Source organism: Malus sylvestris, chromosome 15 (genome assembly GCF_916048215.2).
Source record: "Malus sylvestris chromosome 15, drMalSylv7.2, whole genome shotgun sequence".
Classification (NCBI taxonomy): Eukaryota; Viridiplantae; Streptophyta; class Magnoliopsida; order Rosales; family Rosaceae; genus Malus; species Malus sylvestris.
In genome coordinates, this window is record NC_062274.1 from 16284841 (window position 1) to 16355454 (window position 70614).

Sequence of the window (70614 nt, forward strand, 5' to 3'; positions counted from 1 at the left end):
ATCGCACACGTATACAAGCAACTCTATTTTTTATCTCATTGTTAGAGACACGAGAAGGTTTACAAGTATGGTGATCCGAAGTAGATAATTTATTTTGTAACCAGTTGTATATTTCTTTCAAACGAAGTGTTTCATCATGTGATGAGAAGAGGTACAGTGAGTCCCACCATCCTACACTTTAGCCAACTTATTTAACTGTTTTTTTTTTTTTTTACATGACACACGGAGAGATAACTATTGATTCGTATGCATTGGTAAGAGACCAAAGAGACAAACACAAAGAAATGTAGCCAACAAAGAATTAATAAAATAATACAAGGAGAGAAACAAGTCTTTTTTTCACACGACAGACGAGAAGAGACAAACGATAGGATCGTAAGAATTGGGCCCCTAACTTTACAGAGGATTACTGGAAGAATACAAGGAAGAAAATAACTCCATCATCGAAGAAATGGCTTTGGAAGGTAAACTCTTGTATGGGATTGAAGAACGCAGTGCCATGGGCGGTGAGTGCAGGAAAGGAACGGATGGAAAGACTCCAATCCGGAAAGAGCCGGGTTTATCGGATCCTGTCCATTGAGCAATCCAAAACGAACACTTGGTAGGGATGAGAGGTGGCATCCAAAGCTTTCTTTGTTTTTGTGCTTCTCTCCAACGCTTTGAAATATTCAATACCATCACCCATGTTGTTTTCGAGGAGAACAATATTACGATGCTGATGGTCACACTCTCGTTTTCTCTTTCTACGGTTCACCTCTTGTTTTTCCCGTATATTCATCCTTGATTTGTATAATCCGAATACAGGCTGAAAGAGAAAATCAAGTGTGAAAATCGCCTCCCGACAAATACTACAATCTCACAATCAAAGAGAAAGGAATGGAAAACTGAAAGTGACTTGTTTAATTCATGCAATACTGTACTTTAAAGAAAGAGAAGCAAAGATGTTCAACATGAAAAAGAAAATTAATTAATATTTCATAGAAATAATTGATCAAAAATAATAAAAATCCTAGTAATAATTCTTCTGAACACCAACAAGTTGGTAATGTTGGAGAAGCCTATTGGCTTCCCTAAGGCCACTACAGTAAGCTCCATGGGTTGTGGAATAATGGGTTCTGTGTGTAGCTTCCCCTGCAAACAGAATCTGCAGTGGAGGTGAAGAACTAGCAGCACTACCAGAATCATCAGATGGCAATGGCTCTGCCATGCTGTCCAAATCTTCACCGCTTGATCCAACCGCAACATACGAGTATGATCCCAGAAACAGTGGATCACTACCCCATTGACTCTTCAAAACCTTGGAAAATTTCACTTCGGAGTTCTCCTCCGGATTCCCATTCCCATTGCACAATTCATGGGAATGTGAGTTTTGTGATAGGAAGCTGGACACCGTTTGTGAAACCCCGTTGATAATCTCTTCATCTGAAAGTGCTTCTAGCGCACGTGCTTCTTCCCCTGCAAACCAAGAAAGCAGAACGCTGGAATCGTGGTAGAGAGGGCAGAGAGAAGCTGTCTTCCTCATCCACCATGGGATCTTTTTATTCCTGAGCTCTGAGTCTGCTCTGTGGAAAACCATTTGTAAAAATGGAAACTTGCTGAAATCTTGGGACTTCGGAGGAGCATGAATAGAACCCAGTTGCAGAAACAGCTTGTTAACAACCCCAAATCCAAGCCTCGAAATCGCCTCGGTTTTGAAACGAGGCAGAGGTGGATTGAACATACCAGAATCTTGGCGAATCGAAGCTTTGAGCACCCCCAAAGAAACTGTAACAATAACATGATCAGCTAACAAAACTGACCCATCAGAAAAATGGAGCTTCACAGGCCTTGTGTCGGATTCATAGCCCTTGTTCTTGCGATTATCCGGCTGCCATTGAATTTTTCTGACCTTCTTGCCCAATTGGATCAACCCAGGTGGGAGTACAGAGGCTAGAGATTGAACAATGCTCAAGTACCCTTTAGCAATGGTGATTTCTTCGCCGGGAAACATCCGGTACTCGCTTTCTGCATTGTAATCGAGAGTTAACAAATCACCAGCTGATGTATAAGTCCTTTGGATGTTCTCATGCATTGCAAAGATGGCCTCTTGCAGCAACATTCGGCTCCAATTTGTATAGACACTGACCTGCTCATCTCGGTTTTTCTTCGAAACCCAATACGTATCAAGGCCTTGCCTTAAGAAAGAGCCGACACTGAGCTTCCCAACATCGTCATTGCTTGCACAAATCCTGGAAGCTTCATCTCCAAGCTTACTGTATTCAAAATCACCATTGCACTCTCTCTCTGGACTTTCATCAAACACCTGCTTCCCCTGAGCATAATCCATCAAGTTCTTGAACAGAGACGAAATGGGGTCCACCACATCCGGTTCCAGCTCCAACCCACCTTCCGCGACGGTGGTGGGCTCGTCGGAGGACCCGTCCATGCACTCCCACGGATGCGCTGACTCGAGGGCATTAATTTCCTGAGCAATTTTATGAACCGGGCTGCCTCCAATGCCGTGGATCCAGGTAGCTCCCATCTCAATCCGGTCGCCGCCGAACTCCGACGTGTTGATTCTGCCGCCAATTCTCTCCCCGCCTTCCACAACCACGAGCTCGAACAAGTCCTTGGACCCTGCAGCAGTGTACAGCTTGTTCGCCGCCGTGACGCCGGCCATTCCCGCTCCAATTATCACAATCCGTGATTTCTTGGCCACCATTTTTGTTTCAGCTGGAACCAAATTAATGGTCTTTTGGAATTTCTCAGAGGATGATGGAAAGTGAGAAAAGAAAGAAGTGTGAGGAGTGTGAGGTGAGAGATTGAGTTTACTGATGAGGATTTTATAAGTGAAGGGAGAGATTTTTCGACTGTCACACGAGATGGTACACTATATATCCTTATATAAATGATGGGTTATGTGTGTTAAAAGTTTAATAATTTAAAAATTAAAATTTTTCATCACTTACATAAAAACACCTGATATATCATCTGTATTCTCGTCACAACTAAAAATTTCTCATAAACGAAGAGAAAGATGAGAGAAGACTCTGTTTTTCTTATAAAACTTTACATCTTTTTCTCAATTTTTTTTTTTTCAGAAAATAACCACTTAATAAACAGATTTCGGTCAAGTGGCGTTCCGATCGAATACTGTAATTACCGTTTGCATGACGTAATATTATTAGACTAAAATAGTATGATAACAATAAATTTAATTATTTATAAAGTCATGATTCTACGTTGCCGATAAACTCATGACATGTAACTTCGTTTTCCTAATAAACACATGGCTCCACTTATTTATTTTATTTTATTTTATTTTATTTTATTTTATTTTGAGGTCGACCGGTAGAAGAAATATGGGCGATACCTAAAAGACAATTTCTGTATGAAATCTTTGTCCAGTAGTCCTATAATCCCCCTCAATGCTACTGCCATTTATGTCCAAAGTATCAATTATTATCTATCTATCTTCTGCAACTCTCATTTGAATTTTGGATTTACCCATTTCTACTGCTTGGACATAAAAGACCTGATATCTCTCAGGCAAAAGTTACCAGAGGCAAAGGGGAAAGGTGACATTTGTGATATGGGATTTGCCATTAACATCTGAAACTTTAAGAGGATTGATAGGGCCTTTCACCAACCTTCACATGTACATTGGGTGAGGGATAGCCTACCAACTGAGCATTTCAATGGTCCCGATCAATTTGACGGTTTTGATCGTTTTAATGAGTTATTTTTGCTTACGTATCAAAGTTTAAATTATTTTCAACAACGAATGACTCGTTAGTTGTAAAATGCTTGGTATTTTCTTTTGATTTTTTAGTTCAGTTGAACTATTCTTCCTTTAGAGTTTACTTGGTTCATAATATGATACAATGTTCATATTACGTACTAAACTTTTCAATTATAAATAAACAATATTAAAAAAAAATGGGCGAGTCAATAATTAAACACTCGAATACATAGATACGTATTCTTAACCAACTATCGCTTTGATTTTAGTTGTTGAACATGAGGTTAGTAGAGGAGCCAGTTTGGAGCAATAGCTGCTCATGACCCTAACAACTTCCTAACCTCATGTATATTTGTTGGTAAATTTATCTTTGACTCCAACTAAAGAGAGTGAACAATGTTGAATTACAACATATTGTTGCTTCTTTCTTCTCCAATTTCTTTCTTTCTTTCCCGTGTCTTTCTTCTCTTTTTTCTTGTATGCAACCCAATGGTTCGCACCACGTTGTAGGCAAGTCTTAGTAGTCTGCAATCATGAGCACACCTTGGCAGATGCAGATGCTAGAAGAACACAACAGTTATCGATAAATATCATCATCACAAGTTTTCGGCGAATGTTAGTAGATTTTGATAGGTGCCCAACAAATGCTTGATGGAATGGTGCAATGAATTTTTTTAGTTGAAATCATGACCTTATTGTTGTAAAATCATGACTTCGCCACTACATGAGGTGCATGACGAGTTTGTGATTGTATAAACCCTTTTCTTTATTGATGGATCTATTGTGAAAAACCCTAAACCATAGTCTATTTTGGTAAACGTGTGATTTGAATGGTATGAGACTAAGATATTTTTGCTCAACACTGTCAAGCAGTGATAATGCTCACCAACTTACTTATTATCATTGGATGATTTTAAATTTTAAAATTTGTGTCTATCTATTATACAAATATCGAAAATTAAACTTATCTAACAATAATAAATAGGCTTATTATACAACTAGTCTCTGAGATTTGCATGATCAATAGAAATAGTCCCTGAGATTGAAAATCAATAGAAATGGCCCCTGAGATTGTTCACCATCCATGATTTTGATCCTTCCGTTAAAAACTCTTTGGGCAATTTTCAAAGCTTTGTAACTCAATCGTTTCTTAACCAAATTCGACCCATAATATATCAAAATGAAGATAGGAAAGTGTAGAATAATATTATACCTATTTGGAAGCCCAATGGTTGCCAGAGATGGCCGGAAAATAGCCTGAAAGGTGACTGATCCGTGGGAAAACTGGAAAACTCTTCGGAAACTGGGTAAATTTTAAATGTTTATAACTTCTTCAATACTTAACGAAATCGAGTGATTCAAAAACAAAAATCATACTTCCTGATAAGAAGAAGAGAATGGTACCTTTCTTGAGGGCTAACTCGCTGTGGTTTGGTCGGACAACGGCTTGAAAGTGGCTAACCATTTTCGAGTTAGCCACTTTCGAGCGGTTTTATGGCCAAACCACGGTGATTTAGCAGTCAATAAAGATACCATTCTCTTCTTCTCATCGAGAAGTGTGATTTTTGTTTTTGAATCACTCGATTTCGTTGAGTATTGAAGAAGTTATGAACGTTTAAAGTTTACCCAGTTTCCGGCAAGTTTTCCAGTTTTCCTGCGGACCAGTCACCTTTCAGGCTATTTTCCGGTCATCTCCGGCAATCATTGGGCTTCCAAATAGGGATAATCTTGTTCTACACTTTCGTATCTTCATTTTGATATATTATGGGTCTAATTTTGTTAAGAATCGATTGAGTTACGAAGTTTTGAAAACTGCCCAAAGAGTTTTTAACGGAATGACCAAAATCATAGGTGGTGGATGTTTATACCATATTTAGGGCCTCGTATAAGTACTCGGGGGACTTAAATGTAATTATGTAATAAAGGAAGGGGCAAATATGTAATAAGTGAGGAGTCCTTATTTTATAAAAGGACCCCTCACCCTCACAATTAAAGAATGCCAACTTTTAGGCCTGAAACCCTCTCACGTCCCCTCTCATATTACAGAGGCTCTCTCCCTCACTTCTCAGAGAAATACAATACAATCAGTGTGGACGTAGCCCAAACCTTGGGGTGAACCACGATACATCTTGTGTTATTTACATTACTTGCAGATTCACGGTCGAATTTACGTTGTTCCAAGACCTCCGGTTTTGTGCATCAACATTTGGCGCCGTCTGTGGGAATCGACACAAAAAACTATGTCGGTTCTCTTTCATTTTTTCACCTCCGCCGTGAATCTGCAAAACCCAAGAAACCAAACACCTACGAATGAACTGTTTTTTGTTGTCTCTTATGCAGTTAGCTCTGATCTCCGAGAAGCAAAAGAAAAACGCTCTTTCTCCTTCCCTCTCTCTCTCTCTCTTCCATCTGAAATCTTGTCATCTACCTCCAAGTTATCTATTTTTAGTCTAAATTAAAATCCAGAAAAAACCTGGCTACCAAAAAACCACGGTCGCCCCATTTGTTTTCCAGCTGAAAACACTCAAACACTCAAAAGCCCACGGAAACCCATCTGAATTTTCAGTCTGATATATCGAAGTTCTTCGTTTGGGCTGACTTAAATCTCTGAATTAGAAACTGGGTCCTGTTCAAATTCCTAAATAATCAATCCAAAAGGCAAGTAGCATAGGTCGCAGAGGTAGCAACAAAACATGGTAGATCAACTCCTCCGCATCGATCACTTCTCTAGCTTCAAAGCGACGTTCAGGTAGACCTACACGACTCAGGTGGAGCATGACTATAGGTTCGACGTCTTCAAGGCCAACCTCTGCAAAGCTAAGCGGCACCAGTGCTCGACCCCTTTGCAGTCCACGGCGTCACCAAGAAGCCTAATAGAGACATCCTCGAGCACGATCGAAAGCGCCAGATTGAACTCAAGCTCGTCGTCCTAGAAGATAAGCTTATCGATCAGGGTTTCACCGATAAGATCGTCGAGAAGCTCGATGAGGGTAACGGACCCAATGCCATTATGGTTTCTGATAAGAAGGTTTCAGATACATCATGAATGTTTATTTCTATTACCACGATACATCATGAGGCCCAGTAGTCCCCAAATGTTCTCAACAGAGAAGGCGGTGTTTTCCTCAACTCTCCTATCCTTGAACCTCGAAACGTGGTGTTTTTGGGGCAGGATAGAGTGTTAAATCCTGTGGAATGTCGATCGAGAAGAAGATTGAGCTTCTTGAGAGCCTGGCTGGAATGATGCTGATGGAGATACCAAGAAAAGCAAAAGATGAGATCACCGTCCGCTGCCAATGATGAAAGTAGAGATACAAATAAGTTGTCCTACAACAATACCATTATTATTCCTCTTTGGCATTGTCTGCCATCTGCCAAAAGAGAAAAGAGAAAAAACAGGAGTGGGAGAAACAAAACAAAAGCAAAACAGAAACGAAAGCAAAAGCAAAGCAGAAACGAAAACAAAAGCAAAAGCAACGCACCAACGATCTGCAACTGTCGAAGCTTTTGTATCGAAACCTTTGTTTTGAATGATGTAATTTATTTTTCTTATTTGTCGGAGACATCTGTATAAACCCCATCAGAGGGTAGTAAAAAAAAAACAACAACAAAGCCCAAAATAAATAGGCTGGAATGTTGTGTGGAGAGCGAAGGCCCATAAGCCCAAAATAGCACCAACCAGGTGACCAAAAGTACGCCCAGTACTACAAAAAATTATTCGGTACCCCGATGCTATTATCGCCAACCAGGTGATCAAAAGTACACCCAGTACGCCAAAATTATTCGGCAACCTGCCGCTATTATCACCAACCAGGTAATCAAAAGTACGCCCAGTACTCCAAAATTATTCGGCAACCTACCGCTATTATCACCAACCAGGTGATCAAAAGTACGCCCAGTACTCCAAAATTATTCGGCAACCTGCCGCTATTACCACCAACCAGGTGATGAAATGTACAGCCCGTACTCTAATATCATTTGGGAACTAGCCATTCATGCCACCAACCAAGTGATGAAATGTACAACCCATACTCTAATATTATTTGGCAACTAGTTATTTATGCCACCAACCAGGTGATGAAATGTACAACCCGTACTCTCCTTCATGCCACCAACCAGGTGATCAAAAGTACGCCCAGTACTCCAAATTATACATGAGCATTACTCATGACATTCATACATAAACATTCATGAACATCACTCATGACAATCATACATAAACATTCATGACCATCATTCATGTCAACATTTATGAGCATAACTCATGTTAACATTCATGAGCATCACTCATGACAACATCCATGAGCATCACTCATGTCAATCAACATAAACATTCATTAGCATCACTCATGTCAATCAGCTTCAAAAGCTTCATTTACAGAGCTCTAACTTTAAAAGCTTCATTTACAAAAGCTCCAGCTTCGAAAGCTTCATTTACAGAGCTCTAGCTTCAAAGCTTCACTTGCAAAGCTTCACCTACAAAGCTTCAATGCAGGGTATACAAATATCGCATCCGAACAACCGCCATTTCGGCCCATACATGGATTCAATTTGAAGTTTCCAGCCAACAAACTCTATTGACCGAAGACTTGGGGGACTACACTATACACCATATATTGGGCCTCAACTGGGCCTCATGAAAAATACTTGGGGGACTTAGCCCATTATTTATGTATTGAGGAGCGAGCCCTTATTCTATAAAAGAGACTCCTTCAATTTCATTGGAGAGCACTCATGAAAAATACTTGGGGGACTTAGCCCATTATTTATGTATTGAGGAACGAGCCCTTATTCTATAAAAGGGACTCCCTCACTTTCATTAGAGAGCACTCATGAAAAATACGTGGGGGACTTAGCCCATCACTTATGTATTTAGGAGCGAGCCCTTATTTTATAAAAGGGACTCCCTTACCTTTGTTAGAAAAAAAGAGCATTGCCGCCAGCTGAGCAATCGCCTCGCCACGAGCATCACTCCTAACCCATTATTCATGTACTGAGGAGCGAGTCCTTATTTTATAAAAGGGACTCCCTCACCTTCGTTAGAGAGCATCGCCGCCAGTTGAGCAACCGCCTCGCCGCGAGCATCACTTCTAACCCATCATTTATGTATTGAGGAGCGAGCCCTTATTCTATAAAAGGGACTCCCTCACCATCATTAGAGAGCATCAACTCTAGCCCATCATCCATGTATTGAGGAGTTAGCCCTTATTCTATAAAAGGGACTCCCTCACCTTTAAACGCCACAAGCCGAGTCAACCAAGGCAATATAAGCCACGAGCCGAGCAGCGTCGTAACGTGTGCTACTTCTAGTTGAGCATCATTTCAGATTGAGCACCGCCTCATATCGAGCATCAGTTCAAGACAACATCTAGTTACTTCGGCCCACACATGGACTAAATTTCAAGTCTCCAGCCAAAAGACTCTCTTGACTGAAGACTTGGGGACTACTGTTTATACCATATTTAGGGCCTCGTATTTAGACCTCGTATAAATACTCGGAGGACTTAAATGTAATTATGTAATAAAGGAATGGGCAAATATGTAATAAGTGAAGAGTCCTTATTCTATAAAATGACCCCTCACTCTCACAATTAAAGGAGGCCAACTCTTAGGCCTAAAATCCTCTCACCTCCCCTCTCATATTACAGAGGCTCTCTCCCTCACTTCTCAGAGAAATACAATACAATCAGTGTGGACGTAGCCCAAACCTTGGGATGAACCACGATACATCTTGTGTTATTTACATTACTTGCAGATTCACGGTCGGATTTACGTTGTTCCAAGACCTCCGGTTTTGTGCATCAACAGTGGACAATCTCAAGGACCATTCTATTGATTTTCAATCTCAGTGACCATTTCTATTGATCATGCAAATCTCAGTGACCATTCTATTGACTGAAGACTTGGGGACTACTGTTTATACCATATTTAGGGCCTCGTATTTAGACCTCGTATAAATACTCGGAGGACTTAAATGTAATTATGTAATAAAGGAATTGGCAAATATGTAATAAGTGAAGAGTCCTTATTCTATAAAATGACCCCTCACTCTCACAATTAAAGGAGGCCAACTCTTAGGCCTAAAATCCTCTCACCTCCCCTCTCATATTACAGAGGCTCTCTCCCTCACTTCTCAGAGAAATACAATACAATCAGTGTGGACGTAGCCCAAACCTTGGGATGAACCACGATACATCTTGTGTTATTTACATTACTTGCAGATTCACGGTCGGATTTACGTTGTTCCAAGACCTCCGGTTTTGTGCATCAACAGTGGACAATCTCAAGGACCATTCTATTGATTTTCAATCTCAGTGACCATTTCTATTGATCATGCAAATCTCAAGTACTATTTTGTATAATAAGCCTAATAAATAAGATGATGAATATCATCATCACTCGAAAATGATGAGCAAAAATAATTCCGATTGAGATATAAAGGTGACGAATCATTTTGACCATAAGCAACATGATGACATTCATTACTATGCCCCAACGTTATTATTATTATACACTAAGTCATGGGATTACAAATGTTTATCAATTCATTTCACAACAATTCAATAATTTCAATTCATTGTTTAGCATATCCAAACTTTTTTTATAAATCTTCATCAAAGGTAGTGCAGATATGATAATTATTTAAACCCATCGTAATCACACGAGTTTATATCACTTTCGAACTCCGTTGGAATATATATTACTTTCGCATATTTGAGAGTCAAATATCAAAGTTCATTCAAAGTTAAGAGAATTACTGAAGCAAAGACTAATTGATCAAATTACGTTATTAAACCTACAAAAGTTCATTAGGAAAATGATAATCACGCACCTATTTCACTCCTCGCTCACTCAGTTTAATTAATTTCGTTTATTATGTTTGATTTATTAAACTTGGTGGTTAGAAAAAGAATGGTGTGTAAGAAGAAGAAAATTCGTTTGTGTTATTATTTCCCAATTCATATTAGGCTTGCATAACAGTTTCTTAATTTATTTAATTAAAAATTGGTTATAATATTAGTAAAATTAATAATTTAGTAACATCAACGACAACTACAATTTCAAAGTTAATGATCTTAATGTGTCCAAAAATTGAGAGCTAATCAACACTTTTCTAGTGAGGGAAAAAAAGGTAGTTGAGTTCATTATTGATACTTTTGCTTTTACGATGATTGCGACCCATATTTTGATATGAGAATTGATAGGAGAATGATGGGAGTGGAATGGGGTACAAAACTGCCCATCTGTTCAAATCATTGCTCAATTGTTGTTGGGGGTTTCATTTTTCGGTTTTTTAGCTAAAATGGTTAATGGAATTGACATAATTTTTTACTTTAATTACTGACAATGAAAACAGAAATAATTGGTTATTGAGTTTGTCTATTGTAAATCACTTTAGTCATTTTGTAAAAAAAATTGTCAATATTTTTGTTAACTAGATGTTGGTTTGACAAATATATCCTCAAAAAGATGATCACATGGTCGTTTACGTAATAATCTAACGAGAATATTGACAGATTTTTCACGAAATTACCAAAATGGTTTATAAAGGGCACTACTTCTACCGATGTTCATTATTAGGGACCAAGCTAAAAAACTATGTCAATCATAAAGATCATTTTAACTAAAAGACCTTCACCATTTTTATTTGAATTTTTTCGTCGCCACTTTCGAACACATAGGAGTACTATTTCATTGACTATGTCATATGCTAAAGGAGTAGGATTCTCTCCCTTCTTTTTTTCCTTCCTCTTTCCTCCCCTTCTATTTGAACGGTCACGGTTAAGCCACGCCAATATCTTATATTAATTTTTTATAGAAATAAAAGACAAAATAGAGAATATGAGAGGAGATGATGAAAAGAAAAGGGGAAAGAATCCTAGTCCTATACTAAAATACTTGCAATGGTACTATTTCAACCCAATTTCTTAATGTTTCTTACATAGATTCTTCTATGATTGGTGATTTGAAAGTATATCTTAATCGTATAAATTTGCGTTGCAGAAACATAAAGATATTTTGGTAAAAGAAGAATTTAGGACTAGGGTTCTTAAGTCGCAAATTGTCCCCTTGTGTTAGAGGTGGCTTGTACTTTCTATTTAGATATTGTTTCTCCCTATGTTGGCATATGGTTTAAAGGCGGTAGGGGTTTTTGTGGTTTGGTCAACAATGCTCATAGGGCATGAAGTGGCCTAACTTCATAGTGCCTAGATACCTCCAATCTCCTTTCTCCCATTTTTTAGATCTTAATACTTTTTCTATTGATAGTTTACTCAACCACTCATACTTATATCATACTTATAGGTAAACAAACTCTCCTAATCAAATCTACTTTAGCTTTAAATGATGGGGAAGATCAAAAGAAAATAAAATAATCCAACAAGTTTTCTCGTCCAAGAAATTTCTTTTAAAAAAATGGTCTTTAAAGTTTTTGGGTGACGACCTTCAAACTCTTTTGCATCGTCACTGAATAGATTGTTCATATCATTAGCGACTGTTTCTGGATAATTATTTCATCGCTAAAAGTTTATTTTATTTGGATGAAAAACATGGAAGAGAAAACGAGGGCAACTGATATGGTTACCTGGCTGTGAGGCTTCAAAAAAGTAAAATTATTTTGTGTTTATTTTTACCATATTGTCCATAACTTTTATTTGGTTATTTTTCTTTTGTTTTGTTGACAAAGTTAACTTGGTATTTTCATCATCTTTTAGTTGACAAGGAAGATTTTGTTAATAGGTAGTTCAGATAATGGTTCATACAAAATGAATGGAACAAGGCTCCCTTTTCAATTGGAATATTTTTTGTAAAAAATTGAAAATAAATTTGTGTTCAATGTTTATACTTTATAGTTAGGCCAATTGGTTAAAGTATTGTTTTCTCTTTGCACCTTAAGTCAAATTCACTTCTTTAAAAAAAAAAGAGTAGTTCATAATATCATCTTCTCGAACAAATATATTAGTGTTCCGATCGATTGGACTAAGCCTTATATTTCCAAGGCTGCGTGCAACTGAGGCCCAAAGAATGGGTTATTAAGGCCCAAATTTAACTTTATACGCATTAAGATCATAGTGGGCCAAATTACATCTGATGGATTTAGAGGGACAATGTAGCCAACCCATTTGAGCAAAACTTTGAGATTTGCTATTACCAAATTGGGCCTTTTGAATTGAAACTTGAACCAATTTTGTTGTAGGATATGCGTACAAGTAATACCCTAAGCCCTAACCCGTAAACCTTCGAACACATAGCACTTTCAAATTTCGGTGCAACTCACAGAATATTACTAATTATCGTATAACGTCATTAATAACATACCATGCGTCAAGACTCCCGAATAATTTTCATCACTAATTCATTCGTTCACATATATTATAACACGTAACACGTAACGTTATACACAAGGACCAAATCAACAAATTGAAATTTTGGTCAAACAAATTAATATATATCCAAATCTTTGAGTGGGACCCACTGTACCGAGAGTGTACCAGGTGGATGCTGACTCATTGCATTTGGGAAATTTCAAAGTTTGTGATTCTGTCTCATCCTTTTTCTGGTCAATCAATGCAGTCAACGCAGATAATTCTCCAAATATAATTATAAATATAAATATAAATAAATGGGTTGATTAGTAAAACAAAACCAAGGCAGGTATTTCTGATTAAATTCTGTAATTTTCGTTTTTGCCAGTTAGCCCCTCTCTAACCCATGCACACACGCACTACCCAAAACGAACAACCTTCACCATTTTCTCTGCGTTCCTAAATTTTGCTAATTAGTCCCTATACTATTCACATTTTTCATCTCCTACACCTTACTCTGCAGAAACCTACCTAACCGCCTGGCATGGCCGCCATTGCCATAAAACTCCATTTCTTCCTATACCCACTAAATTACTCAACGCACCCCTCAGATTCAGATTTCAAAATTCAAATTAGGTCTCCGTCTTCCCCGATAAACCTCGCCAGCGCAGCATCGTCCCAGTCCATCTCTACCCCCACCCCCGCCCAACCACTACGCGCCAACTCTTTTGTTTCACTACACGCGCCGCCGAATCCACTCGCCTCTTCCTCCTCCGCCATTACCAACTTCAAAGATTCCAAGCCGATAACCTCCTTTGCAAGCCCGTACAAACCGCTGACCTCCTCCACCTCCTCCATCAACCACTTCTCCGACTCCAACCCCAGCACCTCCTTCGCAATGCCGTACAGCCCGCCGCACAGGTCGACGCTCGCCATGACAGTCGACACCGAGTCCGAGAACGCCGGCCCACAGCTCTCCTCGTTGAGGTTGATCGTGACGTACGACGAGGGCAGCGCTTGGAACACCCACGACGAGGAGTACGGGTTCTCGACGAAAGTCACCGCCGTGGCACCTGCAGCGGGGACGATCGGCCAGTCTTTGTTCACGAGCTTCGCGAGCTCCTCGAGCGCCCCGCCGTTTGCCTTGGTTAGCATAGTCTTAACGTCGTCGTTTTCCACTTTCTCAGCCGCCAGATCTCGCTGCTTCTTCGCGGCGCTCCCCTCGTCTTCCGCCTCTTCGCTTCCGGGTCTCTTGCGCGTGTCCTCCATGAGAGAGAGAGAGAGAGAGAGAGAGAGAGAGAGAGAGAGCAGTGAGGACTGTGGAGTGTGCGCGCGCGCTCGGTGTGGTGTGTACTGTCGTATTTATCGGGTGGCCCACACCGCAAGCGGAGGAAAAAAACGAAAAAGGATTTATGGACTCATATTTGTAGGTCCCCATCTTGGGATGATCTCAGCCGTTGATACTCACTCGCGTGGAGGATTCAACGGCCCGGGCTATGTTCAAGATTTTGGTGCCACGTTGGAAGGCGCGGTGACGTGGCGAGTGGGAGAAAGGAAAATGCGCGATTTTATTGTGCATTAATTAGTGGCAGAGTGGGGGAAGGAGGCTTGGAGAGAAAGAAAGACGATATTAGTTCCTTCGTTTCAATTAGGAAATTACTGTTTTGGACATGCAATTTATTTGCTATTTATCCAACAAAAATTATTATTTCTAGATACTCTTCTCATCCCAGAGCTGTTTATTTAGCTTATCGGTTAAGCAAAAACATTGAGTAACAAAGTGTGCGGAAACATCTATAAGGTGTAAATAAAAGGTTTGAAAATTGAAGTTACTTTCATATTGTCGATATTTTCACGAAATATCGAATAAAAAAAAGATATGAAAAGAAGAAGAAATCTATACTTCACTCCATATGAAGTAGATTTTAAAACATCAATAAATTTGGCTTTCTATTGCAGAAATTTCAGTGCAGAATGTAGATTGTGGTCGACTCGTTTTCTTCTTTGTTTCTTCTTCACATTTTCTTTCAATATCGTTTGCTTTCGTGGAAGAGATTGAGTTTTCAGTCTGCTTTGTGAATTCAATTTGCTGATTTCTAGTGCAGTAGAGGTTTGGAAAGTTTGGCATATCAACTATTTGATTGGCTTCAAGCCTTCAAGCTTTCAGCACGATGTCATTCACCAAGCGCGCACGTCATCTGTGATTTTATAGTTTGAATTATATTTGGGTTTACACCTGTACCATCAGAGGTTTCAACATCAAGGTCCGAATCGGACGCATTTGTCTAGTGCACTCCTGCACATAATTTGTTCGACGAAATGTTTAAATGAATTGAGATTCTGCTTTCAATTTTACATTCCGTCTTATTTCAAGATTCTGTAATTTTTTTTTTTGGTACAAATCATGTTATTGAATGATCTCAAATGCTGAGTTTTTAAACATGACGCTTGCTCTCTTGTTTTGGGTTTGTATATCTCTTGATGGGGTTTTCTTTCTAAGTGAGAAAGTGAAGAAAATATCGATAATATCGGCGAAATATCGCCGATATTATCGTTTTTTGGGGACCCCGATATTTTATTAACTATCCAACTTGTTTTCGGAAAAATATCGCGATATTATCGATATTATCGATAATATCGCGATATTTTCGAAACTATCGCGATATTTTGTATGGACTCATCGGAGAACAAAGCCGGAGCAAATAATCCGAACCCCTAAATCCCTAAATTCTAATTCAAAGCAAATGAACTGAATCTACAATACAGGAATCCCTAAAATCGATTTCAGTACAAAAATCAACATGCAGAAAAATCGCAATCTGTACAAAAATTGTAATTTACAAGCCGAGAAGAACGCCGGAGCAAATTAACCGAATCCCTAAATCCCCAAATTCGAATTCAAAGCAAATGAACTGAATCCCTAATTCCTAAATCTCTAAAATCGATTTCAGTACAAAAATCAAGCAACATGCAGAAAAATCGCAATCTGTACAAAAATAGAATCCCTAATTCCTAAATCCCTAAAATCGATTTCAGTACAACAATGGTGCAACATGCAGAAAAATTGAAATCTGTACAAAAATTTAAATTAAAAGCCGAGAAGAAGAGAAGTAGGAGCCTGGGAACATCGTCTTCCTCACGAATCCAAGACGGCTGGGACAACATCGTGCTCCTCAGTGGTGTCGGCGGCTGGGACTACGATGATTTCCGGTCGATCTCCATGGAACAAGGTGGTTTAGAAGGCGGTTATCGAGTGGTGTCGACGGCTGGGTTTAGGGCGGGTGAGATGGGAGGAGCAGAGGGAGACACGGACGAGGAGGATCGAGAGATGGATCGAGATTCGAGAGATGATGTCTCTGTGTGTGTGTGGAAGAACTGGAGAAGGGGGAAGGGAGGGAGAAGACTGAGAACGAAGGGTCAGAGAGAGAAGAGAGAGATTGAGACGATTCGAGAAAGGAAGGAAAGGAATGATCGAGATAGAGACTGAGCTCCGTGTGTGGTGTGGTGTTGGGGGTCTCGAAGTGTGTGTGTGGTGGAGTGTGAGTTCTTCACTGTTTTTTACTGTCTGTATGGTGGCGTGTAAGAAAAAAAAAGCATCCAATGCTCCAAATAATTCAAAACCTATCTCTAGCTCTCTGATCCAATGATCCAAATAACTTTTTGCAATTTCAGAGCATGGACAACAAATAATACTGCTTTCATAATGAAATCGTGTGACAGTCAGTAAGATTCTTTCACATGCAAAACAGTGTCAATGTCTGTTATATACTTACATTCTTTCAATGTATGTGTGGTGGAGTATCAGAGGCATTCACAGAATTTTCGTTTCTTCTTCTTCCCATACCATTTTCAAAACCATTACAGATCCATTCCAAAGCTTGAACACAAAGGGTTCCATATTTAAGGTAAGTTTACAAACTTAAATTTATATTATTGTAATTTATACAACAACAAATAAATTTGTGTGGACTCGTATGTTAATTTTTTTAAGTAATTAATACTTGCATGTTAATTTTTGTAAGTAATTAAGTAATGTTAACAATTACATGTTAATTTTTTTAAGTAATTAAGTAATGTTGTATAATTATTCCCTAGGATAATTTTAATATGTTTAATGTTATTTATTATTTTATTTCCCTTACCATTTTCAAAGTCATTCCAGATCCATTCCAAAGCTTGAACACAAAGGGTTCCATATTTAAGGTAAGTTTACAAACTTAAATTTATATTATTGTAATTTATACAACAACAAATAAATTTGTGTGGACTCGTATGTTAATCTTTTTAAGTAATTAATACTTGCATGTTAATTTTTGTAAGTAATTAAGTAATGTTAACCATTACATGTTAATTTTTTTAAGTAATTAAGTAATGTTGTATAATTATTCCCTAGGATAATTTTAATATGTTTAATATTATTTATTATTTTATTTCCCTTACCATTTTCATTATCAAATTGGATTATTATTCATCACCATTATCAAATTGGTGGATTATTCATTAAATTGGATTATTATTATCAAATTGGATTATTATTCATCACCATGTTTTATATTAGGATTATTTTTTTATCAAATTGGTGGATTATTCATTAAATTGGATTATTATTATCAAATTGGATTATTATTCATCACCATGTTTTATATTAGGATTATTTTTTTATCAAATTGGTGGATTATTCATTAAATTGGATTATTATCAAATTGGATTATTATTCATTAAATTGGATTATTATTATCAAATTGGATTATTATTCATCACCATGTTTTATATTAGGATTATTTTTTTTATCAAATTGGTGGATTATTCATTAAATTGGATTATTATTATCAAATTGGATTATTATTCATCACCATGTTTTATATTAGGATTATTTTTTTATCAAATTGGTGGATTATTCATTAAATTGGATTATTATCAAATTGGATTATTATTATCAAATTGGATTATTATTCATCACCATGTTTTATATTAGGATTATTTTTTTTATCAAATTGGTGGATTATTCATTAAATTGGATTATTATTATCAAATTGGATTATTATTCATGACCATGTTTTATATTAGGATTATTTGACACACCCCGTCCCGAAGGAGGGCATGCTGGCCGTCACGTGAGAGTGACGTAACCATTTGCACAGTACGGAAGCTTTAAGATACAATTTATAAGTTGATACACCCAAAGGTGAGTCCTAATTTTGTCCATTCTGTCAGAACACCGTCGAATTCCTTGTAGTCACCACACCTTTGTGATTCCTGAACCTGGAGGGGCGCAAAACCAAAATTGAGTGGGTCAGTAAAACAATTCTTTTCCAAATCCAAACATTTCTCAAAACGTTGTAACCCCTCTCCGTAAAACCTGTATACTTTCCCAGAAATGTAAAATATAAATATACATATATATTCTCAAAACTTCATTTTTACTATCTCAACATTTTTCTTTATCAATCATGCCATGCCATGTCTAATTCAACAGTTAAGTATGGATGCATCAACAATAATCATATCAGGTGCAAGAAAGTAATCAACCGGAGGCCCTCTAATAGCCCTATACGGTTGAACCTAGAGCTCAAAATCTATCACTCTCACTCTGCCGGAGTCACCTTTGTGACCTGTCCGGCCTTCTGCACATAAGTTACGCTCTAGTGCTTTCTCATCAATCATCTGTGCACATAATCTAAGGTCACCCACCAGTCGAAATCTCACTAACACTCTTCGACTGGCCCGTCGCACCCACTCCGCGTGGACTGTGCGACCAGCATCTACTTGGATCCAAGGCGAGCGTGCGATGCGGTGAATACTATAAGCACTAAACTATGGTGCAGGATTTGAGCTCAATATACATCAACATCATCATAACAGTAATTAAATACTCACCTGATACTCACCTGTGCGTCCGCCGCACCATTCATTCATATGCATCATATCTCAATTCATACTTTTCATATCATTTCATGCATGGAAATTCGATTCACATTTCTATATACTTTGCATATAATTTTATGCATGGCATCTCAATTCACATCTCAATATACTTTTCATATAATTTTATACATTGCATTTAAAGCATAATTTCATGCATTTTCAATTTCTGGGAAAACGGTAAGTATATATGTATACGGAAAACAAAACTGCCCACTCACCTGGAGTTCGCCCTACAACTCCCTAGCACAATACGCCAAGGCGTCATGACGATCGGCGCCTAAAACAATAATCAATTCCAACCTCAAAATTCATATCGATAGAATATATAACTTATATAAAATACGTCACTACGTAGTTCGATCCGGAAGATCCACCACTCAGATTTTAAATCCATAACTTCCAGAGGTCCACAATATATCTCTAGGATAACATCCTAAAATTTCATCACCATCCAACGGTCGGATCTCCGTCAATTAACAAAACTAAGTGACGGTTAACATTTTATTTTATGAACTTACAACTCCAATTCCGGAAGATCCGTAACTCGGATTCCCAATCCGTAAGTTCCAATAATCCTCAAACATTACGTATTGCAACGTATCAAAGTTTGGTGATGATCCAACGGTCGGATCGTCAATTCATATTTTCACCTAAATGCAAAAACTATAAAACGTTATTTGAACACCTAACCAACAATCCTTAATAACTTTCTCATACGGTGCTCAATTTGGGTATATGAATATACCACAGTGATCTACTCGACGTCACGGACGTCGAAATATTTTTAAAATAATTTTTTTACTGTAGCACGCGCCCCACGCGCCAAGGAAGGCACGGGTCCACGCGCCCCCACGCGCACCTTCTTCTTCCTTGGGTCGCCGGACTGGTTTTTCCGGTGACCGGAAAACTGGGCATTTTTCAAATGCCTTGTTCTCCTTCGTTTCTCAACCATTTTCTTCGTATAATATATCAAATTGAAGCCCCAAACATTTAGAATCACAATATACTACTTTAAAGCTCTAAAAACCAGGAAATCTCACCGGAAAAATTCCAAGAAAACCGGCCAAAGATGAACCACGTGATCCCGACGTCCATTTTGTTCAAACGAGGCACTCCGAGCCTCCTCGTGACCTCCTTAAGCTCACTGTGGGCTTGTTTTGGCCTAAAACGTAGTCATTTAGAAGATCATGAACAGTGCCATTTCACGGGGCTTTAAAAACTAGGGTTTTTCGAAATGAAACTCACCTGAATTTGGTATCCCCGTGTTCGTGAAGTCCTTAGGATCACGATGGTAGTCTTAAATTGGACGTTCGTGGAGGTTTGATTGAGGTTGTGTGTGAGTCCGTATGTTCGAGAGTAAGAGAGAGAGTGAGAGAGTTTTCTGAGATGAAAGAAGAAAAAGAGAGAGAAGGAGTTACGGGTTTTAGGGAGGGAAATAAGGAATGGGGATCCCACGTGGTCCTTTTCCAATCCCCAACTCCAAACCACAAAATTTTAACCTAAAAATCTAAGTTCCATCCTTATTAAATTCCATTTTATTTTCAAAACTTAGGAACCTAGATAATTATCAACTTGAGCTTCACATACTTAGTATTTCTTAAGGGCAATTTCGTCCATTCACAGCCACAAATGTAATATTTTGGAACGGGCTGTGACATTATTTCTTTATCAAATTGGTGGATTATTCATTAAATTGGATTATTATCAAATTGGATTATTATTATCAAATTGGATTATTATTCATCACCATGTTTTATATTAGGATTATTTTTTTTATCAAATTGGTGGATTATTCATTAAATTGGATTATTATTATCAAATTGGATTATTATTCATCACCATGTTTTATATTAGGATTATTTTTTTATCAAATTGGTGGATTATTCATTAAATTGGATTATTATCAAATTGGATTATTATTATCAAATTGGATTATTATTCATCACCATGTTTTATATTAGGATTATTTTTTTTATCAAATTGGATTATTATTCATTAAATTGAATTATTATCAAATTGGATTATTATTCATTAGTATTAGGTTTTATTATTCCATATTATTTGTATAATTACTTAAATTTTTACAATCATTTTCTTTACTTTGTATTTAATTCTTCTGTAGAATAACTTTATTATTTAGGTTCTCTTATTTTATCAAAAAATAATTGTCTAATTTTCATGAAAAATAAATATAGGTACGTTTAAGATGTCCAGTAAACGTGACCCAGCTTGGGAACATGGAGACCCAATAGACGGAAACAAACATGGCACAATTTGCAAATATTGTGGTCGGGTAATGAAGAGTGGCGGAGTGACACGACTGAAGTATCATCTTAGTGGATTAGATCCATCAAAAAATGTCCAACGATGCGATAATGTCCCCCCAGAAGTGAAGGCATTCATCATCACATTATTAAAAAATAAAAAACAGCAGAAGGAAAAGATAGCATAGGGAATGGAAAATATTCGAGCTGGGCTACGAGGAGAAGTTTATGGCCAAGCGGTTGACAGTGATGATGATGACGATGAGGACGAATGTGATGATGACATGGGACCTGAAGAACGACGCAGTTTGAAACAAGCATTACGTGCCTCCAAACAGTCAGCATGGGAAAGAGAACACCTTCATAAAATTCCTAATAGGGGACAAGGTTCCGGGACAAGTGGTGGTGCACAAATGAGACGGGGAGGCAGTCTTAGAGAATCACAACCAACACCACCAATAGCCTCAAGTTTATATAAGTCATCCAACGCACGTCAAAAGAGTGTTTGGAGTTATTTCAAGGGAGGTAATGTGAAGGAGGGAATGGGGCGTCTAATTAGCAAGTTCTTTATCTATGAAAATGTCCCTGCTGCGAATGCATCATCACATCATTTCAAAAATATGGTAGTGGGATGTCAACAGGCCGGTGTTGGAGTACAACCTCCCACTCCATATGAGATAAGAAACAAATATTTGGATATGGAGTATAAAGACATTGGCAAGTATGTTAACAAGTTGAGGTCAAAGTGGGAAACTAATGGTTGCACAATCATGTGTGACGGATGGACCGGCCCGACCAGATTATCTATCATCAACTTCATGGTATACTCCAAGGGAAAGACAATTTTTTTGAAGTCTGTTGATGCTTCAGACCATATAAAGAATTACAAGTATATTTACAAATTATTGAGGGATGTAATCATGGAGGTGGGAGAGCATAATGTTGTCCAAGTCGTGACCGACAACGGTTCTGCATTTGTCAAAGCTGGAAAAAAGTTAATGAAGCATTATAATGTGTTTTGGACATCATGTGCAGCACATTGTATTGATCTCATGTTTGAGGCAATGGGGAAGAGAGAGAATGTTGCTACTGTGGTCAAAAGAGCTAGAACGATCACAAATTATATTTACAATCACGGTTGGTTGTTGGCAAAGATGCGTGAATTTTGCAAAGGAGAAATTATCCGTCCAGCTACCACTCGATTCGCCACCAACTATATTGCATTAAACAGCCTACTCAAGAAGAAAGCAGGGTTGAAGCAACTATTCACTAGTGACGATTGGGCCAACCACAATTTCAGCCGCTCAAATACAGGTCGTATGGTGGAAAGTATAGTTCTTGACCATGCTTTTTGGACTCAAACAGAACATGTGTGTCAAGTGTTTGAACCTCTTTACAAAGTTTTACGGATCGTTGACACAGAAGTGTATCCTACTATGGGGGCAGTATATGAGTTGATGCGTGTAGTGAAGGATGAATTGGAAAGAAAACATGGTGCAAGGTGGGTCATAAAAATAATTGAAGACCGATGGTATAAAACATTATACCACGATTTGCATGCAACAGGTATAAATTATGTCATAATTTGCAATTCATTTTTTTAGTTGCATAAGTATTATTTCTCTTATTAGAGTATGTGTTTCTTTGAACAGCATATTATTTGAATCCCCGATACCAATACAGACCCGGTGTTGGAGATGATGGTGACCTTATACGTGCTGTACATAATGTATACTCTAAATTAGACCCTGCATCACCAGCAGTTGGCCAATTTGGAAATGAGGTACACAATTACTTAAATTATAATAATTACTTTGTTGGATTAAACTAACACAATTTATTGTATTCAGCTAACATGGTTTAAAGATGCAAGAAGAACATTTGGAGAACCAACATCAGTTGCTGCTCGAACAAATATGTCTCCTAGTGAGTATAAACATATTTCACTATAAGTTTATAATAGAATTTGTTCGAGTTATTAGACTTATCAACATTATTTTTCATTGTAGCTGAATGGTGGATCATGTATGGGACCGATGCACCAACTGTGAGAAAGTTAGCAATAAAAGTATTATCACAAACAGCTTCCTCATCTGCTTGTGAAAGAAATTGGAGCACATTTGCACTCATACACACAAAGCAAAGAAATAAGTTGGCTCATAGTAGCTTGGAAAAATTAGTTTATTGCTACTACAACATGAAGCTTCAAATTCGAGATAAGGAAGCAGAAATCGATCATGTCGACCGTGGTGACCCACTAGATGTGTTTGATATTGTTGGTGAAGATGATGATACGGAGGGTAACCAACTTTTTCAATGGATTAGACCTCTTCATTTAGATGATGATGAAGGCAACCCAGCTCCCAGAGTTGCTGAAGAAGCACGTAATGAAGGGATAAATGTAGAAAGAGTATTAGAGGAGGAGGTGGGATCTAGCAGCTCTGACTCTTTCGAAGAACTTTTGCACCCAAGACCAAGAAACACTGGAATTCCACCTTCTTCCAATCCTACACAACCACAACATCGTGCGGATACTAATGATAGCTCTAGTACAAGATCAGGAGACTCACCTACCACCGGAGGTGGGAATGATGAAGGACATAGTGGAGCTGGAGGTAGTGGAGCTGGAAGTAGTGGTGGTGGATATGGAAACTATTATGGACCACCACCTCCCGGATATATGAGCCCCTTCACTGGTGAGGCAAACTTCACGCATGCAACATAGGATAATGACCATGGCAGTAGGAGGGCAGGACCAGGAATTGGTGCCATAGGGAAGGACTATACTCGCAGAGAAAGAGGCAAGGGGATTTTGTCAAGTCAAGAAGATGACTCGTTATCTAGAACTTCAGACTCTGTTGGATTGGGAAGTAGTAACTATGGTTATACTCATAACCAACCATTTCCCTACCCTTCATATCCCATTCATGTTGGGATGGAATCGAGTGACTCATGGAAACAATCCCAGAGTCAATCTTCAAATGATTTTTCTTATGGACAACCTCAACCAATCTCGGATCCATATGGGTGGCATATTAACAATTACATGCAAAACTATTTTGGGGATTTATCATTTGATAACTACTCTTCACAATACACTCATTCTACACATAGAGATGATGAAGATAGTGAAAATTTTGAACCTCATAGGAACTCTATGTGGTATTAAAGTGTAAAATATTGTACTAATTCATTATATATAAATGATTATAGTGTGCTTAGACTTCTTTCATTAATTACTACATATTTTCTACACTCACAATATTTGTCAGATCGCTATATAATCAACTTGATAATGTTAAATCCATCATGCAATGCATTTCCTTCCAATTTTTTGTGATAAACTAATAGATAATTGACTAAATAAACATCCTACAAAGTTTCAATAAAAATTTCCAAGTTTTTCTTACAATTTCCGTGGTTTCCATGTAATTTTTATCGATATCGATATTTTACCGATATTTCCATCGATATTTCCGTGTTTTCGGACTACCGATATTTCCGATATTACCGATATTTTCTTCCTTGAGAACCAAGTTGGAGGAGAATGATCTGTTAAGACTTAAAGTTATTAAAGATTTGAAATTGCGTTTACCTTATTACTTGTCACGAAAAAAGTTTTATTCTCATGTATCACATACTTATTTCTATACAGTATTTAATTATTAATTCTCGATTCATACATCTAATGTGGTTTCATATAACATTCTCTAAGAGCATCTCTAAAGGAGATGTCAAATTTTAAACATAAAATTTGAATATAGCAACCTATGTAGCATTTTGACATCTTTCAAAATTTTACTCTTCACCCGATATGTGAAATTAAATATTATTTTATTACACTATTTTATTTTCTTTTTATTTTATTAAACTATTATTTTCTAGGTTTGGAATGAAGACTCCAGTCCAGAGTTCCCAACCCACCCCCACTCCTACGCGTAGAGAAAGAAAGAGAGCTCTCATTTCATTCCAGAGACAAACGAAAGAGGTAAGCAGGCACGCAACGTATTCTTTAAATTTCCATCCAATTTTAAGTTTTAACCAAATATCGGATTCTTTTCCATTCATCATGTTATCTGGTCTGATCGATTCCCCTTTTTAAATTATGGAATATTGACTTTATATAGGGTTTTTGGAAATTAAGGTTACAGCCCTTGAACGGTTTCAAGAATTTTTATTTGAGGTATCCTTCAAGTATCCTCCTTTCATTTTTCTTTGTTCAGTTTGGTTGTCAAGAAAATTAAAGCGCCGCCGCCTCTTTCTTCATCTGGCCTTTCTTCGACTCCTTGACGAAAAACTCCACCAGCTTCCTGCCATCCGGCTCAATCAACCCGTTTGAAATTCGAAGCCTTTGGCGGGTCCTGGGCTTGGACCCGAGATGGGTTGAGACCTTGAGGACGAGGGCAAAATGGGCAGATGATGGCTTGGGGAAAAAGTGAGAGGGGTGGGGGGTGTTGACGGAAAAGGTGGCCATGGACGCCATTGAAGGAGGTGAGAGAGGAGAGTTGCCGATCTGATAAAAAAATTAATTAAAAAATGTCTGACGGTGCTGTTAAATTTGACAACAAAGGGGAGAGCTGCCATTCATGCCACATCAGATTTGGCTTCTTGGTTGGAAAGCATTGCAGCTGTCTTTTTTTACTGTTATTGCTGATTTGAACATTTTGACATCTCCCTTAGACCATCTCTAATGGTGGCTTATAACCTAAATTTTCCCCCTTTTTTCCCCTCCAAATCCACTCCAACTCAAAACCTAAACCAAACCTAAAACCTAAAACTTAAAATGAAGGTAAATATAGGTCACAAATTTAGCCCACAAAAGCTGCTGGGACCCACGGATGAGAGTGAAAAGTGGGCCTTGTCCTGTAGCCAACGGCTACTTTTCTTCATCGGGTGGTGGTGGTAATTGGACCGTTGGTGGTTAATCCAACGGTCCACATTCAATTTTTTTTTGTTTTATATTTATATATTTATTGAATCAAACGGCTTAAATAGAATATAATCAAATCTAACGGTAAAAAAAAAAAGATCTAACAGTTCAAATTTAAATCCAATGGCTAGAATAATCTTAAAATTTATCAGAATTTAAATATTTTTTCCAACGGCTAGAATAATTTTTTTTTTTTAAAGTTTATGTGGTTTATCATGATTTTCATGTATTGATTTAGTGATTTTTCAAAATTTATCGGAATTTAAATATTTTTAGGTTAAAATGTTCAAAAAATTAATTTAGGATAGTCTACATAATTTTTTTTTTTAAAAAAAAGTTAATTTAAAAAAATTAGCCTTAATTCATTTTTTGATAATCTGGGACTAAAATTTTAGGCTAAAATGGTTGGAGTAGAAAAACTGTTTCTAGACTAAAACCTAAATTTTCTGGGCTAAATATTTTTAGGTTTTAGGTCAGGATTGGATATGATCTTAGAGATGCTCTGACATTTCATTTTAAATTTTCATGTTTTTGAGCAAATTTTCATAATTTTCGTAAAAAACAATCAATATCGATATATCCATTAATATTTTTCACAAATTTGTATATTGATATTTTCACCAGTACCAATATTTTAAACACAACCCAAATTCTTACGAAACGTTTGTCCTATAATTTAAATGTTATGCCGTCAGACAATGGAGTCTTTAAATGTTATGTCTCGGTTCAATTGAAAATTTCTAATCCCAAGTGCTACTCCAACACCCGACGCCATACATGACAAAACCTTGGTTTAGGCATGAATGAAATTTCTCCTCGCATCCTCATAGGCAACAATATCCAATAAGCAAATATCTATAGCTTAACAGCCGAGACCTAGATAAACATCCTACCTCTCTAACATAACACCTTAGGTTGTTCGTTCAGTAAGTTCTACTACGGAACCTTTTCTCCGGAACCTGTCAAGCGTATTGACACGCAACTCCTCAAGGCTTTGAAGAACAGGAAACAACATGGGACTTGAACTTCTCAAGCTCTGCCAGAACCTCCTCTTCGGGCCTGTAGATCAGATCACTCATTCTCCATATCTGCACACGGTTATTTGATTCAGAAATCAGTTTCCGTTACCAAATCGAGGCTACTTTCTTCTACAATATAAAATGGTTTCAGAAGAAAGTTAACATGTGAGATGATGGAGGGAGGGCATAAGGGTAAAACACATCATCGGTACACCATGGGTTTCAAGCTCTCAACTTTTTAAAGGAAATTAGCTTCCTAAATAATTTTCTCCATCACTACAATGCGAGGTTGACAGCACAATTATTCATCATGTGAAAACTCTCCACGATATTAAAATAACCACATTCTTCCTTTATCGTATGTAATGCATAATATTCATGTCTTATGGTTTCTCATTCGAAAAAATGAAACACTTCCAACGAGGAAAAAAAAGAATCGAAATAAAAATACAAACACACATCCCGATACCTGCAATGTGCCCCCTCCGCCAGTACTTTCACAGTCATCAGACACACTGACAACAGTCCACGGATCAGATGCATTCCAATGGAAATCAACAACTTTGTCCCTGTATACAAATATAAAGTAAAGCAAACCATGAGAGAGAGAAAACTATAAAAGGTCGTACCCAGTGCACAAGGCTCCCGCTTTACGCAGGGTCTGGGAGAGGTGAATGTCGGCTAGCCTTACCCCCATTTATGGAGAGGCTGCTCCCAAGTGAATCAAATGAACAAAAGTGCTCAACAAGTGAATCAAATGATAACAGTCATGGATCATGTTTTGGATACAGAAACTAAGATCATTCAGGTAATTTTACCAGGTAATTTTAAACATGTTGTAGATATACATTCAAAGATCAATCTGAGCCAAACAATAAAAGATCTAAAAGACTCTAAGCAATAAGGGACTTTGATAGATAAAGGCTCTAAACCACAACGTCCAGTGTAAAACTTCCGACAAATATCTGGTGCAAAGATCAAGCTTGAGTGTCCAGTGAACATTGGTTACATTGATACAAAAAGCATCATGTTTTTCATCGTGTACAGTCTACTGACCACATGGACATAAAGATGAAGCATATATAGTGGCATGGGCACAATTCTAGACTCTGGCATGATGCCCATATAACAGACACCAGGTAAGATAGAAACCCAAGTGAGATGCCAAAAATTTACGAAAAACCAGAAACTTGAACATCAAGGGTGAAAAGATCCTCTACCAGACATCAAAAGTCTGAAAATGTTTCGTAAAGTATATTTTAAAATAATTTTAGTAAAAGAGATAGCCTCGAACCTGTGCCCAGCATGCTGGAAAAACAGACCAGGTGGTGAAGTTGGGCCTTTTGGAGTTCGCTCCTTCTTACTGACCTGCAGTGTATTATGTCTTCGTAAGTTATCACAACTTCCATCTGATTGAAGTTACAGGAAGAGGAATAGAAAATCCAAAACTCCCAATTATTTGGAAACACTTTCTTCATTATGCCAAAAATAATTAAACAGAAAGATTCAAAATTACTAGATTAACATAAACTAAACCACGGTACATTATGAAGGTCACCATACCTTCTCATAATCCCAAATGTTTAAAAGACCATCCTCTGCAGAACTTCCAAAGACAGACGATTTGTCTGGACACCACTGAAAATATAAAAATAACTTGGTAAAAACAACAGACACACATGCAGTTCTTGAAACAGATGTACTAAATTTCTAGAAATTAGCATCACAAAAAAGGAGTATAATTATTACCTGAACACAAAGAACAGCTGCTTTATGACCCTCAAATTTATATATAGGTGCCCCAACTCCTTCAGAAGTGAGATTCCGGCGATCAAACAAGCGAACAGAATTATCTGCTGACCTGTATAGAAATCATCACCACATAGGTGTATTAACTAGTGTTGTACCTTCTCATCCGTCCAAACAATAAATCATAATTAACAAAACTAGTAGATTAGAAAAGCAGCAAAACTGAGAAAGACGTAGCATTAGCACATACCCTGTTAAAATAAGGTTATCATTAAGGGGATTCCAATCAACACAGTGAACATCAGCATCATGAGCTTTTTCAACCTGCTAATAAAAAACAAGAATACGCACACGTACTATAAGTAAAAGCAAAAATTCGGGTGAAGGGAATAGGGATCTTCCAAAATTAATGAGGGGAGAAATTCAGCTAGGTCAATGTGAATGGATCAAGAGGGACAAGTTGTACATTTTGAAATATAGAGCCACAGGTTAAGGTTAATTATAGCAAACAACATAAACATAACTCAATTTTAGGTTTAAACACCCTCAACATACTCCTATATGCATGTTAGTATTGATGATCAAACAGGACTCTTCAAACAGAAAAATGGTTACATCAAAGATAGATGCTGCATACTGCACAACTCAGCCAAATTCCACATGCATATCAGTTTATTCACCATACTCCATTGCCAAAGCCATATAGAAAACAAAGGAAAGACAAAAGAATGGACGCTTGACCTTTACAGCAGGGCTAGAGCCAACACGCGCATCCCATAATATGAGGCAGGAATCGTCGCCAACACTACAGAACTCCTGTGAACTTCAGTAGAGATGTAATATCGTAAGAAATAAAGGCCATTCCATAAGTATAGAAACTGTAACTATTATGGTGTAAGATGAATGAGGGTTCCATGTCTTTAACAGTTCAATCAAATCGATGGCAAGTAAATGAAAATTTTAAGAGGCTTGCTGAATAAGAAAGCATAAGCTACCTTGAAGGGCAAAATGCTACATCTTCAACTGTGTCCTCATGCCCATAGTAGATTCCCCGAGGTGCAACAGTAGGGCCATCAGTAGCTTTATCATTACCATCCCCAGACTTTGAGTTTTTAATGATTGATCCTGGAGACTTGGTTGCAGCTGGATCAGTGGTAGAGGCTGCTATATGGTCCTGAATACTCCACAAAACCACTGTTTTGTCCTTCCCTGCAAAAATATTATTTTCAGTAAAGAAACCAAAAGGCCTTCATAACATACGAAATCTAATTTCTTCTAAGCCCACTAACAATAAGAAAGGCATTAGTGCTTTGAGCGCTTGAAATCAATCACAAATTAAAAACAAAATAGGAAGTTTCAAAGTAAAATTACTATGCCACAGAACAAATATAGGAAACTTTAAAACAAAAAGGGTAAACTATAGCAAAAAAGAACCTAGATGCATTAGGCAAAGTTAAATTATATAACAGCATCACTGGTATTCAAACACAACTAGAAGCAAAAAATTTCCCACCTCCAGAGAGCACGTAGGGCTCAGTTGGACACAATGCAAGAGCAAATTCAGCATTATCTTGATGTCCAGTCAAAATCTGAAAGGGGCAAAATAATCAAACAAATTCTATCTTTCAATTGAACAGAATTGAACAGAGATAGTAGTAAGCAAAGGTCAAAGACAGATGTCATTTCTGTGACTCCTTATCCCACAAGTCTTGAAAGGGTCCAATATTGAAAATTTCTCAAGGGCAACTGAGAAATTCATGAAAAGAGACGTGGAAAAAACAGTTACCAAATCTGGACGCGAGGTTGTAGCTCCAAGGACAGCATGACGGTTAGGTTGAGCTTCAACATCCCAAATTAGAACCTAAATTTGGCAAAATCTCCAAGTAACTACAACTTCAAAAATAAACAAAAGACATAGAAAACAAAGGAAACATGACCATTTAGTCCAACTTGATAAAACAACAAACACTTACATCAGGACTGTCGGTATGTGTGGCCACTATCTTAGTGTTCTGTGGAAGTTCTCTGATTCTGTTTACCTGTCAAAATATATGAAAAGATTAAAAAGAAGCAGCGTAAATGTTAACAATATCACCAGCTTATGCAAAAAGACGCATTCTAAAGAGTCTACAAGGGAAAGAATAGAAGCTTAAATGTTAACAATGTTTTTCCCTCGTTTTGAATATCAAATGATGTAGTCTTTTGCTCATTCACACCAGTTTGAAACATTTCCCATTAAATTCAAACCCCAAAAAAGTGTAGTGCATTGTCTCATTTTTCATTTTGTATAAACAGACTTAACAGGTGCATCAGTCATACCTCTCCAGGATGTATGATGGTCTTGTACTTCTTCACAAATGGTGAGCGGGCTTCCTCATTGAACTGAAAGATGAAGAATTCAATAATGAGATCAACAGAAAGAGTTAACCTTCATTCAAAAAGTCAAAATCAATCACGCATACCTGAGATATATGCTCTGCAGCGGCAACTCTCGGCTTGACAACCTCACAGTTTGCAATAACCAGAGTATTTGGAACACTGCCATCAGTCTGTCAACAAAACACAAATCAGATAATTTTTTAACAGAACATAAAACCATATTAACGTTTTAAGAAATCTCGTGTTTCAGCACAAGATATCAACTATAACCGTTTCAAGTATGATTTCTAAGTTGTAAACCGAATCAAGCTCGCATTTTCTTCTTCAAATTACAAATATTTAAATGTATTTCGTATGCTGAATTATTTCTCGGGTGAGTAGTGATATTCCCAATTAACTGCAGGAAATCAAATTGAGATGAGCAAACTTGCCTGCTCGGAAAGGTAGAGACGCTGGCGATTCTTGTAAGTAGCTTGCTCGAGCTGAGGTCCCCACCTGCCCAAAATACAAGCAGATTGACAATGCTAATTAAAAACAATGCAGACTTTAAATCTCCAGTGGCCTCAGAAACCCTAAAACCAGAAAAATCAGACACAGAGACACCAAAACCGTAAAAACAATGCAAAAACCAGCGAGAAATGAGGCTGGATAAAACCCCTAGAAAACCCTAAAACCCCAAAAATGGGGGTATAGTAAAAGTTAGAGAGAGAAAAGTTGAGAGAGAGGGAGAGAGTACCGGCAAGAGAGGGAGGGCCAGACGAGATTGTGGTTGGCGAGCCAGTCGTAGAGGATCGGGACGAGGGACTTCCACTGAGTGTACTTGTCGTCGACGGTGGCGTTCTGCTGCGACTTCTTCAGCTTGGCTTGCTGTTGGTGGTCGTCTTTCTTCTCTTCCTTGGGCTTGGGCTTCCGGCCCCGAGTCTCCTTCTTCTTCACCGGTCCAGCTTGCTGCTGCGACTGAGCGTCCATGGCTGCCCCGCCGAGTGTTTGGTGCGAGACTCCGACTTCAAAACCCTTGATTTTAATTCGTCTCCCTCTCCTCACTCGGTCGCTTTCACTCTCTCACGCTCTCTGTGCCTGCGTCCGTGACTCTGTCTGTTAATTGGGCTACACTACGGTAGTCCACTCCACTAGCGTGGACGATACACAAGCGTCCCACTTGTTAAAATCTTATTTAACTCAGTTGGCCATTATTCGGCATAGAGACTTCGTTACTAACGTTCTGTCTCAATCATACGATGTTACATGTAAGTTTCTTTTTACATGATTTTGTATCACTGACATGAAAGACCAAGTTGATATTACATAAATCTTGTGAGGCCGAGGTTGGTATGAGTTCAAAATTGAGCTTTTTAAATCGTTTGATATGATGGTTTCATTTCATTTGAAATACTAAATCTTTTAAAGTTTTATTGTTTACCTGATATGTCAAATTAAATTATTATTTTATTATATTATAAAATAAATGATTAAATTAATAAAAACTTAATAAAAGGCATTTAATAATTATAAAATTCGGACCGTTCATCATTTCTTTTTAACAAGAGGGAACCGTTCACTTACCTCGATTGAACAAAAGGGAAACGGGTCAACAACAACATTAATTGCAATGATGATTAAACCAATAAAAAACATTAATAATTAATTTTGGAGTTGCTGTCAAATTTGGCAGCAACTCTCTTGCTGCCAATCCATGTCATCGCCACATAGGATTTGACATTTCGGTTGGAGAACATTAGTGTGGTCTTTTTTACTGTTATATCTTATGTCGATATTTTGACATCTTCTTTGGAGATGCTCTGAGTTTTCATATGTCAAATTAACATATGAAAAAAGATCATGTCAAATAATTTTTAATTATTTTATTATGTGAATCACATTAATGCACCAATTATAGATCTTGAAAATTTATTTTAATTGATTTCTTTTTAAAATAAGTCATACAAATATCATTTATAACAAAAAAATATATCGGTTGGAAAAAAAGAAAATCTGACATTGCCACATCAACCATCAAATTAACATTTGACATTTATCTTTGACATCTCCTTTGGAGATGCTCTAATTAACCTTCCAAAAGGAAGGTAAAAACAAAGACATCCTAGAAAGACCTCAACTTGGGCACAGCGAGAAGAGGAATTTCTCTATGGATGGCAATACCATTACACTCTCTCTTGTCTAAGTCCTCAATTCTTGCTCCACAAGGCACCTCCCAATCAAACTTGTGCACAAGATTTGCCAACGCAAGCTCAATAGTTGCCATGGCAAACAAGATTCCAGGGCAGCCCCTCCTCCCCGGCTCCAAACGGCAATAACTCGAAGTCGTGCCCTTTGAAATCCGCGGCAGAATTCACAAACCTTTCCGGCTTAAACTCCTCAGGATATTCCCACAGCGCAGGGTCCCTTGCGATTGTCCATGCATTGATGAAGACCATGGCTCTTGCTGCAATGTCAGTCCTTCACTTAAACATCTTCCACTGATTTGGGGAGTCAGTAATGGGATCGGAGGATGTAAGCGAAGCGTCTCTTTGATCACGGCTTTTAGGTAGTGCATTTTCTCTAAGTCACTTTCTGCTATGTCTTGTTTGCCATTGGCAATTCCTGCAATCTCGTTTTGCAATTTTTTCAGCACTCTAGGGTGCCTTAGGAATCGGGTCATTGCCCACTCTGGAACTGTGTATGTTGTATCAGTTCCACCTGCAAACATGTCCTACAACAAACCAAGAAAGATAAGCTTTGATCAATGGTGCAGTGCAGCAGACACTCTAAATTGTCTAATATAACAAATTATTGAAATCTTTCGTCCGCTTTTAATGCACAAATAAAACTGGTTACAAACATCAATTAAAAAGTAAGTTGAGAGGAACACTAGACTGCGGTATAACGGCTTATTGTCTGTTTAGAGACTCCTACTTCTATTATTGATCAGAAGTTCATAATCGATTTATTTATGCATATTTTTCTATATTAAAATTGCAGTACCAAACTTAAGGAGAGATGCAAGGCTCGTAACAATGACATAAAAGCTGTGAGTTTTCATAAATCACCAATATCATACCACGAATCACAAAAAATTCTTAAACAATTAAGCTCTGGAGCTGTCATAAATGTAGGTTAGACCAGTTGACCAGGATAATGTGTTCAGCTGAGTTCAGATACCATGCCAGTAGAGAAGAAAACACTTACCAAGATGGTACCTTTGATGCTAGCTATCTCTATGAACTGAAGAACCACCAACGTTGCTATGCTCTTGAACTTCCAGCAGGATATCCACAATGTCCTTTCTATCTTCACCTTCATCCACACATGCTGAGCTCTTCTCTTTCGTCTTTGAAATTTCGACATGTTCTTCAACTACAACATCCAGAAATTCATCAAACTCTTTAGCAACTTTCTCCACTTTTGCATCCAATCCATTGATGTGATTAATCCAACCAAGCCATGGAATAAAATCCCCAACATTAAAAACGCCCAACAATTCAGTAAACTCCCCAAGCAACTCCTTAAAGCTCCTCCCACGTTCACTTCCCGCCACTATATTTTCTCCCGAAAGCCACCCTACAGACCACATCACTCGTAAGTGAAGTGAACATCTCGCTCAAATTCACCGGCAATGACAGCAAACTAGACTGCTTTACATGCTCAACCAGCAACCCCAGCTCTTCCTCCCTCACAAAGACTGAACCCTTTCGTGACTCAAGAGCTGGAGCGCACATATACTTCTCATTCGCCTCCAGTACTCGCTGTAAGGAGCCACAGAAACGTCTTTACCTTTATAAAGAAGTCTGTCAACAAATGCTAGCTTTGGTGCGTTGGAGAAGGTGGCGTCATTTGTTTTCATGATCTCGCGAGCTGCGTCGGAGGAAGAAACTACGAGCACCGGTCTGATGCTGAGGTGAAGCAGCAGGAGCTCGCCGTAGCAGTGAGCGAGTTGTTGTAGGGATCGGTGAGGGCCAAGTTGGTGGAGGTTGCCGAGTACGGGGAACTTCGGTGGTGAACGAGGTAGGGTTTTGTGGGTTGTTTTTGTTGTGCTGTATATCCATTTGACGAGGAACAAGAAGATGAAGAGAAGAGGAATTGGAAGCAATGGATTCAGCATGGCAACCTTGAAAATAACGAGAGGATTGTGGGGAAGTGGATTTCTGAATCCTGTGCTTTATTTTGTTTTCATGCAACTTTCAGATTGAAACGCGCATTACAAATTGGAGGGGTGTAACCGCTAGTTTGTCCATACCACGTTTCCGTGAGGAGTTTTATCACAAAGAGTCTCGGTATTAGTTAAAGTGAGATAATTTTATCTAAACTCTTATTTTTTCTTCCCTCTCGCCGATGTAGAATAACCAACAAAGCGTGAGGAGTTTAATCATGCTATAAACCAGTTTAACCAAACTTGTCCCATTTAAGAACCATAAGAGTACATTTAACAAACAATGTCAACAATATCATATCCTTAATGTAAATCACTGATTTTTGTTAACAAAATTTCATAATTTAAAACCTCAGACATAAACGCCCGATGCAAGCAGTACGTACAAGGTTCCGAAACCCTGAAAACCAAAGAGAACAGTTGGAACGTTTGAAAAAACACAACAATGAGCAATATAGTATTGTACCGGTAGATGAAGAGAGGATTCTGAATACAAACGCACCAAAAAGAACGAAGCCAATGTTCCTGTCGTAATTTCCTTCGCAAGACTGCGGTTTTTCCTGGAAATGGTCGCCGCATGGCTGCAACAAATTTATACTACTGTTATCAACTACTATATTCAGAAGACGGAAACAACAAAGGATGATAGCAAAGATGAAACATGAGGGTTTAAAAGTGCCGGAGGAGTATCATTCCCGGCTGCAGATTCATCAAAGAATTATACGAAACGGTTTCCAAACTGCACTAAGAATTATAAAAACCAAAGCTAAGTGTCTTGCGTGACGCCTTTACGAATCCAAACAAATAAATCTTTGTTCAAGTAGTTTTTTCCGTCCCCCAGGATTGGAAATCCTGTATTTAACATATCAATCCGATTGAGTCGTTGGGTTTCCTGACATATACCAACTCAAACATGCAAATGGTTGCTAAGCAATCTTTCAGGCTTTTGGATTCCTCTCATGCCTATTTTTAACCTGATTCTCTGATCTTTTTAGCCAATATGCTTATACGCAGATCATCGATTTGAAATCCCACTTTTGATACTCGATTCTGGTGATCTAAAGTAGTAGTTTTTATTGATTTGGGTCTTTCAGTTTTCATAACTTCTTGGTTTAGACTCCGATTCAAAGGTTAAATAATCAATTGTGACAAATGCATTCTTAGCATGCCCAACAAAAACACAATTTTCTGTTTGGCTGCTCAGAAAATTGCAAACAAACAAAATAAACCACACCAAGAATCTAAAATCCGCATTTCTAATTTTCTTTTCATCAATTTCCATATAATTTTGCAGGGAACCGAGATTTGCAAGCCCAAATTTTCTAAATTGACAACAAGATCTAAACGGAAAATTTTTAAAAAAAAATTAAGAAAAAAAGGATCTGGCAATGGTGGATCGGACTCACATGAAGAAGGAAGCCGTGAAGAGGAGGCCGAGGGAGACCATCACGACGGCGAGGGTCGGGTACCACGTGATCGGCACGGGACTGGTAATTGCCTTCGGAGCCTTGAGAAGGAAAACGGAAGAACAAAATCGAAAACGTGAGAAGCTAAAACAGAGAAGCAGAGAGGCAGAGAAAAGTGCTTTTGGAGTGCTTTTGGCTTACCATCGGAGCCGGCGAATTGGAAGTTCTCGAAAGCTTCGGTCTTTGATCTGTTCAGGTCGAAACAGAGAGTGCAGAGACTGGGGGCGGTGAGAGAGTACGGGAATGCTCTCTCAGTCTAATTGACCGAGGCGGGAATCCTCTAGGTGTTCGGCAGCAATCGTTACCGATTTTGGCGGGTTTTGGCTTAATCACAACCGTTGATCTCCAAACGCAGCGTTTGGAGTTCGTATTATATTCATCAATTTTTTATTTAACCTTGTTTTTATTGGATTTATTTAACATTTTTAAATGTTTGCTTCATTTCACTTAGTATCATTTTCACTTCACTCGTCAAAGACGAATTTAAACCACATTATTACTATCTTATTATGAGACTAGTCAATCTCCTTCTCCTAAAAGTTTATTTCATGACTAATGCATCTCTTTAACTCAATTTGGACAAGATTTACAAGTTGACCTTCGTTGGTGGACCTCGCACTTTTTCGATCTTATATGCGTTAGCGTATACTTGAAAAAAATGAAAAACCGGAATGATTCTAGTTTATATTCTTTGTGAGCAAACGTGTCATTAGTAGTTTTCTAATCAAATCCTAGGCTTCAAACGACGCCTTACCAAAAAAGAAAGGGAACTTTAACGAAAGGTCTTGGTAGTGTTTACTTTAACGAAAAACCATATTTTTACACTAAAAAGTCAATCCTGGTACTATTTACTTTACTCTTTATTTTGTTCTTATCGTTAAAACTCAAAGTTTTCAAGCTTTTTAATAAGCCTGATTTTGTGCATCAACACCACAGTTTAGTGCCCCTCTAGCGTCAGTGTCCGGAACATTTTGTTTCTTATTAAAAGTTTGTAACCGATTCTAATAGTACATATTGTCCAAAACTAATACGAATAACTTTGTTACTATACTATTTTTGGGGATACTTTTGATCATCTCATCAACCAATTTGACAGTAATGTGAAATCAAATTGCATTTTAAACTCACAATAAGATTTTATTGCTCTGGAAGAGAAGGGAACAGATGGATTAATTTCATGGCACAAAATGTTCTCTACATTGTTGGTAACAAAGAGCGTCCTTTTATGTGAATAATACACAAATATCACAGAATATTTACAAATTAAAAAAAAAAAATTGATTTCTAGCAGCCTTTGGTCCAAAACTTTTGATGCTTCAACTCTGACAATTCAGTAGGTCAATCACACTAAACCTACTTATATATACTTAAGCTCCAGTTACCGTTTCGACGTTATTAAGGTTGATCCGAATTCGTACTTCCATCCATTCCAGTTCTACACATCTGCACAACTTTGCTCATGTCCGAGTTCCCATGCTCAGCAGACTTCTTGTGGTGATGGCGTTCTGCAAATGGGCGCTTCTTGCGTGGTGATCTGAGATTTAGGAATCAAGCAAGAAACCGAACATTGTAAACTTGTAAGTAGGCGTTCAATGGGGGGAGCCTTGAAATAATTTGAACATAAACCCATGTTCGCTCACACTGCCCCCGGATGATCTCAGTTTCTCCCATAACTGCTTACTCCTTCCTGTTCCCAAAGGACCTGAACTGGAGTGCCTCCTAAATGATTCGGTATCTAACCTCCCTGTGCCCATTGAGGTACCGAGCATCCTCGACAATGATGCTTCCCGCTCTGTCTCAAGGTCGGAATCATAGGTCAGCATGGAATATCGGTTTTGGAAAGTATCTGCCAACCGTCCCGAGGTAGTATTTGTGTCATCAGCCACATCAATGGACACATCGTCTCGGCTAGAACTCCTTGAACCTAATTCTTTCGCCTCATCAAATTCATTGCATACCAGTTTTAATGCCTGGACAACCTCGCCCATAAAAGGGCGGTGTGATACCTCAGGCTGTACACACATCGAAGCAATAGCTGCCACTTTGGCAATACTTTCAAATGGGACCTCGGATCCTAGATGTGGGTCTATGATAGCTTCCAACCCTTCCTTACATGTGAGAAGCGGCCGGGCCCATGCAACTAGGTTTTCTTCACCAGGTGGCTGTGACATGTCTACCGGTTTTCTTCCAGTTAAGAGTTCAAGAAGGACAACGCCATAGCTGTATACATCACTCTTGACAAGAAGATGCCCAGTCATTGCATATTCCGGAGCCACATACCTGAATATTATCATTTAGGAATTTAAAGATGTCAGAGACTGTCACCAATGAGACATAATCTGGACACTAAATACAGCAAGGAGGAAATTTCATACCCGAAAGTTCCCATGACCCGTGTTGATATGTGTCTGTTTTCCTCATCCATGGCAGTTCGCGCCAAACCAAAGTCGGACACTTTTGGTGTAAAATCATCTTCCAGCAAAATATTGCTGGCTTTGAAATCCCTGTGTATTACACGGGGGCTGGAATCCTCGTGTAGATATGCCAGCCCCCTAGCAGCACCAAGTGCTATTTTCATGCGTTGTACCCAATTAAGTGGAGCACTGTCCTTGTCAATTCCTGACAGCAAGAAAAATGGCCAGAAGCCCTATGTCAAAAAGAATCCTTCGACATTAAAAAATTCATTAAGATTAAGAACAGAACAATTATGAATAGAGCGGGGGGTACCATGCAAATGAGATTCCACACTGCCATTAGGAATGAGCTCATAAACCAAGGAGCGGCTATGCTCTTCTGTGCATATGCCAATCAACTTGACCAAGTTTCGATGATGGAGACGACTAAGCATTTCTACTTCAGCCAAAAACTCCCGACCACCCTGCTGATCATCTCTTTTTAGAACTTTGACGGCAATCTTGGTCCCATCTTCAAGAACACCACTATAAACACGCCCAAAGCCACCTTCCCCAAGTACTCTTGAATCGTCATAATTGTTAGTGGCTCTCTCAATGTCACTCGCACTGAAAGTATTAGCAGATCCTGTATATGGTGCAATGCTGGATGCGAATGATAACGACAAGGAACTGTGCCTACTTTCCATCATCGACCCAGCAGTACCTGCAAAACATACACGTTATCTATATTAGAAATGACAATGTACTATGAGCACTGTCCCAGAAGTACCTGACCTAATTCCATTAATTGACACAAAGAAAAGGCCTAATTCAATTAACTTTTTGGGATTCGTATTACCAGATGGTTTTTCAGAAGAAGGTAGCAAAGCCCGCGGAGTTGCTGCTGGTTGAGAAGCACGGTCTCTAGATTTGAACAGAAAAACCCAAGCAGCAGCAGAGCATAAAGCAACTGCTACAAAGGTAGACAAAGCAATAATAGCAATTACCCCACCACTAAGCCCATTTTTATTCTTCCTCTTGTGCACGTAAATCCCGAAGGGCTTCATTGTCCTTCCATTATTGTCATTACCAGGATATGGCCCCGCATTCATTGCATCAGCATCCGAAGAAGGTGGAGATGGGGGTAAACCTATACTTATGTAGTTTGTAAGGATAAGCATTATTGATACAAATGCTTGAGTATGCATGTGCATATGTCTAATTACATACCTGGATACCGCACATAGAGTACTTCATAGTCGCCAAAATACGATGCTTTTATAACAACTTGTTTATGCCAAAATCTCTGGGAATTCAAAAAAGCTGTGGTGTTATCAAACTTTTCCCCAAGGGGAACCAAGTCAATGAGGGCAACTGTCTTGTCTGGTTGCTGGGTAGCTGCATTGGCTCCAATAATGCGGACCTGACTTTGTTGCATAAAAACCCCGACAGCAATTTCCTGGGCTAGCTCTGAAACCAAGGGGAAGAACGTATACAGTGCAACACTAAGTCGCAGTCCAACTTGCAGAGGCAAGACACAGCCACAAGGTGACCCAGGAGGGGTGTTTGTATATGGATTGGTGCAAATAGTTGATGAACAATCTGAAAAAAGGAAGAACCTTTGTATTACATTTTAGTATGAAAACTGAAGAAGAATGTCGTAGGATCAATAAAGAGAGCAGGAACACCAGTTAAAGAAAATTGCTAGCTTATATACCTTGATTGGGAGGTGGCGGTGGGAATACTAGTGGCAGCGGTGGTGGCGCTTTTGGGCTCTTTGCCAAAGACCCAGATGGAGAAATCTTAGGGTGCACTTGTGATTCCAACCATGTAATTATTAGGTAACGTATTCAGTAGACAATAAGATAAATCAGTAAGTTCAGAAATAAAATCATTACAGAGAACCAGAGGCAAGATCATTTCTTACATTTGGTTTCGTGAGTAGAGCCTTCTAAAGATGGAGAAGGAGCAGGCGAAACATGGGTCACTGACGGAGCTTCAGGTAAATGGGATGGAGGAACCGAAGACGCTGACATGTAGAAATTGTGTTAGTGTTGAAAACCAAAGTTTGGTCCATTTCTCAGGTGAGGGATGGAATAAAACACCAAAATTTCAATGCTTTGATACCTGGATTTAGGGGTGGAGGAGCATAGTGTCTTTGCCTGCCTGTTCGAAATGATACCGGTGGCATCACTGGACCTGCATTAAGTATTCAAATGATAATTTAATAATGTCCAAGAAGATGATAAGCCACGGTATAATAATTTTTTTCTAGTGTGATTTAGGCGCATGTAATTCAGGTGAAACATGAAACCTTGATGTTCTGAACTCGGATGAGAAACCAGATATGATGGCCCTTGAGCCAGACTCTTTTTTTTCAACCTAAAATGATGATACTTATGGAATGTTGAAGGTGAAGATGAAGGAGATTGTTGCCCCTTATCAAAAGAAGGTTCAGGGGATGAAATAGATGGTGCAGGAGCAAGTTTATAATGTCTCACGGGTTTGTGGACAGAAGGAGCTAAAACAGAAAACAGAACCTAGACTTATATACTTGACAACACAAACTTTCAAGTAGCAAATAATATGAAGCATAGCTTTTTGTTCTTTATACCTTCGGCTGGAGTATGGACCTTGGGCAGTGACGGCCTGGGAGATTCATATGCTGGTCCAACCGGGGGACGAGATGATACCACAGGTTTGTGGACAGATGGAGCTATAGCAGAAAACAATATGTAGAACCAAAACTTTGACAATACAAACTTTCAAGCACAGAAAAATATGAAATATGCAGTTTTTCTATACCTTCAGCTGGGGTGCGGTCCACAGGTAGTGATGGCTTGGGAGCTTCATATGGTGGTGCAACAACTGGAAAACGACCCCTTTTCCCTTTGATGCTGGGTGGAGTAGATGATACAGGAGGATCTGCAAACTCATATTAGGGTCAGTCAATTATTACAATGGTTAGAATATAATTGTTGTTGACTGCTTCAGCAGCATCACAATTGAAGACCAATATAACACTGATTTTCTGTAACCTCATATTGGGGCCAGTGAATAAACAAATTTTTAGTTATTCAGAAGATAACAATGATCAAACGTGCTCAGGTGGCACATTGTCACAAACAGTCAAAACATGAATAATGCTATTGAAATTAAGTTTGGATACGGAAGACTAAAGGTTCAACGTTAACTGCTAAAAAAACCATGATTCAATGAGGTATGGAACTGATTCAAATAGGTATCACAGTGCGAAAATTAAAACTAAAGTTGTATATCATGCTCTTTTAAAGTAGTACCAGGAAAAGTGGATGGTGATTCTCCAGGTGTAACTGGGTGAACGGATGGCGGGTTTTGTCGCAAATTGCTAGTTGGTGATGCAACTGGTGCTGCATTTTCAGAGAAGAACAAATCGGTCATTCTCACTAGTTCCTAAATTGTAAAATTTAAATGTGATTGTTTCAGGAGAAAAATGGGGGTGGGGTGGAAGGTGCACCAGGTAATATAGGTGGAGGTACATTCAGTGTGATCGGATGGACTATAGGTGGATTTGGTCCCAATGTCCTTGGCAGGGATGAAATAGGTGCTGTATTTTGAAAACATAAATAAACTAATTACTGCTTACAACCAGCACCTGAGAACTAGTAATGTCATTGCAAAATGCAACATCTACCTGGAGCAATTGGCTGTGGTATGGGAACCTTATTGTTTGGCACATGTCTTTGATGAGCAAATGGCGAAGTTTCTGGTGTACTTGCATGGATGGCCGGTGAAATTTGAGGCAAATTCCTCAGAGGTGTTTCAACAGGGACTGGAGAATATCATACAAAAAATATCTGGTTGGAACCAATTTAACAGAAATCCATCACAGAAATAGCTCTGCTGGTCTATATACCTGGAGCAATTGGCACTGAGCTAGGACTCTTATTGATCGCTGGCTTTGTTTGAGGAACAGTCGGTGGCGTAGACGGTACATGACCTTCAACACTTGGTGGTGGTGGGGCATTAGTTGGTGGCGTAGATGGTACCTGATCTTTAACACTTGGTGGTGGAGGAGCATTATTTGGTGGTGCAGAGGGCACATGAACTCCAATACTTAATGGTGGAGGAGCATTATTTGGTGGCGTAGGCCATACATGGCCTTCAGCACTTGGTGGTGGAGGAGCATTATTTGGTGGTGTAGATGGTACATGACCTTTAACACTTGGTGGTGGAGGAGCATCATTTGGTGGTGCAGACGGCACCTGAACTTCAATGCTTAGTGGTGGAGGAGCATTATTTGGTGGCATAGGCTGTACATGACCTTCAACACTCGGTGGTGGAGGAGCATTAGTTGGTGGCATAGACGGTACATGACCTTCAACACTTGGAGGAGGAGGAGCATTATTTGGTAGCATAGGCGGTGCATGATCTTCAACACTTGGTGGTGGAGGAGAATTAGTTGGTGGCATAGATGGTGCATGACCTTCAACACTTGGTGGTGAGGGAGCATTATTGGGTAGGGCAGACGGTGTATGAACTTCAATACTTAGTGGTGGTGGAGCATTATTTGGTGTCATAGGTGGTACTTGACCTCCAACAGTTGGTGATGGAGGGGCATTATTTGGTAGCGCGGACGGTACATGAACTTCAATGCTTAGTGGTGGAGGAGCATTATTTGGAGGCAGTGGGGTGGACATAAGAGGTGGCATTGTGGGTGACGGGTGCAAATTGGACCCTGCGATATCAAAATTATAAGCTTAATCAGATGATCATAACTTCTAATCTATAACAGCAGAGTTAAGGGACTTACCATTTGGCTGTAAACCGGGGATTGGTACATTACTTGTGAATGGCTTTCTGTCGGGAAAAGGAGGGGGAGCTGTTTCAACAGGAGGATTCATAGAGAGAGGTTCTGGTGATGGTGATATATTTAACCCTGAGAAGGTAAACGCTGGTGCTCGTAAGAAAACTAAAGCAAGCTATGAAAGCCTGATATCTTCAAAGCCCTATTATATTATCCATTCTTATTATCGAAAAGATTAAACTTTACAGGTACAGTATGATTTAGACTTAAAACAGCATTTCATCAGATGAAACACATGGTAAGGAATTTCCCAGATCAAGATGAAATCGGAACTAGGATTTGCAAAACCACCAAACTTCTCAGGACATTGTCATTTAAAAAACAGAGCATTACAATTTCTGGCCATCAGCATGCACTAGGTGACCCTCTAGCTGTGAGCTCTGGTCATAAAATTACACTCGGGCAGCATGCAGAAGACAATTCAACAAGACGAGAACATGTTCATGTCGAAGAACATGCCAAAATTAGATTCATTGAATCACTTTCCTAACATACTTCATATATCCATTAAAACACAAATGTGATTGCAGAATTTGATCACAAACACTACGGGCACGAAACAATTCAGACACTCAGATCACTGCAATGTCACTAAATCACTAAATCTTCGAAAACATATCAAAATTAACAACTTAATCCAACAGTTCTAAATTCCTAACAATGTTTATGCGAAACATTAACACTTCAACAGAGATTTGCAAGGATTAAAAGTGTACCTGCAGATCCTTGGAGAGCAAAAGCAAAGCCAATGACACAGAGATTCACCAGCTGGAGAATGGCTGGCATCATCACCAAATCTCAAAAATCTCCACACCCAAAGAACTCCTCCGGAGTAAGAAGTAATTAGAGAGCAATAAAATAATAACAATCACAATAATTAAATGAATAAAATAATCACCGTATTAATGAGTTGTAACTTGAAGCAAAAATAAAAAGGGGGTGATTTTATTGGATTAAAAAATTCCCACAACCAGTGAGAGCAAAGCAAGGAGAAGGCAACCCAGAAAAGGGTTTGGTGAAAACAGATAGGAGAAGCAAAACTCTAGCTTTCTGAGAACAAAAGCTCTGGAATTTGCAGAGCTTTGAGAGGTCCATGAAAGATAGGAACTTTTCAACAGACATGAGGTGCAAAACCCAACTGGAAAATTTGGAAATTAACTAGAAAAACAAATATTTTATTACTTATATACACATACACAGAAAACTTACAGTGCCAAAGTAACAGATTTTGTGAGAGGAGAGAAGGAGAGAGAGAGAGAGAGAGAAGGAAAGGTCTATTTGAGTGGGGTAGAGAGAGAGAGAAAGAGAGAGATTCTTGTTGATTTCTAGAGAGAGAGATTCTTGGTTAATATTTTAGTGGGGAAGGGATTACGTTAAAAGGACAAAACTTTTGTTTGGGGTTGAAATTCTTCTTGTTTTTAATGGGATTTTACTTGACTTTCATTTTCTTCTTTGGTTTGAAAATTTTCCTGTTGGACATGGTAATAGTAAATTTTGGAGAAAAATTTACGTGTACTTGGCTGTATTTTTACTTTTGTATATAACATAAGCATAATTAAATTTGTTTTTTTTTTGTGCTTATTTATAATTTCGTGTGGTAATAGTATTAAACATAAATAATCATACACCTAGTTACACTCGAGATTTAATAGAAGATAACCTTTTGGATGTGAGGTGTCAAGATCAGGGTTTGACACATCACCCTCCCTATATGATTTGGATGTTTTCAATTTCAAAAACCTTATTTTAATACAAGATAAAAGACTATCTATATTATTTTCTACAAGTGTGTGGTTTAGCAATCAGCATCCTCATAAGATAAAAAGTAATTTTCTTTTTGGTTGAAAAATAGAAATATATGATAAGTTTCGGAAACGTAGAATATTTTGATGGATTGAAGTAGAAGCCTTTCTTCTTTTTTCTTTTTTTCTTTTTCCTTGGTGGGCTACAAAGTAAAAAAAAAAACAAAGTCAATTACTTTTTATTAGTTGCATATATAATCGGACACTAATAATATAGTTTATGGGACAAGGATTGTTTGTCCTTCCACTTTCGGTGGGACAAGAATTGTCTGCCCTCTAATGTCCTCATGTTTTGTGTGGTCACGATTAAATCACGTCAACATTTTATATTATTTTTTATAGAGATAATAAGACAAAAATGAATAGTAACCGTAACCACACAAACAGAAGGGTACGGAAAGACACCGGAAGTGTGAGGGCAGACAATCCTTGTTCTAGTTTATGAGTGCGACTATCACACAGAAAATTCTTTCCCAACATTAGATTCATAATACAAAATTTCACCGAATGCAATTCTTGAATTAAGAAAATGAAAAAAATATATTACAATAAACGTGTTTTTTACTTGAATTTGTTAATGGACAGTGACAAGTAGTCAATATGAAATCAAATCTTCAGCACCCAAACTGTCCCCAGTCAACACTTTTAAGAAGGATATAAATGCCTTCTCACAAATAGCAGTATATGTTAGGAATGTATTGACAGAGATTAAATCTTCTGTAATCAAAATGGGGGTGGCCTCTCTATGGCCCAGTCATTGTTCGACATATATTAAGTTTATAACAATAAACTTAAGAAAAGTTAAATTTATAAACACGTGTGAGTTAATGATTGGAACCACAGAAAGATTACATCTATTTTAGGTGTAGAAGATTTGGTCTCGGTCAATACATTCCTAACATATGCTGCAGTTTATGAGAAGCCATTTAATCCTTCTAAAAAGGGTTGACCTGAATATTTATTCATGGTTCCATACTCATAAGTTCTTAACCTTGACTTTGGAAAAACTTACTTGAAGACTCGAATGGAATATTTAAGATTATGTCTCTTCTTAAATGGCTGCCTTCCATTACTTTTGAAACAGAAGCATCTATAGATAGGTTACGCTAATCCATTCATACCTAATTTCAGGTTTTGGTAATTCATGGCTAATTATGGAGCAAATGTGGTTTAAGTCAATTTGTTTATGATAGTGGTAAGTGATTTGTAGGCTCAACTGGTTAGGAGCTTTTGTCTTTACACTTGAGGTCTCGTGTTCAAATCTCCTTTCCCATATTTTAATGTAAATTTCCCATCGTTTGTCCAAAAAAAAAAAAAAAACAACAACAACAATTTGTTGTGATAGCGTGCCTACTCATTTGGACCTGAATTCAAATCCCAATTCTTGTAAATTAAGCAGGTTCAAACGTCCCTTTATCAATGAAGGGGAGAGATCTGTGGTATCATTTTTTTTTTATATATAATTTTTTACAGAAGTTTTTGTGGGGCCAACTTTGTAATATATTTTAATGAACCAAACTGTCTATCTTTTGAGTATTCCCTCAAAGATTATGTCTACTAAAAATCATTCAAATTTAAAATCATATGATTGTTGGATTAAGGGTTTAGGGCTTCTTTGTAGAACCGTATTCGTCTATTTTCTTTACTACAAATGAATGTCTATGATTTTGCATTTGCCTAATTTCTTGTAAGGATGATCTATGAATGATGTTCTAAAAGATACGGTTCGGATCGTTAAAATACATTACAAAATGAGCCCCACAAAAACGTGTGTCCAAAGTTGTGTAAAAAAAGTGATGTCACAGATCCATTTCATGTTCGAACCTCTCTTCCCATGGTTTAATGTATATTTCCTATGGTTTATCAAAAGAAAAAAAAAATTATTATTACAATGTACCTACTTCTTTGGACCTGAATTCAAATCTTAGTTTGTAAACTATAGTAGGTTCAAATATCGCTTTATCAATAAAATACAACATATTAAAAGCTCATAAAATCATAAACATATAATTTTGAGAAATTGACTAAAATGAATAATTTATAAATTAAACCATTTTAAAAATATAAATACGTCGTCAATATTTAATCCGTTGTTTGTATTTAAAGTTTATCAACTCCCCCGTAATTCTCTTGTAATGGAATTACAAATAAAATCAGCCACAAAATTCAAACACTGCCAGAGTGGAGCCCTACTCTGCTGGTTTAGTTTGTCCAAACCTAGAGCTGATTTTGACTGATCATCCAAGTTTGTGGACTAGTTTGTTGATGATGCAAATATTACTAGAGAATATGCTTCTACCAAGCCCACACACAATCTGGCTTCAAATGTCACAATAATTTAAAAGTTATTTTAATCACCTACAAACTACTTATTTATTAGACGGTTAGTAAACAACTTACGTGGAATTTATATCATTTTATTTCAATTTTATATAATTTAGTAAACAGTTTCAACGAGAATGATAATTCTGACTCATTTTCTATTATATTCGTCCTCATCAAACTACGAATTAGTAAACATATTATAAAACTCTGAGACACACCTTGCCCATCGAGTGGACGCACAAATTCTCTTTTGTCCCGGTTGCTGGAAATATACTAGAAGCTCAACTCGTTCACTTGTTCTAATTGACTTTGTGATAAAAAAATATTATCATGATCAACCATGGATTTAATCACACAAATAAAAGATTATGGCATCGTGGGATGTAGACAAACCACTGAAACTCCCACCCCACATGCTGAGTGGACCATTCGAATCTATATCACCATCCAAACACTGTTCCAAACACGTTTCTGCGTCTTCTTTTTCACTTGGGTCCCTCCTACTCTTCACTTCACGGACCAATAACGCGTCTGTTTGAGGCCACGGAGAACGATTTCGATGAAATGGAAATGTCATTGTATCGATATTTCAAATCAGTCACGTACTGCTGTAAAAGTTGAAACACATGATAAAACGTGATTCATAATGACACTCCCGTTGCAGGAAGTTTCTCTCGAGGCCATGAGCCCCATGTAATAATCGAGAGTTTAAAAGTTGGGTTTCAAGATCACAATGATTTCTCTACTTAGTAGTTAGAGCAACCTTGTGATCCAATGGTTTTCTTGTCGCTGACTCCATACTTGTTCGAGCACTGGCCCGCAATATTTCCATCACGACCTAAAAAGCAAAGGTAACGTGACTGTTCTGCCACAAAGCTTCTTTAGGACCAGCTAACTAGATAGCTTGTAGGCCAAGCCTTTACTTCCGACAAAGACAAATCAATCTGCATCGCTTCTTGCAACAAGAACAAAGAAGGTTGGCACTTGGGACCAGAGAGAAACCTCCCGACAGTGCGTGAATGGTTTGAGATACCGCCAACATGACATTCAACGTGGATGAAAGATTTTTCACATCTAGTTGGAGATCAAATTACATGACACCGGTACACTACCATCATAGCGTTCCATGCCATGTGAGTCTTTCTTGTCCCGTAGGGTTCAACTTTGCACTCTTTATTTCAACATTGGTTTGTTTCTTTTGGAGGCTGCAGCTTTGCTAAAGGCTGAAAAGACACACTAGTAGGCTCCTCACTCCTAGTAAGTCTTACCAAACGGGAGTCCCACTCAACAAGGTCTTCAGTGGCAAGCAGGGATTGTAATAATTTTATGGACCCTGAGAGTGTGACCCTTTGCCCCTTCTATCATAAGCATAAGACTAATCATTGTAACAATTATTAGATGCATAATTCTTGTATTCTTGATCACATTCCAACAGATGCGGGTCAGGGCCGTTTCTGCTTGCATCACTCAATAGACAAACCGAAAACACGAAAAGAAATGTCTCGCGACTGCAAAGTGGAGTGCAATGATTGAGTTTCAAATGCCACAAAACTGGAAAGTGCTAATTAAAGAATGTGATTTCACATTGAAGCCGTCTAATGCGGTGAAGACAGCAGAGAATTACAATTCTGGATGTAGATTTACAACAGAACTCAGATTCCGAATCCAAAAATACAAAAACAGATGAACAATAATCGACACCAATCAGCACTTGGGTTAACTTACTGGACAATGTCCCATCTTTGAAGGCCACCTCCTGATCTCACTTGTTGCAGAGAGAATGAACCACTGACAAGTTGTTCGGTTTGGGAAGCAGTAGAGAACATCTGCGGTTAGTTCTCATCCAAAAGTGGTAGCTATCCACCTTAAGGTGACAAAAATGACCTATAAGGAGCAACGTTGGATTTGTTTCTCAAAATTGCAAGAATATGGAGGACCTCGCGCATAGACGGAGAAATGCAAAAGTACATTTGATATCACATCAGGTCACAAGTTTATGACTCTCAGTGGTTACTTCCCTTCGAGAGAAATTACTTATTTGGATCGAATTCTCCAAATCCACTCTTGAAATCTTCCACCATCTTGGTTTCCTCTTCTTTGCTATCTGTACAATTCTTCCAATCATCCCTGTCAGCCTTCTTCAACAGACCCGCCATAACCTGCAAATATATCATTTGTCATTGGATTTCAACCTTCTGAATGTCAGGAAACACATTGGCAGATTATAAACAATCGGTTGAACTATGTCCTTACCTGACGTCCAAATTGAGGTAAGAATTTCTCATTCTCTTCAATCGAATGTGATAGGATTGTACCATCAGGGAGCTGAGCATAGAAAAAACTAAAATTTCTGTCGAACTGTTCCCCTAACAGTATTCTCCCATCATAATTATTACTGGCTGCAATGAAGAGAAGCATCAGTTAAAGATACAGTAGAAGTGAAGGAATATCGGAAGTTTCTCAAAAATTGTACTTGAAAAGTTCCATGCAGATTGAGCACAATAAAAATGGGTTTTTACATTTCATGGTCGTGAACTTGAAGCCCTGCCCTTCAGCTGCTAAGTTAAATATATTTTTAACGTCAGCTGCTTTGGCTGAAGGAACAGGAACGGCCTATACAAAAGAATGATGGGGTAAGTAATTCACCCAAGAAACTTCTTACATAAACATTTGCAACACAGATCCTTACCTGAAGATTAGCATGAGTGGTACGTCTTGAAGCCCATTCGAAGAAAACAACTTCCATTCCTTGTTTGTTATAATACTTCTTCAGAGCATTCTGAAACTTATCAAGCTCAATTTCCCATTCTGAGGGTAGAGAAACAGTATTCGGTGAATGGCCTATAGGGATTAGCAATACGTGATCTTCAACGAGTGGGCCTTCAGCAAGGGCACAATAGTAATGCTCCCCTATGCTGATAATTAGATGTGATTCAACTTTGGGGCTTGACAAACAAAACCAACACTCTGTTGTCCTGCATGTGGGATCAAACTTAGTGTTACAACCAAAAGAAATAACATCTTGAATCTGTCTGACTGGCCTGCTCAGTAAGCATAAAAGTGTAACTCAGAGACCGACCTGTTACTGTTCGCATTTCCAGATCCACGTCTCTGTTGAGAATTGCTCTCACCTTCATCCTGTAAGCTGTGCTTACATTTGCAATCTGGGCCCCTTTCACATTTTCCTTTGTTCATAACTTCAAAACAAACACCGCTCAACGACTGTTCTCTTGCATCTACATCATGCTGAAAGTTGCAACTTTCGCCTCAAGGACAAGAGCCAGACGATACAAACTTAAAACACAGCCTATTACCATCTCCATGTTTCTGCCTTTTCTGGGAGACATCATATCTCCAGTACTGCGAATTGGAAATACTATCACTAGACCTCTTCCCAGCTTCCATTGAATGAGCTGTTTTCTCCTCATATGTGTATGGAGATAAGGTAGTGGTTGTCGACTTTGTCCTAATCTCCATAGCAGACATTGTAGATGCTGGAGTTGGAGAAAGCGCATGAATAAATTTCTGAGGAGCAAGTACAAATACACAATAGGTTATTAATGCCTAGAAGCTATATCTAAGGACAGAAAATGAAGATGTAATGTAACGATAAAAAACTGAAGGATTTTATCCAAAACAAGGGACAGACGCATATCAATTCCTCCCAAGACCAAATTATAAGGAAAACAAAGATGTTAGTCTTGATGAATATACCTGTTTATCTTTGTTTCCAACTGGAGCAAGACCCAAAAAGCGGGTCACATGTACAGCCTCGACATTAGCGTACAGTTCACGTGCATAGAACACACCCTTCGTGCCTGCAATATGATAGCTACCACAGAAGACGAACTTTGATCAGAATCATAGAGCTGTTGCTACTATCCAAAGCAAACACTAAAATTATTCTGTTTGCTACTAGATGCAATTGAGGAGAGCACTAAAAGTGACATGTCATGCAATAATATCCAAAATATTCATACCGTGGTTTGATCTCAGCTACTAGCTCTGCCACAATATTGTCACTGCCAAAAGGCTCATAGGCTACAGGGGGAACATCAGATGTATTTGCTCTATTAGTGATCCCACTGGGCCATTTATTAGTAACAATCAGTTAAAGAAATCACATAAAAGGTCTATAAACGAAAACATGCAGCAAAAAAATATGCATGTAACGGATACCAAATGAGCGTCTTTTTCATTTTAGAAGATAAAAAAGAAGAAATTTATAGAAAAACAAGGATATGTTAGAAACAAGTCAATAATTCCAGGCTCCTCAGCAATTGCTTGCAACACATCAACATCGTCCTGATTATATGTCCCGAACTGTTGACTATCTGAATATTGCTGACCGGATAAATACGCCACAGATAACCCTAAACAATGGAGGACCATAATCAGTTATAAACATAAATGATTGGATATCAACTATCAGTCAATCAGTCTATTAGTAAATTCCTTAAAATATATATAAGCAAACTATTGACGTGGACATCAACATCAGTCTTTAGGGTTTATTGGTAGAGAGATTCCAGTTACCTTTTATTATTGTTTTACTTTAAGTTTTCTGAGTTTTTGCTTCTGCTAAACTATCTACATTCCGCTGCCCAATTCTGTCCTACATCACTATCGTAAGCTATCACAACCATTCACACATTCCTCAGTGCTTACCACACTCAAAAAGTTCAATCCCTAAGTTGTGCATTAATCACTCGCCTTTGAACAGAATTATGTGATCCGAATAATCTTAATCAAGCCGAGCAACTAATCCGATTTTAGGAAAAATATAGTAAAGATTAGCTAAGAACAGAAACCGCAAACTAACTTAAGCTTAATACAATTCATTAGCAAAACAAAGTAAACTACTGAGTTCTAATTAAGCACAATTGTAAACCAAAAATTTTAACCTCCAGTTCACTCCTTTTTCCCAGTAACCAGACAGAACCACAGGTTTCCCTCCTTTATTTTCACAGTAACCAAACGGAAACGTAAGCGACAAAAATAAGCCGGAATTTAAAGCACATTGGACTATACCGTGGAGCGTAAATTTGCCACTGCCTTTCAACCAGTATAGATTGTCGCAAACCTTCAAGCCGTCCAATTTGAAGCCTTGATTACCGGCGTCTGTCATCGCAGCCAGGAGGACCTTAGCGGCGCTGACGCCGTAGTCGCCGATGAAGTAGGTCGGGAGGGGAATTTGGGCCCGGTCCTCGATGGAGTCGTTGAACTCGTCGAGCTGGTCCGCCGAGTCGGGGAAGAACTGGCCCACGCATAACAGCGCGTCGAATGGACCCGCCGCCGATTTGTTGACCTAGAACGAGTTAACTCAGTAAAATTAGAAATTGAAAACTGGTGGAGCTAGAAAAATGACACAGAGGTAGAGGTAGAGATAGAGAGGGAGAGATACCGAAACGACGCGTTTGAAAAGCTGCTTGAGGTCGCCGGAAACGTCGCCGGAGAGCAGAGTTTTGGGGGGGAGCCATGAGTGAGAGTGTTGACAGAACGAGGCGGGGTTGGGAGGTTCACGACGGACTGGGCGCGCTTAAGATTCTAGTATTTTGGGCTTTCCTTTTTTTGGGCTTTCAAGGTCAGTGGCAGAGTGGCCCAATTTTTCAGTTCCTCTTCGTCCAAAAAAAAAAAAGGGGTTTGCTATTCACACACCTCATTTTACTTGTCACACATCTCTTGATAATTTCTGTCTATTGATCTTCTTCAATTCATCCGATCCGATGGCCGAAAATTAAAAATGTGTGTGAGAAGTAAAATGGGGTGTGTGGATATCACACAAAAAAAAAAAAGTTCCGCCTTTCTAAAGAAAAAACATTAAAAAATCCAAACCCTCTGCGCTATACTATTGTTTTACGCATTTCTTCTCTACAAAATTTATATGTAATTTATTTTTTATTGAAAAAATTTGCCGTGCCTGTTGTTGTTGTTATAAACTTAAAATTTGATAAAGCCATAAGAATCAAGGGAATTTTAACGAAAAGCTCCCGATATTGTTCAATTTAACAAAAAACCATATTTTTACACTAAAAAGTCAATCATGGTACTATTCACTTCACCCTTTATTTTGTCATTATTGTTAAAACTCAAAGTTTTCAAGCCTTTTTCATTTGTTTTCCTAAGAATCAATTCATGCTTCAAGATTTTGAACTCTATGATTTTTACAAACAATTATTGTAGAATACGTAAATCATATACCTTGATAATTAACCGTTAAATGTGATTTACAATATCTATCTTCAACGATTTGTAGACGAACCGTAGGTGTAGAGGAAATTTAGGTTTCTCTCTAGCCTTACTTTCACATTAAAACTCTATTACGTGTATTTCATTACTGTGACATAGATGAGTATGTGCACTATTATATGCATAGAAATGACCCATTTTCTAATGAAGTCCATAATTTATTATCACTAATCACGGTAATGAATTAGAAAATTAATTCTCATAATTTGACTAAAATGATTGCTTCCAAAAGAATATTCATTAAATCGAATGTATCACACATGAACATGAACCATTTCATATAGAACCAAACTAAAATATTAAAGTTCCTCGAAAGGAAAGGGTAGTGGTGCTCTGGCTCCCTCTTTGGCCGTCTGAGATCTGTTTGTCCTGGTACACCACTGTGGTTCTTGAAATGGGGGTTTTTCTCGATGCTCTTTGCTCGGTGCCCGTAGGTAGTTTGGATCAGTTGTGAGGGTAGGCATTTGGTGCTTATCAGTGTGTGGGCCTGCCGTTTTGCTGCGAAGTTTTGGATTGGCTGGGGCTAGGGTCGCCTTGGGTTTCTCGCTAGGAAGGGAGGATCTGAGAGCAAATCTAGTGTTGCCATGACATGAGAACTTGCGGAAGGGTGCAAGGGGGTGAAGGGACTCTCGATTGAAGCGAGTCATCTGTTCTGCCATGGCGGTGGAGAGCGAAAGGAAAGAAATGAAGGATTTGGGTTCACGATTTGGTTCTAACCTAAAATTATCTGAGAAAAAGCGCGGGGCTATCAACATTGAGATGAAGGATGTCGAATGAGCCTTATTGAGGTTCTAATACACCATGATTGTAGAAATGCTCACTTCCAAGGATGTGAACGGAGAAGTGTTTGTCGACTGCTTTATGTCGTTTTGGCGGGGACGAGAGAGGGTCTCTATCAAGGACAAGAGAGGTCTCTATCAGGGACATTAGAGAACGGAGGTTCCCGGCATGTTTTTCAGAACAACGCGATTTGCAAAGGGTGGTAGACTTGGACCAGACTTGGACCTTCAAAAACGATCTTGTGCTAGTGGCAGATCAAACGGAGAATGGGCTGAACATATAGGCACCACTCTCCTTGGGTGTTTTATGGGTTTAGCTGCACAACGTTCCGGTGCTCAGCATGACTTAGGCGGTTGCCAAATCCATTGAAGGTTTGATGAGCACTGTTCGAATGGTAGACAAGTCGGGAAGCCGTGACTGCATTAACAGATTTCTCTGAGTGAAAATCAGATTCAATGTCTGAAAACCCCTCATACGAGAGACGTTTGTGAACTTCCTTGATGATGGCAAGGTCTAGGTTGACTTTAAGTATGAATCATTATCGAAATACTGCATAATTTGTGGGCTGTTAAGACATCCAACAAGAGTTTGCAAATACCTCTAGGTCAATAGAATGGGAGATAATGAGAGCTCCAGGGATATGGAAGATGCATTTGCGTTCCGAGGATTGGATGCAGTGACAGACCTGTGAGGCAACCCTTTGGGAGCTGGTTCACGGAGCAGGGTATCAATAGGGTCAAAGGGGGCGGAGGAGCTCGGAGCATTGGAAAGATGAGCGGAGTGACGAACCAGACATGGGAAGACGATCTAGTCGCTCTTCAACGGCTTCAGGTATGGGGAGCCCCATATAGTATGGGGGTTGCAGATCTCAAAGCATGAGCAAGGTATAACTAAGGTGGAAAATGAAGTCATCTACACTGCTACCTCGCCGAGTAATCCTCGTTGGTCTTCGAGCAAAAGTGGGTATGGGGACACTAAGCTTCCTGACAAATTCTGCCGCCAACAATTGGAAGAGAATGATGCTAAAAGGGCTAGAGAAATGGCATTTAACACAAGGTTAATTGGATTGGGGGGCGTGGTTACTGTTGGAGCTGATCATGTTGTCCTTCATGAAATTCCTGAGCAGGAAGAAAGGGTGAATGTGGCTAATGTGTCTTTGGAAACCGGCCAATGATTTGATTTAAACTTTGTGCCACTTGCTATAGATGATATAAATATGGGGATGATTGGTAGGGGGAGGATTCAGATGTTCAAGCGAGTGGAGTGGCAGATGTAGAGGGAGACATGGCTATGGATGATGATCCGTTCGAATTGGCACTTATTATTGAGGCTGTGATGAATAAGCACAAAGGAAAAAGCGATCGTATCAAGATGTGGAGTATACTTTGCCAATTCAATGTGTGGAACCTAAAAGTAATCGGCTAAGGAAGAGCTTATTTTTAGAGGTGGAGGAGACCAGCCGTGAAAGGTCTCCCAAGTCCCCATGAACCTAATCGCATGGAATTGTCAAGGTATCGGGGGTGACCTTACAGTTGACAATTTGCTGGAGCAGAATCGGCTCCACACACCCTGACATAGTAATCATGCTAGAAACAAAGAACAAAAGTAGCCGTTATGGATATCTTAAAAGGAGACTAGGAATAGAGCATATGCATGCATTGGAACCAAGAGGAATTAGTGGCGAGTTGTGCGTGTTTTGGAAAGACGACTCACATGTGATTTTGGTGAAGTCTGAGGACTTTGTGATTGAAGTAAGACTATGGGATGAAAATAAAAAATGTCATTGTCGCTTGTTTGCCATTTATGCCAATATTGATGAGAAAAAACGGAGGGACCAATGGGTGTGCTTGAGCAAGCAGATAGAAAAAGACAGGGACATAAGTCTCATCATCGGGAACTTCAATGATATCTTGTGTAATGAAGAAAAAGAAGGCGGCAACTATAGAATGACGTCTAGTTTGCGTGACTTTAGAGAGTTCATGGCTTGAAATGAGTTCATGGACATAGGCTATGAAGGTTGTCCCTTTACATGGCGGAATAACAAAGAGGCTATACTAATTCAATAGCGGCTTGATCGAGGGCTGACAACCATGGGGTGGCATGATCTTTACCCCGATACCAAAATCAGGCACATGATGTTGGAAAGGTCAAACCATGCACTGCTCTTCACATGGTGTTGAAAGGGTCTGACCATGCACTACTCTTTCTGTCCACGAAAAATGTAAAGGTGGAAAGGGAAGAAAATTCACTTATGATGCACACTGGAGTAAGATTGAAGAGTGCCGTGACTTGGTGGCAGGGGACTGGAGGGATAAGTTCAGAAGTTCACATGTCTTTCGATTTTGTGAAAAAATGAAAACTCATCATGAAAAGCTTAAAATCGTGGTATAGAGGGAGAGACATGAACTCTAAAAAAGTCATTAAGTAGCTGAAAAAAAAGATCAAAGCAGCTTATAAATCAAGCGGGTTTACCATGTATGAGGTTAAACTAAAGGAAAGGAAGCTCTGGGTCATCCACAAGAATGAAGAGTCACACTGGAGAGTGAAGTCGATGATCCAATGGCTTAAAAGGGAGATAAGAATACGAAGTTCTTCCATACGCAAACGCTGAAAAGGTGTAGATTTAACCAGATTTGGGGATTGGAGGACTCGAATGGGGTGTGGCATGAGAGTGATACCGGGATAAGTTCTACTATGACTTCCTATTTTTCTAAGCTATTATAGACTAGTAGGCTTAGTCAAATTGATGGGATTGTGAGCTGTTTGGAGGCCCGGGTGGCACTTGAGGATAACCTCGCATTGACGGCACCAGTGACAGATGGTGAAATTGAGGTGGCAGCCTTTCAAACCCCACATACGCATGCCTCGGGTCCTGATGGGTTCTCTGGTTGCTTTTACCAGGATCATTGGGAGACAGTGGGAAAATATGTGGTGAAGATAATCAAAGCCTTCTGGCACTCGGGCACGCTCTTGTGGAAACTAAACCATACCAACTTGGTGTTCATTCTAAAGGTGAAATGCCGAAGAACATGACGTAATATCGACTTATTGTGCTATGCAATGTAATCTATAAGATTTTTGCCAATGTACTTACAAATAAATTAAAGAAGGTGATGCCAAAGGTGATTAGTGACAATTAATCTGCCTTTGTCGCTGGGAAGCAAATTCAAGACAACATACTAGTGGTGCATGAAATTATGCATTCCCTGCTTCATAAAAAAAATGAGGATCAAGCAAGCCTGGCAATAAAGCTGGACATGGCTAAGGCTTACGATCGCGTTGAATAAGAGTTCATCCTAACTATAATGGCAAAAATGGGTTTTGTGCCGCTGTTTTGTAGATGGATTAAGGAATGCATCTCCATTGCTTCCTTCAATATTCTAGTGAACGAAACCCCGACCGGGTACATTTTGCCGAAGAAGGGGCTGAGGCAGAGAGACCCATTATCTCCCTACTTATTCCTTCTTTGCACCGATGAGTTTTCCATGCTGATCATGAATGGTTTGGAGCAGGGTGTTCTTAATGGTTTTAGGGTGTTGCCAAACGGGGTAACGATAACACCCTTGTTCTTTGCAGATGATTCAATGTTGTTTGGTAATGCTATAGTGGATGAGGCGCAATGAGTAGTGGATGTGTTGAAGATTTATGCACTAGGGGTGGGTTCAAAAACCCGAAAACCGAAAAAAAAATCGAAAATCGAACCGAACCGAAATCGAAAAAACCGAACCGAATTGAAAAAACCAAACCGAACCGAACCAAATTAATTAAATTAATTTTTTTTTAATTATTTGTTTTGGGTATTATTTTCTAAACCCAATTTTTAAGTTAAAATGTGCTAAACCCAATGTGTTGCCAAACTTTAAGCTCAAAATAAATAAATAAAGGCCTATAAAAAATCTAAACCCTAACCTATTATATCTCCCCTATATAAGGTTCCGGAACCAAACTTCCTCCTGAAGTACCTACATCCATCTCCATAACACTGTCTACTTCTGCCCCAACTTTCTTTTCCAAATCTACTCTCATATAACATGTAACAGAATCCATAAACATTTATTTCGGGTAGATTACTTGGGTAATTTGTGATAAAAAAGAATCCAAAACACACTAAATAAATCCACCCACGCATTATTTTTACTAATCAAGTTGTCAACATGCATTTACAAGCAAACATCCCTGATCTTTGAACAACATCATACAATTTAACTTTTCTAAGTCATTTGTACGATTTTTGTGTTGTGAGCTTGTTAGTTTGGACTTTGGAAGACTTGATTGATGATTTTAGTTCAACTTTAAATGTTTATTTTCATTGTCTTTGATTCTAGTTAGAATGCTTATGTTATTATTGTGTTGGATATGTTAAAATTTAAAATTTCAATGTTTTTCATTTTTTGAAAAAAAACAAAAAACAAAAAACCGAAACCGAACCGGAAAAAACCAAACCGAAAAAAATTGAAAAAAATGAACCGAACAGAACCGATTTGAACCGAACCCACCCCTATTATGCATGAGGATTTGGCCAGGAAATCAATATGTCTAAAAGTTCGACTTCTTTGGCTCGAAGACTACGAACCGAACCAAGGAGGAAATTGGGAGAACTATGGGCATTCAGTGTAAGGCGGGATTCGGGAAGTACTTAGGTTTGCAAGCAAATTTTGGCCACTCAAAAAAAGTTATCTTTAAGGAGGTCCGGGAGAATATTGAGACTCGCATAGCGGGTTGGGCCAAGCAGTTCCTGTCCCAAGCGGGGAAAGAAGTCCTTGTCAAGGCGGTGGCTATGGCTATGCTGAATTACGCCATGAGTTGCTTTAAGTTACCAATTGGGGTGTGTAGGGATATAGAGAAAGTTATTCGTAACTACAGGTGGAGAGGCAATGAGCAGCAGAAAGGAGTCCACTGGATCTCTTGGGATCAGTTAATGAAGCAAAAACAGTATGGAGGCTTGGGCTTCAGAGATATCCAATGTTTCAATCTGGCTTTCATGGCCAATATTGGGTGGCGCCTGACCCAAAATTCGTTGTCTCTTCTAGCAACAGTTTTGAGGGACAAATACTTTCCAGGGAAAACTTTTAAGGATGCTTGTAAGGGAAGGAATACGTCCTGGGGTTGGAAGGGCATTTTCGAAGCATGTAAGGTGACACAACAAAACTTAAGGTGAAGGGTGGGCGACGGGACCAATATCAATATTAGGGAAGACCCATGGTTCCTTAAACCTTCCATGTTCAAAGTTAGGCCACAGGTGAGCCTGCCAAGGAACTATGATGAGTGATGTAATTGACCCGGCCTCAAAATCTTGGAATACTGATATGATTGCGGCGGGCTTTAGCCGGGATTATGTGGCTCCGATCTTAAGTATCCTTTGAAGTAGAACTGATTGCCGTGATAGACTAGTGTGGCACCACACTGTGAATAGGGACTACTCAGTCAGGTCCGGGTATGGGGTGGTTGTGTGTCTCATGGAGAACGGAGCCTTGGGGAGGAAATGACAGGGCTCGTCTAGCGAAAAACAGAAGAACAACCAGGTGTGAAATTTGATTTGGAGTTTGAAGGTCCCTAACAAAATTAAACTTTTCATTTGGCGGTGCTGTAACAATACGTTGGCGGTCCAACTTAATTTGCAAAGACGACACATGAGGGTTGATAATGTTTGTGGGGTGTGTAGCTTGGTGGATGAGTTGGAAAACCATCTATTTTTTCGCTGCGATTTCAGTCACCTGTTTTGGTTCTGTTCTCCGCTCCAACTAAACTCCCATGACTTGGTTGGTGCTGACTTTTTAGCAAGTTGGGAAATTTTCTATAATAGGGTCAAGGGAAGGGATAAAGTTGATGGGATTATGCAAGAGTTTACCTTCGGCTTGTGGAGACTCTGGAAAATAAGAACGAAGTTGTGTTCAACGGAGTGCACCAGTAGCCTTTAGAGGTTTTGGAGGTTTGGATGAGGAATATCTCTGAGTTCAAAGATGCTACGTCCTGGGGTACTGTGGGTGAGTGTCCAAAGAAATGGATGATGACATTGGCTACGGCTCGTGGGGAAGTACATTGGAAGAAGCTGGAGTACGGGTTTATCAAGGTCAATACTGATACGACTTGGTGTAAGGACACTCTGCGCGTGAGCGTAGGCTGGATTAGTCCCGACTTTACCGGCCTGCTTTAAGCTGTAGGAGGCTCGAGCACCGGATTTTGTCACACAATAGTTGCTGCTGAAGCATGTGCGATTCGTGATGCCATGCTGGCTTGCATTGACATTAGGTTTGATAAAGTGATTATCGAATCCAATGCTAAGGTGATTATTTAGATGCTTAGGAAGGAATTGCCTCATGACTTTAGCCTTGAATGTATACTTGGTGATATTGAGATTCTAGCGCGAAGGTTGACGGCTGTATCATTCGCGTTCGTGCCTAGGGAGAGCAATCGTGTTGCTCACTCAATGGCTAAGTTCATATTTAAGGAAGGTCGAACTTTTGTTTGGGATTGTATTGGCCCGAAATTTTTGTTTAACATACTAGCTTAGGATGTAAACATTTCTATTCCTCTCTAATGCATCTCTATCTTCGAGAAAAAAAAAACTAAAATATTAAAATATTATTTCAGTGCGACCAGCCTTTGCCATAGGTTCGTCCTTGCAAATATAAGAATAGGTGTCTAAGATCTTAAGTCTTGCATCGAAAATATCCTTAAAAGGGCCCGTCGAAGTTAGGAGATTCATGACAAAGATAAATATATAGGGATGCTATCCACACACTCATTTTTATTTATCACACACTTCTTTCAATTTTTAACTATTGAATCGAATGAATTGACGAAAATCAAATGACAGAAATTAATAAAAAGTGTATGAGAGATAAAAATGGATATGCATATAGCAACAATCTAAATATATCTCGTCAGTCCGATTGCTGCATGCATAGACATCACTCAATGCTAACGTAATAGGCTTCTAAGCAATCCCTGAGATGACAGAGTTGTTGCACATCTTGGGAAAGAAGCTAGTGTCGAAACTTGATTGAACTTTGGCGGAACTTGTGTTAATTTTCTTTCATGTCTTAGTATCTCTTTTTTATTTGTTTATTGTCTTTTTAGTGTAAGATGAGTTGAATATCAGAGTGCGCAACGAACGAGACTAACAAAATATTAGGAATATTATTAAACAAACAAAAATGCCGGAATGACTACAAAACTCTAAGAGGCTACATTGTGAATGACTTGTTCTCAAATGAATAACAAGCACGCTATTTATAATAAACTAACCCTAATCCTAAAATGTAAGAAATCAAAACCCTAATGCTAACGGGCTAAGCCTAGAAAACCAAATTTTCAAATAAACTAAAATCCTAATATTTTCCTACACCCCTCCCCGGTCAAACTCATGACAGTATACGACATGGGTTTGCAAACAAGTAGATGCAGACTGACTCTGTTAGGCGAACTGGCAGACATGCAAACTTGACTTGACTTGACTTGATTCTTGATTCTTGACTCTAGATTCTTGCTGGCAAACTAATTATGGTTCAAACTGATTTTGATCAGTGTTGAGAGTATGAAAAGAACCGGCCACTAAACGGACGAGATTTCCATATCTCAATTGAAGCAACAAACGAACAAACACAAACACTATCATTCGAGTGGTCACAATTCCAAGCACTCGAATGACGGTCACAAAACAATCTCAAACAAGCCAAGAACTCGTGTGGCCTAAACACAAACTTAACCATGTTTTTCCCTTTGGTCGTGTGGGCCTAAAACAAACAGCCAAATTTTTTTCCCCTTCTTATTTTATTTTCCTTTTTCCTTTTTTTTTCTTTTCTTTTCTCCTGCCTTTCAACTTCTCTTTTTTCTTTCTTTCTTTCTTTCTGGGCAGAGATTCCAACGGATTCAACATATGGCAAGGTGCAACAACTATCGGTGGAGGATGGTGGTGTTGCGTAACAGGTCTGATATGGGCGACAGCAGTGGGCAATGGGGCAGATTCTGGTGGGGAAGTAGCAAGCCGTCAACACAACTAAAAAAATTAACACACTTTTTTTCCTTGCAAACTGTCAACAACAACTAGACAATCTGAACATGAACGACAACAGACACAAGCAAACAGATACCAACCCAAAACAGATTAAATCCCGAATGATGAAATATGCTCTTATACCAAGTTGAATATCATAGTGCGAAACGAACGAGACTAACAAAATAATAGGAATATTATTAAACAAACAAGAATGCCGGAATGACTACAAAACTCCAAGAGGCTACATTGTGAATGATTTGTTCTCAAATGAATAACAAGCACGCTATTTATAATAAACTAACCCTAATCCTAAAAGGTAAGAAATCAAAACCTTAATACTAACGGGCTAAGCCCAAAAAACCAAATATTCAAATAAACTAAAATCCTAATATTTTCCAACAAGAAGTCCTATTTTTAATTGAAGATTGTAAAAAAATCCATCTATATGCATGTATCTTAAAATTAATTTTATAAGAATACATGATCAGTAACCCTAAAAAAAAGGTGGTAGTTGTACATATCTGACTTTTCATGGCTTCAATTATAATCAATAATTTTGGTAAAGAATATTATCCATTCAATATTACCATAAATTTCCAAATTGCATCATGAAGGTGGCTTTTAATCTTCTTTGGGCAAATAAAACTTTTATCAAACGACTTTTTTGATAGAGACAAAAATAGGGATGACTTTTTTGATAGAGAAAAATATAGGGCAATGTGGAAAGTTGATGTGCATTTCTGACTTCTGTAGGTTCCAATAATCAAATATTCCCTTTCCATGAACGTTTTATGTGCAATATTAGTATATTACCGTGGTTTTTGAACCACTGAAACTGAACTATAAGATTTCGGTTCAGTTCAGTTTCTTTAATTCAGTTTAGCTTTTTTTGTTTCGATTTCGGTTTGATGTTTGGTTTAGTTTTTTCGATTTTTAGTTTTCCGAATCCACCCATATTTACTAAAATGAGATCTCTCTGCTACTTTGTAATACGTAGTAGGAAGAAACCCTATGCGGTATACTATAGTTTTACGTATTTCTTCTCCACAAAATTATGTGTAAGGTTTTTTTTTTTTTTTTATCAAAAAAATTTGACGCGGCTATTGCCGGTATAAACTTATAATTGGATAAAGCCATAAGCCAAGATTTTGCACTCCATGATTTTCACAAGCAATTATTGCGGAATACGTAAATCACTTACCTTGATAATTAATTGTTAAATGTCATCTACAATCTCAATATTGAGCGATTTGTATATGAGTTGTAGGTGTAGAGGAAATTAGGTTTTTCTCTAGCCTTGCTTGCACGTTAAACTTTAATACATGTTTTTCATTAGGGTCACATTAGATAGGTATGTGCACTATTATATGCAAAGAAATGATCTATTTTCTAATGAAACCAATAATTAATTACTGCCCTTCAAGGTAATAAAATAGGAAACCAATTCTCATAATTTGACTAGGGAATTGTTATTAGCACTCCAAAAATCTCATTCTACACTCCAAACTTTCTATATTAGGAAATAAAAATACACTTGTGACGAGTGTAGAATGAGATTTTTGGAGTGCCAATAATACTTCCCTTTGCCTAATACAATTGCTTCCAAAACAATATTTATTAAGTTGAATATATCACACTATAATATTGAAATATTCTTACAGCCTAGCCAGCCCTTACTATAGGTTCGTCCTAAAAATATAAGAATACATGTTGCTCGTTTACTTTTTTGTAATAAGAATGAGATTAATTGAATTGATGAGTTGGAATGGGGTGGAATCAAAATCAGATTTATGTTGAAACTGTTTACTAAAATTTTTCAGAAATCGGAGTTTGAATAGTTCTGAATCATAAGTTGTTTAATAATTCACATAAATTGGAATAAAAATCAATTTGATTACTAAAATGCCCTATTCTAGTAATCTATTTTATATGCTAATTCTTTTTTTGGTAAAACTTTATTTAATTTTATTTTAACATTGTGAGAAAAAACTTTAATTCTTTTTCACTTTTTGATTTTTGATTTTTTACTAATACAATTTGGTGTTGGGTTCATGTGAAGGGCAATCTTGAAATTTTGGAAACAACTGAGGATATAACGGGAAGGAAAAATTTATTACCATTCCCCAATACTCCATGATTCAATTACTTCCAGTTCCTCCAAATTAAAAGTTGGATTCCAAAATTTGCATGAGTCCCACCAAATTTATGATTCTCCAATATTTGGTAAACACCGGAATATTTCATAATCGAAATTCAATTTCGCTTTTTTTATTTCGATTACCCTTATTACATAAATGTGACATAAAAGTGCCCATCGCAGTTAGGAGATTCATGACAAAGATCAATATAGCTGGTCAGTCCGATTGTTGCATGCATATATATATATATATCACTCAATAGGTTTAAGTTGATTGTGCTTGTGAGTTAACTGAGCAAAGCAAATAATTTAAGCATCTTCTTTCACTCCAATCCTTTGCATCGACAAACATGAATATGCTACTTAATAGGTGTTCGAGCAGGGGTTTCATTGGGAAGGGTCCCTAGCTCGAGCACACAGCTCCCCGAGGAGTTGGCACTTTGGTTGGCTGTCGTGCTCTCGCTCGCTTGTCGGGCTGCAAGAAGATGACAGAGTTAGTTTTAAAAGGTGCCTTTGTCGAGCGTTTAGGTGTAGGTCGTGAGGCTCGCAATCAAAACTAACTAAGTGCTGAGGCGTGCCATTGCCATCTCTATATGGCAGATGTAGAATGAATGTATTTAAGCCGATTACTTGCGCCGCAAGTTATTCTGACTTCTCATTATCAAAGGATTGTCATGGATGAGTTAAGTCTACATTAAGTTCTTTTCTATGCCTTGAGATCAATGAATTTTGTTTATCTTGTATATCTTGTATGCTTTAAAGGGTGAAGGTCCATATCGGATTAAGACATCAGTTTTGTTTACTTTTACGATAGTAAAAGTACTAAGTGAACCAGATTTGAGAGTTAATGAAACTTTGGATCATCAAGAGACCGAAAATGACTTGCATATATATTGAGGGATACATTATAACACCAGATTTATTAATGGAAAGGCAAAAACAAAGAGAGTCGGGCAAGATTTCACCTTATTGGGCAAGGTTAAAACATCTTGCGGTCTCTTCTCTTAGCAGTAACACAAGGGTTCAGTACTTAAAGGGGATGACTGGAAATGAGTTTACATATGAGAGATCGATACTACGACATTTAGAAAAAAAAAAGGTAGCAGAGCTTTTACGTAGACAAAAGATATTTTTCTACGGGAAATCTAAGGCTAAAAGGTTGCAGAATCTGGACAAAGCACATCTTTTTGTGTATTTGCTTGGCTAAGAGACAAGTTGTATAATTGTTTGTTTGATTGGTTGAGTGTCCTTGTCTCTGGGCCCTCTTCCCCCTTTTATAGACGAATTGGCCCAGCTGTGTTGTTTCTACTCTTGCCCGAAAGCAACTGAAGGGTAGTGAGTCATTAGACTTTTTACATGTTTGCCATCCAAAAAACACTTTTGGGCCTAGAGTTGGTGAATTTCCTTCGATTGTCACTTCTTGTAAGCAACTAGCCTTTGCATTAATGGGGGAGTGCCAACTGGTCTTTGAGATGGATGATCTGGGCTTAGGTGCTGGGTCTCGGGCAAAATCTCCTTCTTGAGCTCTTTTTGGGCTTCCCTTCCTGAAAGCCCAAAGTTTAAATATTAACCCAAACAATAGGCTTCGAAGCAATCCCTCAGATGGCGGAGCTGTTGCACGGGAAGAAGCTAGTTTGATGTCGAAACTCTATTGAACTTTGGCAGAATTTGTGTCAATTTTCATTCACGTTTTAGTGTCTCTTTTTTGTCTGTTTATTGTAAAAAGTTCTATCTCAAAATTAATTTGATAAGAATATATGATCAGTAACCCTAAAAAATTTTGAAAGAAAAAGGGTGGTGGTTCTACATATCTGACTTTTCATGGCTTCAATTCTGATCGATAATTTTACTAAAGAATATTTTCCATTCAATGTTACCATAAATTTCCAAATTTCATCATGAAGGCGGCTTTTAATTTTCTTTGGGTAAATACAATTTTATCAAACATGACTTTTTTGATAGAGAAAGATTAAATAAATAAGTTTAAATTTCTCTATTTGGCATAATAGGTAGCTAAAGGCGGCTACTAACCAAAGTGAGATGCGTACTTCATCCCGCCATAGGAAGAACAATTTCATGAATCCGGGAACCGGTTTGGGTCGTTCCACCATCACGAATTTAAGGTGGTCCAGCCAATGATCCAATCAGAAAGCTCTCACATGTCGTTTTTGCGACTTTATACCAACTCTTCAATTAGGGCACATGCATTGCTGACTGCTGCCATGCTGATGAACTTGTGTGAACGTAGATAAACTTGAATATGAAACCTTCAATATAATGTTGAATAGACGCGATTTGATCACATTGACTGCTGACTCAAGTCTTGGTCTTCTTTCTTAAGTAAAACATTTTGTTCTAATCATGCTTGCGTGTGTTAAATTCTTCAAATTTTATCTACTAATCATGATTAGCATGCCACATGCTAATTGACCAACAATATTGCTTCTCTTTTGTTCTCTTTGTTACTAGGACTCTTACTTTCGTAATAATCGATACAATGGTATGATGGTTGGTCCCCCATTTTCTTTTCTTTAAGGATAATGTTAGAGAGATTAAATTTGAAGATAAAATTTACAAGTTAAATAATGTGTCCCTAATACAATTGAACACGTTTATTAACGGTAAAGTAATAAACCAGTCATCAACTTATATGTCTTTTAGTTTTTAAATTTTTATTTACAAATTTAATCTTCCTAACATTACTCTTAAACATATGTTTAAATATTGTTTCCAAAAAAAAAAAACATATGTTTAATTAAAAGTTTAAGTGGAACTAACAACGAAAGCCTTGGGATTATTATATGTTTAAAGCATACAAGGTGAAAGTTATCACATGGCTCTGTTGGTATGAGTTATGATTTGGGCTTGGGGTTTCAAGAGATGGATAAAACAACGAAAGGAAAACTAATGAAAAAGGCTTGAAAACTTTGAGTTTTAATGATAAGGACAAAATAAAGGGTAAAATGAATAGTACTAGGATTGACTTTTTAGTGTAAAAATGTGGTTTTTCGTTAAAGTGAACAGTACCGGGTGCTTTTCGTTAAAGTTCCCTAAAACGAAAGGCACATGTATAAAACAACTCTTTTACTCAAACTGTTTACAGTGAACGGAACATCACCATTGTATTGAACAAAAATAGATAAGTTGGTTGCTTCAGTGATAATCCACTCACTTAGAACAATAATAATGTTAGATTAGAGCATTTCCATATTATAAAGATTATGTTAAAAAGCTTGTGTTATATATACTCATCTAAGTTGACATATGTCGATATAAACTTTCAGCAAAAAATATTACTCTCCAGTATTCTGCATCCACTCTCGACGAATCTCAACAAATGTCGACATATGTTAGCATAAACTTTCAGCATATGTTGACAAGAATTAGAAGGTGATTACTGGTGCTCGACAAAATGACCCAATAAAACTTTTTTGTTGATATTATGATTACATTATTTGAAAATTCTGACTACACTACTGTCAATTAGTTTACAAAATTTAATTTAAAAATTAATCTCCCTGGTATTATCCTAACACAGTAACAAAAGAAATTAATAAGAGGAAGAAAATAAATCTTAATTAACGTCTTCGAACGGATAATTTTCGTTGGATAATTTTGCCTGTGGTGCGCTGGTAAACCCTAGTCTTTTGTCACTTTGCTATCAGCTACCAGGGATAAACAATTGCATGTCCACTGCTAAAGTCATAAAGTCATTGTTTTCCAACATACTGCAAAAGTCTTCAGCGCTATAATCGATGATATTGACCTTTTATAACAATCTTAGGTCCTTTCGTACTGTCTGAATTGTAGATCCTATGTTGGATTAAGTAATATGACTATTGTCGTATTTAGTAAGGTTTTTCTAGTAGTTTAAAATCTTAAATTTTTGTTTATTTTGATGGATTAAAATAAATTATCCGCGTAAAAATCTTTCAGAATTTAGTATTATTAGACTTTTAATGGGCGATTGATAAAGACCCAATTAGTTACCGTATTGATTTGAAATATGTTGTTTTTTTGTTTTTTTCATGTCGTGTTAACATGTGGTATAAAAAATTGTTATGTCTAATGTTTTCTGTTTGGAAAATGCGAAGGAAACCATATTTTTATCATATTTTGTAAATTACATAATGTGACAATTGATAGTTAAATTTCTTTTATTGAAGAATTTCAATCATAATTAACTATCACATTATGTGGTATCTAAAATATGGTCTAAAAAATGATCTTCCTATTATCGTTCTATTTATTTTGGTGTAAACAAGGCCTTGTTAATTTGATTATAAGTCAAAGTTAGGTTCGATGGAGAGACTTTGTTTATTTATGTGTTATATAGTTACAAAAACAAAAATTATCAACAATTGTTTAAGAGATAAAGTTTTTATTTCGTAACAAATTATTGATTTATCGTTGTAATCTCTTTGTTAATTACTTTAGTTCATGTGCATACATCTGATTCATAATCGGCACTTCCTTGTTTCTGTTGTTAAAAAATATGTTAGTACAAGTAACTAACACGTGTAAAGTACCAATCGTTAGAGCTAATTTAAGTTAATATCCTTGGAGGATATGATGTTAATACTCCAAAAGGCTTGGCAATTCTTGGTGAATGAAATTGTTTAATTAAGTGAATAGCAACAAAGCTTGTACAATATCTTACATATCATATGAAAATGAATGTTTTGTGTACTTATCAAGTCTTGTGTATATAATAGAGTTATATAACATGGCCTAAAACTTTAGTCATTCCAACATTAATTTAAGCTTATCACATCAAGTTTCGGAATATCTAATCAAATGAAGTTTTACTTGTGATCTTCTCTAATAAAATGAAGATCTGATACCGCAAAATTAATAACATGCAAATGCAAGTTTCTACTTAAATTTTGTTTTTTCAATACACAAAAATTAAGAATATTGTTACCCTCTCTCATTTTGTTACCCTAAATGTTGTGATTAAATCTCTGTTTCAATATTATGTTAGATGATAGGTGGAGTTAAACTTAAGGGTAAGTAACTACAAAAAAAAAAAAACCATTCACTTCTACTTAATAAAGCTTAAGAATTTTTTTTATTTGTATTAAGTTATAACTTGTGCACTTATCAAATAAACTTCCGTGTGAAAACAATAAAAACACGTGCAACATGTTGATACGCCCTGTGATCCCCACACACTCC

General features: G+C 38.0%; 7 protein-coding genes, 1 long non-coding RNA gene and 2 pseudogenes across 8 annotated transcripts; 3 read left to right on the top strand and 7 right to left on the bottom strand.

Moving 5' to 3' along the window:
• Positions 1-944: 944 nt before the first annotated feature.
• LOC126605093 (probable polyamine oxidase 5) lies at positions 945-2811 on the bottom strand. The gene has a single exon (XM_050272446.1). The coding sequence runs from the start codon at positions 2699-2701 to the stop codon at positions 1010-1012; it is 1692 nt and encodes a 563-aa protein (XP_050128403.1). The 5' UTR covers positions 2702-2811; the 3' UTR covers positions 945-1009.
• A 10567-nt stretch (positions 2812-13378) lies between these two features.
• On the bottom strand, positions 13379-15498 carry LOC126605094 (uncharacterized). Its single transcript, XM_050272447.1, has one exon. The coding sequence runs from the start codon at positions 14293-14295 to the stop codon at positions 13654-13656; it is 642 nt and encodes a 213-aa protein (XP_050128404.1). The 5' UTR covers positions 14296-15498; the 3' UTR covers positions 13379-13653.
• Positions 15499-21448: 5950 nt separating this feature from the next.
• Positions 21449-24409, top strand: LOC126605095 (uncharacterized). Its single transcript, XM_050272448.1, has 4 exons — positions 21449-22781; positions 22868-22998; positions 23066-23141; positions 23225-24409. Exons 1-4 carry the CDS (start codon positions 21500-21502, stop codon positions 23938-23940), a joined length of 2205 nt encoding a protein of 734 aa, XP_050128405.1. The 5' UTR covers positions 21449-21499; the 3' UTR covers positions 23941-24409.
• A 691-nt stretch (positions 24410-25100) lies between these two features.
• On the top strand, positions 25101-25950 carry LOC126605097 (uncharacterized). The gene is made up of 2 exons (XR_007616840.1): positions 25101-25203; positions 25343-25950. It is a non-coding gene; the product is annotated as an uncharacterized LOC126605097 (long non-coding RNA).
• An 845-nt stretch (positions 25951-26795) lies between these two features.
• Positions 26796-32407, bottom strand: LOC126605096 (WD-40 repeat-containing protein MSI4-like). Its single transcript, XM_050272449.1, has 15 exons — positions 32029-32407; positions 31724-31787; positions 31376-31462; positions 31233-31295; positions 30887-30952; positions 30700-30774; positions 30427-30502; positions 29909-30122; positions 29655-29736; positions 29164-29237; positions 28914-29025; positions 28728-28802; positions 28459-28532; positions 27634-27733; positions 26796-27233 (listed from the first exon to the last, which is right to left on the bottom strand). Exons 1-15 carry the CDS (start codon positions 32259-32261, stop codon positions 27132-27134), a joined length of 1497 nt encoding a protein of 498 aa, XP_050128406.1. The 5' UTR covers positions 32262-32407; the 3' UTR covers positions 26796-27131.
• Positions 32408-33183: 776 nt separating this feature from the next.
• LOC126605098 (cytochrome P450 736A117-like) lies at positions 33184-35525 on the bottom strand (annotated as a pseudogene).
• A 146-nt stretch (positions 35526-35671) lies between these two features.
• LOC126605099 (uncharacterized) lies at positions 35672-37203 on the bottom strand. The gene is made up of 4 exons (XM_050272451.1): positions 37047-37203; positions 36846-36946; positions 35942-36020; positions 35672-35839 (listed from the first exon to the last, which is right to left on the bottom strand). Exons 1-4 carry the CDS (start codon positions 37047-37049, stop codon positions 35792-35794), a joined length of 231 nt encoding a protein of 76 aa, XP_050128408.1. The 5' UTR covers positions 37050-37203; the 3' UTR covers positions 35672-35791.
• An 855-nt stretch (positions 37204-38058) lies between these two features.
• Positions 38059-45393, bottom strand: LOC126605100 (receptor-like serine/threonine-protein kinase ALE2). Its single transcript, XM_050272452.1, has 16 exons — positions 44861-45393; positions 44091-44216; positions 43194-44015; positions 42972-43109; positions 42795-42884; positions 42598-42687; positions 42104-42223; positions 41913-42014; positions 41426-41497; positions 41226-41327; positions 41016-41111; positions 40529-40900; positions 40158-40448; positions 39633-40022; positions 39281-39524; positions 38059-39185 (listed from the first exon to the last, which is right to left on the bottom strand). Exons 1-16 carry the CDS (start codon positions 44931-44933, stop codon positions 38495-38497), a joined length of 3819 nt encoding a protein of 1272 aa, XP_050128409.1. The 5' UTR covers positions 44934-45393; the 3' UTR covers positions 38059-38494.
• Positions 45394-49836: 4443 nt separating this feature from the next.
• LOC126605101 (zinc finger CCCH domain-containing protein 64-like) lies at positions 49837-53804 on the bottom strand (annotated as a pseudogene).
• A 6096-nt stretch (positions 53805-59900) lies between these two features.
• LOC126602722 (uncharacterized mitochondrial protein AtMg00310-like) lies at positions 59901-60458 on the top strand. Its single transcript, XM_050269613.1, has one exon. It carries the CDS (start codon positions 59901-59903, stop codon positions 60456-60458), a length of 558 nt encoding a protein of 185 aa, XP_050125570.1.
• The last annotated feature ends 10156 nt before the right edge of the window (positions 60459-70614 follow it).

What these genes read in the sequence shown, in the direction of transcription:
- LOC126605099 (XM_050272451.1), bottom strand. An exon ending in TTCACGGCTTCCTTCTTCAT is followed by an intron (nt 36,021 to 36,845) that starts GTGAGTCCGATC and finishes AATTTGTTGCAG; the next exon opens with CCATGCGGCGACCATTTCCA. An exon ending in CATTGGCTTCGTTCTTTTTG is followed by an intron (nt 35,840 to 35,941) that starts GTGCGTTTGTAT and finishes TTTGGTTTTCAG; the next exon opens with GGTTTCGGAACCTTGTACGT.
- LOC126605094 (XM_050272447.1), bottom strand. Translation starts at nt 14,295, where the DNA reads ATGGAGGACACGCGCAAGAGACCCGGAAGCGAAGAGGCGGAAGACGAG.
- LOC126605095 (XM_050272448.1), top strand. Translation starts at nt 21,500, where the DNA reads ATGGGACCTGAAGAACGACGCAGTTTGAAACAAGCATTACGTGCCTCC. An exon ending in CCACGATTTGCATGCAACAG is followed by an intron (nt 22,782 to 22,867) that starts GTATAAATTATG and finishes TTCTTTGAACAG; the next exon opens with CATATTATTTGAATCCCCGA. An exon ending in TTGGCCAATTTGGAAATGAG is followed by an intron (nt 22,999 to 23,065) that starts GTACACAATTAC and finishes TATTGTATTCAG; the next exon opens with CTAACATGGTTTAAAGATGC.
- LOC126605100 (XM_050272452.1), bottom strand. Translation starts at nt 44,933, where the DNA reads ATGATGCCAGCCATTCTCCAGCTGGTGAATCTCTGTGTCATTGGCTTT. An exon ending in GGTCCATACTCCAGCCGAAG is followed by an intron (nt 41,498 to 41,912) that starts GTATAAAGAACA and finishes TACTTAATGCAG; the next exon opens with GTCCAGTGATGCCACCGGTA. An exon ending in ACTCTATGTGCGGTATCCAG is followed by an intron (nt 40,449 to 40,528) that starts GTATGTAATTAG and finishes ACATAAGTATAG; the next exon opens with GTTTACCCCCATCTCCACCT.
- LOC126605096 (XM_050272449.1), bottom strand. Translation starts at nt 32,261, where the DNA reads ATGGACGCTCAGTCGCAGCAGCAAGCTGGACCGGTGAAGAAGAAGGAG. An exon ending in TGGCCCTCCCTCTCTTGCCG is followed by an intron (nt 31,788 to 32,028) that starts GTACTCTCTCCC and finishes TATTTTGGGCAG; the next exon opens with GTGGGGACCTCAGCTCGAGC. An exon ending in GCCCTACGTGCTCTCTGGAG is followed by an intron (nt 30,123 to 30,426) that starts GTGGGAAATTTT and finishes ATATTTTTGCAG; the next exon opens with GGAAGGACAAAACAGTGGTT.
- LOC126605093 (XM_050272446.1), bottom strand. Translation starts at nt 2,701, where the DNA reads ATGGTGGCCAAGAAATCACGGATTGTGATAATTGGAGCGGGAATGGCC.
- LOC126602722 (XM_050269613.1), top strand. Translation starts at nt 59,901, where the DNA reads ATGGGCATTCAGTGTAAGGCGGGATTCGGGAAGTACTTAGGTTTGCAA.